Source organism: Aotus nancymaae, unplaced genomic scaffold (assembly GCF_030222135.1).
Source record: "Aotus nancymaae isolate 86718 unplaced genomic scaffold, 86718_ANA_hifiasm-v0.15.2.pri h1tg000067l, whole genome shotgun sequence".
NCBI classification, from domain to species: Eukaryota; Metazoa; Chordata; class Mammalia; order Primates; family Aotidae; genus Aotus; species Aotus nancymaae.
The window spans coordinates 7,204,179-7,276,267 of NW_026988482.1; the positions used below are offsets into that span (position 1 = coordinate 7,204,179).

Genomic DNA, 72,089 nt, shown 5'->3' on the forward strand with positions numbered 1-72,089 from the left:
AGGCGGGTGGATCACGAGGTCGAGAGATCGAGACCATCCTGGTCAACATTGTGAAACCCCGTCTCTACTAATACAAAAAAATTAGCTGGGCACGGTGGCGCGTGCCTGTAATCCCAGCTACTCAGGAGGCTGAGGCAGGAGAATTGCCTGAACCCAGGAGGCGGAGGTTGCGGTGAGCCGAGATCGCGCCATTGCACTCCAGCCTGGGTAACAAGAGCGAGACTCCGTCTCAAAAAAAAAAAAAAAAAAAAAAAATCCTCTGGTGTTTGCTTCTGAAGCACATGAAGTACAAATGATTCAGAGATGAGCACGGCCCCTGTACAAGGATAACAAGCAAATTCATGAAGCGTTCCAAATAAAGTTTCTCTGCATTTATAATATTGCTCTTCTAATTTCACGTGTCAACTTGGTTGGGCCACAGGATGCTGATTCTTGGTTAAATATTATTTCTGCATGTCTGTAAGAATGTTTCCAGAAAAGAACAGCATTTGAACTGGTGAACCCAGTATAGGAGAAGGCCCTCTCCAATGTGCACTGACATTATTCAATCAGTTGAGAGCCTGAATAGAACAAAAAGGTGGAGGAAAGTTGAATTTGCTCTATGCCTGAATGAGCTGGGCATAGGGCTTCTGCACTCACGGTTCTTGGTTCTCAAGTCTTCAGATTTGAACTGGAATCAATACCCCCAGCACTTCTGCATTCAAGTCCTGCAAACTACACTACCAGCCTTCCTGGGTCTCCAGCTTGCAGAACTCAGATTGTGAGACTTCTCAAACTGCATAATTGAGTGAGCCAACATATTACAATAAATCTCTTTCTAGAAATATTAATATACAACCTAATGGTTCTGTTTCTTTGATGGAGAATCCTAATAAAAGTGTGCAAAATGCAAATTAAAATCATGAGAAACGGCCAGGTGCGATGGCTCACGCCTGAATCCCAGCACTTTGGGAGGCCAAGGCAGGCAGATCACTTGAGGCCAGGAGTTGAAGAACAGCCTAACCAATGTAGTGAAACCTTGTCTCTACTAAAAATAGAAAAGATTAGCCGGGTGTGGTGGCATGCACCTGTAGTCCCAACTACTCGGGAGGCTGAGGCAGGCAAATTGCTTGAACCTAGAAGTGGAGGTTGCAATGAGCTGAGATCGAGCCACTGCACTCCAGCGTGGGTGACAGAGTGAGACTCCATCTCAAAAAAATGAGAAACCACTACGAAACCAACCAAAAGCTGAAAGATTGATAACACTAAATACTGGCAAAATAAGGACCAACTGGAGCTCTCATACCTTGGTGGTGACAATATAAAATAGTACAATCACTTTTGAAAACTGAGTTTCTTTAAAAGTTAAACATACTTTTTACTTTATGGCCCAGAAATTCTACGCAAGAGTATTTATTCAGGCCGGGCGCGGTGGCTCAAGCCTGTAATCCCAGCACTTTGGGAGGCCGAGGCGGGTGGATCACGAGGTCGAGAGATCGAGACCATCCTGGTCAACATGGTGAAACCCCGTCTCTACTAAAAATACAAAAAATTAGCTGGGCATGGTAGCGCGTGCCTGTAATCCCAGCTACTCAGGAGGCTGAGGCAGGAGAATTGCCTGAACCCAGGAGGCGGAGGTTGCGGTGAGCCGAGATCGTGCCATTGCACTCCAGCCTGGGTAACAAGAGCGAAACTCTGTCTCAAAAAAAAAAGAGTATTTATTCAGAGAAAAATATGTCCACAAAAAGACCTGTTTATAGTAGCTTTATTCATAATATTTAAAAACTATACACAGCCAGGTGTTCAACAGAACGGATAAAAACACCATACATCCATATAGTGGAATATTATTGGCAATAAAAAGAACAAACCACTGATATATACAACCATATAAGCAAGTCATGAAAACATGCTGAGTGAAAGAAGCGAGACACAAAAGTGTACACACTGGATAACTTTGTTTACATGAAGATTTAGAATAGACAAAACGAATTCTTTTTTTGTATAACGTAAATCGTACAATAAACAACTTGTGGGAAAAAAAGCGCTTGCAATTAAGAAGCTCAAATCTTTTTTTTTTACATAGATGGATGTTGGTTGTAAGATGCCAGTGGTTTGACTGCCATCACTGCTTCCTTTTTCATTTAAATAAAACACATTTAGACTGATGCAGAGTTATAATGTAGATTCTTCTTTATATTGACTCATGAGAAACAAGCATTTTGGTGGGTAGAGAGAAAAAATATAGTATTTGTTTTATGAATCTGATAACTTTTTTCACCCCAGATCTCTCAGGGATGAAGACTCTTTATAGCTTTGATAAAAATATATTCATTATATTGAGAAAATAAATTAACGTACACATAATCAAAGAGACTGTAAGGGCATTTACAGCTTTGGGACATTGAGTCGGAAAAAAAATTAGCTTGCCTACTTTTAAATAACGTTTTTAAACAAATTGTATCAAAATCACAAAGATCAAGCTTGCAGTAAGCAAAATAATGAAAGGGTTAGGGAACTGGTCCCAAGCCTAGGCATCCATTTCCAAGATTTATCTCCATCTTGCCCTCTCCTATGTTTTCTTTTCCCCAAGTGGCTTCCTGCTGGAACTTTTCTACTCTAGGTTACTAAAGCTGAGGAAGCACTGCTTCCAGTGGTCAAAGGAAAAGAAAGTTGCAAGATGAGGCTGGAGGAAGAGGTTGGGAGGTGGGTGGATAACGGAGGTCCTGGTAGACTAATACTAAAGCTTTGATCTAAATACAAGATGCAATTGACAACAAAAGATCACGTGATCTGATTTACCTTCTAAGACATTCACTTCAACCACTTAGTGGAGAATGGATTGGAGGAGACATGATTATTAGCAGGATGGCTACCAATTAGGCATCATAATAGGGAAGAAATATTTTATCAGGATTACTGGTTATGAGATAAGAAACAATGCCAGCTGATTTGAGAATTTTTTTTTTTTTAGAACACTGGGTAGTTGGAAGACTAAAGCGAGAAAGGAGAACCCGGCTTGGAAAACAGGTATAGAAGGAAGTTTAACAGCTAAAGTCACACCACAAAGCTCAGTGAGGTCAAGGCCACTGTCAAACCCAGGACACCACAGGTTGCCATACAGCTGCCGTTGGTAGCAGACAAGGAACTTGGCCATTAGAGCTAGAACGACCCCTCTCCATCCCTCCCCCCAGTGTTGCTGCCATCTCTGAGGCATCCTTATCATACACTCTACTCAAATACATTTTCCATTGTTCCTACTGCAAGTCACTGATTACTGATTTCGTTTAGATGCACCTGACTGACCAAGCCTAGGTCATATACACATGCATGTGCTGTAGATGCAAGAGCCTGAGTACACAAGTATTTGGGATATTCAGCATTTGTGCTGTTAAAGTGGGCTCTGTCTCCCATCAAGACTCATTCAATGCGTAACTCTCTATTAAAGGCAGAGTCTTAATGCCAGGGAGCTAAGCAGCAGAAACAATGACACATGTTCAGTATCAGCATGGAAAACTGGATGTGGTGGATTATTGATTCCTTTCTATGCCCTTTGGCACTACTTTTGCAATCTCCCCATGTAAAATTAGTGATTTCGTCATTCCTTTTTTGAGACTCTTGCTCTGTTGTCCAGGCTGGAGTAGTGATCTCGGCTCACTGCAACCTCCGCCTCCCAGGTTCAAGGGATTTTTCCACCTCAGCCTCCTGAGTAGCTGGGATTACAGGCACCTATCATCATGCCCAGCTAATTTTTGTAGAGATGGGGTTTCACCACGTTGGCCAGGGTGGTCTTGAACTGCTAACCTCAGATGATCCACTTGGCCTCAGCTTCCCAAAGTGCTGGGATTACAGGTGTGAGCCACCACGCCCGGCTGATTTTCCTCATTCCTTGATTTTTGCTTTGGAAAAAGTTAGTAGATGTAATACAAGTAGAAGCTTGAAATGCATCTGGGTGGTTGGACTTGGCGTTTCTGCTGTCACCATTAGAGGAACACGTGGTGGCTTGCTAACTTTCCAAGGAAGCTGAGACATGTGGAGCAGACCCACACACCTGCAGGGTGAAGCAGTTGTCACTGCAGCCTAGTTTAGCCAACTCCTGTGCTGCCCTGCAGATGAAAGCCCGGCACAGCCACCACAGGTGAACCTTCAGTCTCAGTGAGCTAAACAAATGCTTACTGTTGTATGCCTAAGATTTTATGACTGGTTATCATGGAGCAACGGCTGACTAGATATACTTGGCTGGAGTGCAGTGGCACAATTTCATCTCGCCACAACCACCACTCCTGGGCTCAAGCAATTCTCCTGCCTCCACTCCCACCAAGTATCTGGGACTACAGGTGAGAGCCACCATGCCTGGCTAAACTTTGTATTTTGGTAGATGCGGGGTTTCACCATATTGTCCAAGCTGGTCTCGAACTCCTGAGCTCAAGTGATCCACCTGGCTCAGCCCTGCAAAATGCTGGGATTACAGTGAGCTACTGCACGTGGTGACACTGTATTGGGGGAAATGTAAGCAGAAATGAATGGGATGATGAATGGAAGACAACCATGTCCTATTCACTGTTGTTACTTGCCTTGAGATGTACTGGAACAATGAAAGCAAACTTTAAAGGGCATGAAGTTAGAAGCATACGTCCTTTGATATCAGATAGTATAGATGTTTTCAAACTTGAGCAAAGTGCTTTTATGAATCGACTTTATGTTAAGACTAAGGATTCAGGGCACTATCATACATTTCCTGGTAGAAGGTTAATTAGCAGAGCCCTTCTGGAAAATAATTTAGTGACATGTATTGGTACATTCAAGAACCTTAAAAAATGTTCATACACCTTATGATGCAGTTAATTCTATTTTAGGATTTAAAAACAGAGAACCTGGCTGGATGTGGTGGCTCATGCCTGTAATCCCAGCAGTTTGGGAGGCTGAGGCAGGTGGATCACTTGAGGTCAGGAGTTCAAGACCAGCCTAACATGGTGAAATCCTGTCTACTAAAATACAAAAATTAGCCAGGCATGGTGGCGGGCACCTGTAGTCACAACTACTCGGGAGGCTGAGGCAGGAGAATCGCTTGAACCTGGGAGGCAAAGGTTGCAGTGAGCCAAGATCACACCACTGCACTACTCCAGCCTGGGCGAAAGAGTGTGAGACTCCTTCTTAAGAAAAATATAGAACCTATATTGAATAGATTATATATTTTTAGTAATAAAAATGACTAATCAAAAGCTAAACTTGATAATTCCTAAATACTATGGACCTAAGAAATTCTCCTAAATGGGTTTTCCAAAGCATATTAAAAGTATATTAAAATGTTCACAATATAAACCTAACATGAATCTAAAAGTGTATGTAGGCCAGGTGCAGTGGCTCACACCTGTAAACCCAGCACTTTACAGAGGCCAAAGTGGGAAGATTGAGAGACCAGCCGGGGCAACACAGTGAGACCCCCATCTCTTAAAAAAATTAGCTGGACCTGTAGTTCCAGCTACTTTGGAGGCTGAAATGGGAGGATCACTTGAGCCCAGGCGTTCAAGCCTGCAGTTTAGTTGGGATCACACCACTGCACTCCAGCCTGGGGCACAGAGCCAGACCCCGTCTCAAAACAAAATCAATAAAAACAGTATATGTATAGTTGACATCTGTATAGTAATGGTTCTGTTTCTCTGGTGAACTTTGGTACAGAAGCCAAGTTACATGGTACAATATAGTTATGTAAGGTCCTATACAGGAACGACAAGAAACCAAATTCAGAATGTTATTTTAAATGAGAACAAATGAGTCTCCTTTCACAGGAAACAATACTGCAATTATTCCCATCAAAGCGTATTTTACATTGCAGTTCAGTGTAATAATGTTTAAACTTAAGCAAGTGGATATCCATGCTGAGGATGTTGGTTGCCTTTGCTTTGATACCAATCCGACTACCGTACTGGTCCAAACCCTTTGACCATAAAGATCATTAGATATTGATCTGTCCAGAAGATGCCTGTGAACTCATGCCTATTTCTCCAGACCAAGACAATGAGCTCAAGTTTTTCTTGGTCTTATACTCCTTGTTCTCATGTAATCCTCTGTACCCAGCTGCACACTTTTGACTCCCTCTAAACAGCCTAGTTAGAAGCCTTACCAATACCATAGGTAACACAAAATTTGTATATAATGTGTATCCATTTGTGTTTGCGGAAAGTTATTTATTTATACAGAAATAGGAGAAGGCCAGGCGCGGTGGCTCACGCCTATAATCCCAGCACTTTGGGAGGCCAAGGCGGGTGGATCACGAGGTCAGGAGATCGAGACCATCCTGGTCAACATGGTGAAACCCCGTCTCTACTAAAAAAAAAATACAAAAATTAGCTGGGCGTGGTGGCGCGCGCCTGTAGTTCCAGCTACTCGGGAGGCTGAGGCAGGAGAATTGCTTGAACCCAGGAGGCGGAGGTTGCTGTGAGCCGAGATCGCACCATTGCACTTCAGCCTGGGTAACAAGAGTGAAACTGTCTCAAAAAAAAGAGACTTGTTCTAGGCCAAGCGAGCTGGCTCATGTCTGTAATTCCAGCACTTTGGGAGGCTGAGGTGGGTGGATCATGAGGTCAGGAGTTCAAGAAATAGGAGAAAGAAACAGCTCACACTGAGAGAATCCAGAAAGGTGGAATCCAGGAGAGGAAAGACAACTTCCACACTGAGTGGAAGAGAACCGAGAGAGATACGGAGTTTAGGAGAGAAAAAGCAGCTTCTACATGAGTGTTCGTGGAAGGGGACCCAAACATGGAGTCACTCTGTGCTCTCGTAAAGTAAGCCAGAGCAAATAAAACCCTGAGATATTTTTATCAAAGTGGATCACAAAGGTCTTCATCCTCCATCTTCATGTTGAGTAGGCTGAGGGAGTGGGGGTTCTGGTCTTGCTGTCACAGGGGTGGAAGAGGCAGAAGAAAATTCCTGTAAGGAGACCCACACAGTTCAAACCATGTTGTTGGTCAACGGTTATTTCTGGGTAAAGTTTGGGAGTGTACCTTTCTACAACACAGTTCAGTGGTTGCAGGTTGTCTTTGGCAAGACTTGTCTTTATTTCTGTGAACCAGTACCTAGTTAACTACAGCTTGAAATTCCTGTCAGATCCTTTCACGCACTACTTGTACCTTGCTGCTACAATTAACCCTGTCAACTTCAGCTTCTAGGGGTTCAGTGATTACCTGGTCTTGACCGGGCACAGGTAGCTCACATCTGTAAGCCCAGCACTTTGGGAGGCCGAGGAAGGTGATCACCTGGAAGTCAGGAGCTTGAGACCAGCCTGGCCAACATGGTGAAACCCTGTCTACTAAAAATACAAAAAACCAATTAAGGGGGCATGGTGGCGGGCACCTGTAATCCCAGCTGCTTGGGAGGCTGAGGCAGGAGAATCACTTGAACCTGGGAGATGGAGGTTGCACTGAGCCAAGATCACGCCATTGGACTCCAGCGTGGGCAACGAGAGTGAAACTCTGTCTCAAAAACACCCCCCTCCCCCGCGCCGTCACAAACCAGTGATTACTAGTATCTATTAACCTGGGATCCCATTTCAATTCATCTCCTCTTACCAGTCAAGTAAAGCTCTTGAAATAGTGTTAGCTTCATCAACTGGTAACTCATGGGGAGAAGGGATTTTGTCTTGTCTTGTTAGTAAGGGGCAGAGCCAGTGGAATAGAACGAATCCAGTGTCCTTGTCACTTTTAAGTCTTTAAGTATGTAAAAGACAACATATAACAATCCTTTACATTATTGCAGTAGCATTCTGGCTTTTTGATGACACCTGGCATAAACTAGCATCAAGTCCAATCTTATAAGAGCCAATGAAATGAATAAAAAATCACTATCTGAGATGGCATCCTGAAGGAAAATTGGGGTGTCCACTGCTAATAAAACCCAGCCTAACCCACACTCAAAATTTTCACAAAATTTATAAGAATTTTGATAATGCAGACCAAATCCTTTTATTTCTTCAGGGTGAAACTTCTAATTCCCAGTTTCTCCTCCTGGGCTTTGCAGAAATGGAATCCTAGTCAATGGGATAAAAGGACTAAGAACTATTCCTTTTATTATAAATTAGTTTTATCAAAGGCATATATTCCTTACGTAGGGTTAACAAACATTTCAGAGCTTGAGCATTCTCTACCATGTAGTTAGACTTCCATAAAGAATGTGCAACCCAGATTCCTCACAGGCACACTTCACAATAGGGTTTTGCTATGAGAATCTAATGCTGTTGCTGAGCTGACAGAAGGTGGAGCTCAGGTAGCAATCCATGGCTGGGAGGTTGGAAACCACTGCTCTCAGGTCTACAAATTTTTTGACACAGTCTTATTCCACTTGTTGGGACCCTGTTTATTTCCTGAAATGGTTCACAAGAGCCTAGTATGAATTATTTAACTTAGCAATCTTCCAAATGAACTTTGCATTTGTTTTTATAGTCTCAGCCCTACCTACAGCCATAAGCAATGGATTGTTTGTACTGGCATATAAAAGCCTCCAAGTCCCTTTGCCTTGAGGCAATAACTTTAAGACTCATTTTATCCTTTCCCATGGTTATTTGTCTGATTCAACTGCCCATGGCAGCAGTTACAACCTAGGGGTCTGCTGTCTCCCCTTCATGAAACTGGTGATTAGCATTACAGCACATCAACAAACTACCACTTTGTCTCACTACTCTTCAGTCTGTCTCAACCTGGTAAAATTCCAAATCTTCCTGAGGGTCTTTTGCCTGTTAACACTCTTGGTAGCGTGAACTCACAAGCCATCAGTTAAACTGATGTAGGAGGGGTTTGGTTAGGGAGAGAATGAAGGCAGATGTAGTTACTTCAGGAAAGGATGCTGTTTCAGAACTGTAGTTTCTGAATTGTAGCAGAAACAGCACAATAGTTCATGAGGGTCACATTTCAAGACCTCCAGTGGATGCCAAACTTTTAGCACTGAACCCTGTATACACTGTAAGAGGTAACTGATCTGATAACCATGTAGCCTGAGTAATGCAAAGAGCATATACAGCTGACCTACCTCCCCCTCCCCCACCACCCCTGACAGAACAGCTATAAGCATACTATATTCCTTCATAAAGTATATACTATCATGATAAAACCAGGCCTCTCAGCCTTTAATTTATCCCTCTGTAACACAACCCCTTCTGGACCACATTCTACAACAACTTTATATTTTAATACTACAAATTCTTATTCCAAAACTGGTTGAGAACAATTTGAAATAATCCGTCAGGCATACACTAAATTATTTCCACATGCTTATCAGAAACATGTTTAAGGGTAGTTTAAGAATATTAATTTACTGAAAGCTGCAGACACTTACAACATCCTGCCAAGTAAAATTTACAAATTAAGACCTGCCAATACTGCCTATGCTCCATCAATGGTATTTTCCATCACCCAGCTACCCAGATTAGAGGAAGAATGACATCTTGATGAATGTAACTGTGGGCTAAGATCACCTAGGTTCAGATCATGTTGAGGCTGCCACCTCAACAGCTATTTGAACGAAGTTACCATGTATCATTTCATTGCTAAAGATTACATGTAAAGTGCTTCCCAAAGTACCTGGGACATACTAAATAATATCTAAATTAGACAAAGGTCAGCAGACTAACACAAATAACCCACCTATAGTAACATCCCTACGATTGGTCATGAAAATTACTTAAATGCAAAAGAATACTAAGAACATGAATTTCAAGTACCCTCAAAGTTACTTACTGTAACTCCATCCCCAAATACACATCACTCTATTATCTAGTTATACACTCTGAATTTTCCAGGAATATAGAAATTCATCTCCCCATCCCGCACCCCCCAAATAGCAAAGATACATCTCAGCCCAAGGAACATAATGCCTTAGCGATTCAACTACAGAAAGTCTAATTATAACAGTTAGAACGAGAACACTTTGTAAACAGCTGCACCAGCGTTTTTCATTTGCGTTTATTTAAACACAGTTCTCAAAACATTTGAGTGAAATTGGGCCTCCTTTGGTAAGCAAAGGACCTGAAAATAATATTTAAAAAATGAACAGGCAAAGTCTTCAGTTCATCCATGACACAGGTGTAGTGTTCCCTTCTCTCGTCATGTACTTTGAAGCACCCAGTTTTTTCATATAGTCTAAAAGCTAGAAGAACAAGAGTATATTTATGGTGGAATGTATTGTCACTTGCTGATAACTAGTTGAAATACTATCACCCCCTTGTAACAGCTTTAAGAAACAGCCATTTAAGGCATACACTGTGTAACTCTTTGTATTTCCTGCTATACATATTACAGATTACATAAAAGCCGACAAATCCACATTTATATAAGCATTAAGCACTGGCTGTATTGTAGATTTTTAGTTCTAATACTAGCAGTACAGAGTTACAAAGCATAATTTTTAACACTTAGTTGCAGGTATAAGTATGGTATGTTTCATGAACTGGAGGAAAACGGGCCATCTGTCTTTAAATTTACTACTGACAACTGAATAGTTCTAAGCATTGATATGTTAGAAAGAAAAGTAAAAATCAAACTGTTTATTGTTGCTTTTTGCCATTTGGTAGCATTTTACACAGGCTTCGATCTTCAGAGTACCCTGGATTCAGTAGAAAAACCTTTTAAATGAAGTTTTGTACAATAGAAACTTCTCAGCAGTCAAAATTTAGACTGTAAAAAAATACATGCAAAACATACTTTTCTGAAAACACTTAACTTTGAACAAAGCACCGAACTACACAAATGCAGAATGAAAACAGCATTTCAACTCCACCAAAAGTAGTCATCATAAAAGGTGTAAAAGTCACCTAACTTCACTAGGCACTGTTCACTTTTTAAACAAGAGACAATAAAAAATATTGTCCACAAACAATATCCCAGCTCTAGGGCAGGTTTCAGAAAGTCTTCATGCTTTAATAGCGACCTGGGAAGAAAAGAATGAACATGCTATAATATTAAGTGAATTAATTATCAAGCATACTTTAATGCTGATAACTTTAGAATATTCTGCCATTAGCAAATTCCTATGTACCAGCCAACCCCACCCTGCCTGCATACTTCCATCTAAGTATTACACTAGAAATGAGATAGCAATGTTAAATAACAGAAATTGCTGAGAAGTATCACGGAATCTGAGAGCTAAAGGGCTAAGTAATTTCAAAATTTCACCTGATTCTGTGCTGTTCAAAATTTGTAAGGACTCTTGACAAGCTACTAAATGGTAGAAAATTATTATTTACTATTTCAATTAGAAACAACAGGAGTCTCTGAGCCTACTCTGGCTCAGGAAGCTGCCCAATTTTTCTTTCGGTTGTTTCCATTACTTTCCTGAACCCAAAAAACATTCAAGGTGTGTGGGGATATATTAAGTATACATTAAACTACCTGAAACCAATCCATTATCTGCAAAAGGGAAGTTACTTGGTATATTTTGTCAAAGCCAGCCATAGTACTACAATATAAACAATCACATTAAGATAAAAACTTACGAGGTGAGTACGATCGAGATCTGGAACGTGATCTGTATCCTCCACGGCTATAGTAAGGAGAAGGTGATCGTCTTCTACAAACAAATGTGAAGATTGTCCAAGTTTCCACAGATCACATTTAGACTAAACATATAAATTTATGACTATATGTACTGCCCCTTTATCAGTTCCCAAAAGAGGAAAGCTGCATCAACCTTCAAGGTCTGTTTAAGTCTTGAGAATGAAGCACATTATCAGGCCCAAATATCAAATAAGCACTCTAAATAACTTTCAGGGCAAATAATCCCTGCTATATCTTAATCTGGTTGGCTTTTAAATTTTATGTGTGTTAAGAGAGGTAAAAGAAAATTCCTGGTTGGGTGCAGTGGCTCATGCCTATAATCCCAGCACTTTGGGAGGCCAAGGCAGGAGGATCACTTGAGGCCAAAAGTTTTTAGACCAGCCTGTGACATCGTGAAAACCTGTCTCTATAAAATACAAAAAAATTAGCCGGCCATGGCGGTACACACCCCAGCTACCCGGGGGGCAAAGACTGCAGTGAGCTGAATCGCTCCACTGTACTCCAGCCTAGGCAACAGAACAACACTCTGTCTCCAAAACAATAAAAATGAGAGTAAAGTCCCATACCATTAAATAATTTCAACAATATCCTCATGAACTAACACCCAAAACTAATTTCACAAGCACTTCAGGATTTAGTTTGTGTAAAAAAGGCTGGCTTGAATGTACCTAAGATGCTTACAAAAAGCAAAGAAGATGTAATACAAGAACATATCAAAAGTAATGACAAAAAAACTAGTTCTTATCAGTGACTATCTTTAACTTCATTAAGGTATAAAATGGTACCACTAATAACCTATTGCAAACCCAATTAATTTTTACAAATATACAAAGACATTACACAGTCATTTAGTTTCATTTAGAATATTTTCATGAGCTTCAAACAGTCTGCTTTTGGGTATTTCACCTATAATTTACAAAATATTAGTAGGCAAACATATTTATGTGAAGCTTTCTATTGTCGTACATATGCTAAGTCCTCTCCTGGAATACCTGTAAATCTGATCCCTGTCTTGAGCAGCTCTCCATCCTCCTCCTCCTCCGCCTCCTCCTCTGTGAAGACACAAGGACAACATGCATTCAGTTTTGTAAAATTATGTCATTCATTCAGTACAATTAAAACTTTCATAGAGCATGAATGAGATGCTCCTTGTATGTCAAGTGATTTGCCACCCTTTTTAGAAACTGGCATAGAGCTCTCTCTGGTGGCTGAAATGAGTAGTATTAGAACACAGAACATTCCTAAGTGCTTTAAAAAAAAAAAAAAATCAAACAGGCCCGTCAAATTAATACCTTAAATACCATTCAAGAGAGTGATGCTTTAAAGACAAAAAAGGGTTTTCATGGGTGATAAAATGCTGAACAAGAACATACTTAAAAACTCACTTTCAATGATCCACAACTGCTAACTTCTTAAACATTACCAAATAATGTACAAAAAAAGACATCCGTGTCTTAATACAATTATCAAACAACTGTGGTCAATACTAACTACACTATTTCACTTGTCAAATTACACATTTTGACAAGCAAGGGAGGACCTAAATTTCTCAACTTTACTTCATTTTAAGCAAGTTATTTTCAAAGATATCTTTAACAATGATTGGCATTTCCCTACCCAAACCTCTAAATATCAAAATTTTGGCAATAACAAAAAGTCACTTACCCTTTTAATTAACGTCTTTAAAATTATTTTCTGGGTTTTTCAAAGCATCAGTTTTACCTGCCCCCTAAGCATACAACCCATGCATCAGCGATACCAAGAACTGCCTGAAAAGTGATGGCTTTCCAGAATAGCTTATGCAATTTGCTTTTATAAGCCATTGCAAATTTGTTTTTATAAAACTAAGACATAGGTTATAATTATTTTTTGATGTTTTTTAAAGATAGGGCCTTGCTCTAGTGGGAGTGTACCTGGCTCACTGCAGCCACAAACTCCCCAGCTTCCTGCCTCATTTTCTGTGGAGATGGGTCTCCTTATGCTGCCCAGACTGGTCTCAAATCCCTCAGTTCAAGTGATCCCCCTGCCTCAGCCTATAATTTTGCTTTGGCTTTTTCAGAGTGTCTTGATGTATTGCACAGAGTGGAATAGTGGTGCAATCTCAACTCACTGCAACTTCCACCTCCAAGGTTCAAGTGATTCTCCTAACTTAGTGTCCTGAGTAATGCCTGGCTAATTTTTTATTTCTGGTAGACAGGGTTCACTATGATGGCCAAGCTTGGCCTCTCCCCAGGTGCTGGGATTACAGGTATGAGCCACCACGCCTGGCCTGTCACTCTAAAACAGCCAATTCACATAAAAGAAAACACGTGGCCGGGTGTGGTGGCTCACGCCTGTAATCCAAGTACTTTGGAGGCCAAGATGGGCAGATCACCTAAGATCAAGAGTTCAAGACCAGCCTGACCAACATGGTGAAACCCCTGTCTTAAAAATAAGAAAGAAAAAATACGTTATTTTATTAACATTCCAAGTGACTTAAATCCCATTTAAATTCTAGAATATTGGAACAGAAATCCAATTACACATGAATTTAAAAAGACACATCACTTTAATATCTGGTTTAAGCTTCTGCTCTGCGTTTCTCACAGTACTACAGCAAAGCCTTTACCAAAGGCTAAAACTTAAGCATAGTGCTAACCTGTACACTGTAACTGAGATTCAGAAGGTGACCTTCATAACTTACCTGTATGATCTGCTATAATAGTCCCGATCATCATAGCCCCGATCATATCCTCTGTCATAGTAATCCCGACGGCGAGAGCTGCCACTATGAAGAAAAAAATACCAAGTGTCCCTTATATTTCTGGACGTGACTTTTTATATCTACTAATGGGTCTTTTCTGACACATTAACTAGAAAATTGACATTATGTCTGTTAAAATTCTCACCTATATTGAACAAGCACTGCCCTTTCCCTTGTTACAGTATATATAAACCTACTTAAAAAAAAATCTTTGGTTAAGGAAGCAGAGATCCTACCAGAGGTCAATTTGCATATCCCACATATTTCTACAAGGGTAAGAAAAACAGTACCACTTTGCTCTACTTAAGAAAATTTAGGTTGGACTCGGTGCCTCACGCCTGTAAATCCCAGCACTTTGGGAGGCTGAGGAGGGCGGATCGTGAAGTCAGAAGATCAAGACCATCCTGGCTAACACATGAAACCCTGTCTCTACTAAAAATACAAAAAATTAGCCAGGCGCGGTGACACGTGCCTGTATTTCCAGCTACTGGGGAGGCTGAGGCAGGAGAATTGTGTGAAACTGGCCAGGTGCAGTGGCTCACGCCTGTAATCCCAGCACTTTGGGAGGCCGAGGTGGGTGGATCACCGGAGGTCGGGAGATCGAGACCAGCCTGACCAACATGGAGAAACCCCGTCTCTACTAAAAATAAGCTGCGCGTGGTTGCACCTGCCTGTAATCCCAGCTACTTGGGAGGCTGAGGCAGAACAATTGCTTGAACCCGGGAGGCAGAGTTGTGGTGAGTCAAGATTACACCATTGCACTCCAGCCTGGGCAACAAGAGGGAAACTGTCTCAAAACAAAGAAAATTAAAAAATGCACTTGACAAAGAGTTATAGTTTTACCTGTAGTCCTGTAGTGGTTAAACTTCTACGAGAAAAATGCCCTAATTAGAAACATTTAATCAACTGACAGTCAAGTTAATGGCACAAACCTAAGTGCTGAATGAATACTTTCCACTAATACAAGTGCTTCTTTGACCACGGAACAACTGCCAATTATGTTTATTTTGAAAATAAACTTACTAGGTAGGTCTCCCCATATAAATTCCTGGTGTTGGTGTATGTGGTCTTTTTGTTATAGAGAAATCAACTCTGATCCTACGCCCATCAAGCTCCATTCCATTGGCACGTTCTTTAGCCTTCAAAAGAGAAATAAATGGTCATATACATCCTGAACAAAACCACTAATTATCCTGTGGCCATGAGTAAGGTCCCACTGAAGATTTCAGTTGGGTACTTTAAGTTATCTTAATGTTAGCCAGAACATAAGGTCTACAACTTACAAATGTGTTGTTCCTACACTAATATTCATTTGTATAAGCTACTCATAAAAACTTGAAGTAATTATTGTACCTAACTACAATCCTGACAGTGTTTCCAGCTCCAAAGCAATACATAGTTGGCAAATTATAGCCTGTAGGTTGAATCTGGCCAGCTGGCTGTCTCTGTATAACCCATAAGCTAAGAGTTTAAATAACTAGGGGGAAAAAACAGTATTTAACAACAAGTGAAAAAACACATGAAATCCAAACTCCAATGCCCACAAATAATTTTTTATTGGAATAGGGCCTCATTCATTCATTTGGCTGCTTTTGGGTTAAAACAGCAGACTTAAATAGTTGTGACTGAGATTCTACGACTCAAACCTGAACATATTTATTATTTAATCCTTAGTTTTCTTAGCCCTTTTCTGGAAGCCAAAAGCTAAGGCTGAAGCAAAGCCTTGTACATAGTTAGGTACTTATAGTTCCTTTTCCCAGAATATGTATTAAGTGTTAATAGCATACATTTAAAGAAACATTCTTTCATCTAAATAGAATTTAAACTTCAAATTCCAAAAATCTTCCAGTTCAGATGTTCAAGCTAGTGTTTATGCCCCAGGCAGTTTTTGGCACTAGACATAAAGATAAAAATTATGCTATTTTCTGAGAGCTGTGATCCCATTGCAAAATTTAATTAGGAAATGGGCGAACTTAAGTGAATCCTACTTATACCTTTGGCATCTCAATTTTTCCTAAAATGAAGCTGTGTATCTTAAGAAGTCTCTTTGAATCTCACAATTCCACAGTCAGTAATTATAACTAGTTGCATTCAACTTTTATTGCTCCAGTACGTTACCCCTTTAATAAGTTTTCCTTTTTAACAATTTTAATTTCCATAAAAACCTACCTACATTAAGTGATTTTACCTGGAGCTCAATTCCTAATCTCAACATTGACTATTAGAGGGCTTGTCAGTTTTTCCTCTTCCTTCTACTTGAAGGGTACTTGAGCTACCATCCTTTAAATGTGGTCTGGACTCACAGATCCTTACTCTTTCTACATTCTGCCTCAAGACCAATCAAAATCCAAACATGTCATCATTCACTTAGCAAAAAAGGAACAACATTTTCCTTCTGCATCATAACTTTATTTTGGCTATTTTTGACTCTAGAATGTAAACTCATTGTAAACACTAACTAGGTACCCTGACAGAATTGGGGTATAGCTGACCAATAGTTGGCAACTAATGAAGCAGGTAGTAGGACCAACTTCGCTAAGTCATACAAACTTTTCTGTTATTCTGCATGTATCTGAGTCTCAAGAGGCTGGAGAAAAAGTTCAAAGTATTACTGACTTCTTATCCTAGCAACTGGTCACTTGTATTTGGTGTTAGTAGAACTGGTAGTTTACAAAGAACAGGTTGACTTTTACTTACTTCCTTGGCATCATCTACATTTTCAAAATACACAAAGGCAAATCCTCTTGAACGCCTAGACTGCTGGTCATATACAATAGACACATCGGCAATGGGACCATATTTAGAGAACACTTCTCTTAGATCTCTTTCTGTGGTATACAAGCTCAACCCAAATACTCCAAGACAACAGTTAGGATCAGGATTTGCCTAGAAAAAAAAAAAAGTGAATTTTAAACTTTGAAAAGTTGTCATAAAATCAAAGTTTTAAAAAAAGGGAGCTGTATACTAGCCAAAATGGCACTAACAAGAAAAGTACGTAATTAGATCAAACACCACTTAGAAATTACAGCAAGTACTGCAGGCATTTTTGGGAATGGTTAGGAAAGAATGCAAAAGAAACAATTTCAACCTTTGAATTAAGTAAGTTGGGGAAACAAGTACTCATGCTGGTGAAAAGCAACCTGGCATCTTTCCTTCTATGAATTTATTCTAAGAAAAATTAATACATTCATAATGACACACAAGGATAACTGGAACCACAATGTCTATTAGCTAGAAAAAATTTTAATGTTGATTCAACAGAATGTTCTCAATTGCCAAAAAGATAAGCATATATAATTTTATTTTTTTAGAAGCATAACACACAAGTGTATGTACATAAATGAAGCCTGAGGGGATGTATACCAAACCATTTTACAGGTCATAAACAGCTTGCAATCACTATAAGAAACAAGAGTCGGCCAGGTGCAGTGGCTCATGCTTGTAATCACAGCACTTTGGGAGGCCAAGGCTGGTAGACTGCTTGTAGTTCAGAAGAGCAGGAGACTAGCCTGGGCAACATAGTGACACCCTATGTCTCTACAAAAATACAAAAAGTAGCTAAGTATGGTGATGCATGCCTGTAGCCTTAACTACTCAGGAGGCTGAGATGGGCGGATAGCTTGAGCCTGGAAGGTAGGGGATGCAGTGAGCTGAGATTGCACCACTGCACTCCAGCCTGGGCAACAGAGACGGACCCTGTCTCAAAAAGGAAAAAAGATGAAAGAGGAAAGAATAAGGAGTGAACCGTATATGTTGCTAACATCCCAGATGCTGTGATGAATTCATCTAAAGATTCCATTCATTTCATAAAAGATTAGGGAAAAATTCTACTTTAAAAACATTGGCTGGGCGCAGTAGCTCATGCCTGTAATTCCAGCACTTTGGGAGGCTGAGACGGGTAGATCACAAGGTCAAAAGATGGGAGACCATCCTGGCCAACATGGTGAAACCCCATCTCTACCAAAAATGCAAAAATAGCTGGGCGTGGTGACAGATAACCTGTAATTCCAGCTATTTGGGAGGCTGAGGCAGGAGAATCGCTTGAACCCAGGAGGTGGAGGTTGCAGTGAGCTGAGATTAGGCCACTGCACTCCAGCGTGGGCAACAGAGTGAGACTGAGTCTCAAAACAAAGGAAAGAAAGAAACATAAAAATGTTAAGTCCCCCACACCCTTCATCTAAACCACTTGGATTATACAATGAAATCACAATCAATACCATCTCATTTGAAGCCTTTCATGAAATATAAAAAATGCCTTAACACCCAAAAGAAACTAGCTTCAAATTAAATGGGAAAGTTAGGAGAGCATCTAACTGGGTTTATGCAACCTAGAAAACGAATAACGTTGGCATAGAACTGTATTTGGAAATAATGTGCTAATACTATAGTATAGTAATGCACAGTGGGAAGTTTTTTTTGATGGACTAAGGAGTTACACCATTGTGTCAATATTATGCTTAAACGACAGGCAGCCCAAATGCAGACCCCCATCATAAAAGATTAACTTAAAATAACTTAAAAGATGCTATTTCACTTACACACCCACTGCTAAAGCTCTACTGTCAAAATCAGCTCTTTGAGAAAAAGTAAATTTAGGCAGTCCACTGCTTCAAAATCAGTTTTTCATCTTACCCGATTCCCAACATGACGCCTGCGAGTAGACATGGGAGAATGACTGTGGCTGTGCCGTCTGCGATAATCTCGACTGTAAGACCTGCTACGCGATCGTCTATGGGAGCGGGAGCGAGACCGTGACCGGGTATAATGCCTTCGGGAACTTCTTCTGGACCTAGACCTGCAAGACAAAGACTTCAAGGTTACGACTCACTGACAACAGATATTGTCTTCTTTAAGTTTATTACTCTGTTCTAAAGTTAAACTCCCAAAGCGGGAACAATCCAGGAATATGCTAACATGGTTACCAATTAAGTAGGATCAATACTTTTTTCTCTATTTATAGTCATTTCAACTTTGCTAGGAAGCGTTCTAAAAACCACAAGCTCTTCTCCAGTATTTCTTCCAATTAAAGATATATTAAACTTTACATACTTACCTTTTGCAAATCAAAGCATACAGCATTTTACTAGCTTGGCTTGTGCCCCTTTCCCCCTCAGAATACCATTCTCTACTTTTTGTCTATTATTATGCCCACTATTAATTTAATACAGTAACAAAACCACAAGTATTCCCAGCAGTTAAAAACAAAAACAAAATCAAGTGGCTCTTGACTAACTAGAGTGACTCTAAGTTGTCATCTAAACCAGGACACATTTGAGAAAAGGGGTGCTGTTAATTATGCCTGACAAGAGGCATAAACTGGTATCGTCCCAGGCAAACCAGGATGTATATATAGCCTACCACTGACCAACATTTAAAAAAAAAAAAAAAGGCACACCATATACTTATTTATCAAGAATTGCAATTACTGAAAGCCAATGTTCTACAGTATATTTGCCATGCTAATAAGCAGTTTACTTACATTCAGTAAATCCTCATAACAACCCTGAAGAACTGGTACTGTAATAATTATTTGCCTTTTATAAAGAAGCTAAAGCTGAAAGGTTATGTAATCTGCCCAAACCAGCAAAAAAATAGAGAATCCTGACTCCAAAAGCCCAGGCTCTTAACCACTTTTAGTCTTGTCTCCCAGAACTTAAGTTCACTTCTAGTACCAATATTTAAATAAGCCAACAAATAATCTAACCCTCTCTACCTTCCTGGTTTACAAAGCACACACCACTTTCAAAGCTAAGAGTAATGAGAAAATCTCAAGACAGTCTTTCTTACCTAGATTCAGATCTGGACCTGGACTTTGATCTGGAACGCCTGGAATCTTCCTTGGAGCGAGACCTTGCAGGGGTATGCCTTGCAGATTTCCCCGATCCGTGAGCACTTCCACTTCTGGAAGCAGAACGGGATTCCTACACGTAGATGTTAAAAGTTTAATTTGTACACTTTCTGGGCAACTTTAAAAACAAATAAGCTGCTGTGAGATAAATGGTGAGGGACAGCAATCCCCTTCCAAGACAAGAAAATATAGGTAAGGGCAGGAACTGAGTATACCTGGTGTTAATTGTTTCATTGCTCCAAACAACATAAGTCAATTAACTTGTCCTTTCTTCCACCTTTTTGGAGCAGGGATAAAGGTTATTTGACTCCACTTCCTCCAGAAAGGGGTGCCAAAGCCAAGCAGTTAAGGGAACTGCCCAAGGACTGTGTTTTCAGAATGTTACTCCGTAAAGACTAGGGTGAGACGGAACCTTATTAACTATGACACCTATACTTTATACCTATTTCAATCAAGTTGCAATCAATAAAACAAAACTCTATAAAATGTATTGAATTTACTTAAAAATGCTTGATTTTAACCTTGACCTTTCAAGTTATATTTGTAATTCAGTGATAAAAGAGAGAAAGTCAATGATCTCCGTTTCAAGTTCTAGAGAAAGGGAGAAACCTAGTGGAAAGCAAAGGCTAAACCCTGTAAAACCCTATTACATCTAAATATGGTGGGAGGCCCCCTAAAGAAACTGAAAGCAACCAGATGGAGCTATATACAACAGAACAGTTAACTACACACAAGTAAGAGTAGAGACGGTGTCAGAGAGATCCACCACAGATTCTTCAGCTAAATAACGATGAGCCAGGGCAAACTTAGGAAAAACCAGAAATTAACCTAACTTTCCTAGTTACTTAAATACACATTAAAACCAGCACAGCTAAATCAGGAGGTTCTAATCTAGGGCCCAGGAAGCAAAAGAGTATAGAACTATATACAAAAGCCAAAATTCAGGTTAACTATTGTATACTCATAGCTTTCCCAATCGAAACTGGGATTGGCTGGCAGGTTGGGGAAGGACGGAATCTATAATGAAAAATGGCAAAGGAATGGCTAACCAGTTCATCAACGAGCTAAAGACATATAGTCGATTTATCAACAAAAGAGTATACTAAGTAATGAAACCAAAGAAAAGTTCTGCCAAGGCACCAAAACATTAGATGAGGAAAGGGACAGAACCTACTGCTAGTCAGTCTGATAGCTAGGTAAAATTATCAAGACAACCTTTAAGTCATCCAACTTAGACAAAAAAGTCAGGTGGGCCTTTCTACTTGAGAGAGCAAAAATGACAAGACTCAAAAGGAAGCAGTATTACAATAAATCACTATAGGGCATGAATCAAAGGTGAAGCTCCCAGATAAAATTTAATCACAAGAGATTTCCTTGTTTGATACATTTTCAGAGTATTCTGGACATTCTTGAAAGGATAGAAGATAGAAGGTTATTTTAAATTACAGCTCAAAACACTTTGTAAGATAGTTCTGTGGTTTACAGCATAATGGAGAAAATTTGGATGATCCTTTGGTGCTCAGGGGAGGTCTCTAGGCCCCAGAGACTCCAGAAACTTTCAAATGACTTCAAAGCCATTATAAAACATGGTGGAGTGACATGAAACCTGACAGCCTTTCCCCTCTAACTCCATGAGTGACTAACAAGAGATTAAAAGAAAAAGATGGTACCCTTCTTTATTAGTGAGGACATCTGCCTTTAATATCAAGAAATGGTTAAAGGACGTAGTGATGCTCTGGGGACAAACCCTTGGGGTTCCCTATCAAATATTTGGAACAGGCACTTCCCTTCTCTCCATGGAAAAAGGAGGAAGTCTTGAAAATTGAGGGTGTAGTTTCTGCTATTTTTACCACAGGCAAAAACTAATATAGGTAAGAAGATAGAAATGGGGAACTCAAAAGTTGCTAAATGCCTTTTTGATTCCAACACTAGAAAGATTACCTCAATGGAAATGAAACAATTTTCTCAGGAAGTGAAAGCAAAATATGGGTGCTTCACAGTAATGGTTAACAGAAACCAGTCAGCCCAGGAATCTGAGTATAAAGGAAGAATGGGTCAAGTCAAGACCCTCTTCAAGCCCCTGGCTTTATTTTAACAGAAAAACCTTTATTCTAAGCTAAGTTGTTTCACCAGCCTGTCCACTGAGGGAAGAGATAGTACTCCTAGTCTAGAATATAAGACTTCATGAAGTTTTCTCACTAAATTCTGGCAGATCACAGATCAAAGATATAATACTTGTGAAATCAAAGTAGTTTTCACTCAGCCTCCAAAACTAACGACTACGCAGCAGATATATTTTGTAAGCAATCATTTCTTAGGCCAGGAATAAGGGTAATACCAGAATGCAAAGGCTTCTTTTTCTATACTGACACTTGTTTGGGCTAACACTTAAACGTCTCCATCCTCTTATCAGGTATATTTTCTTGAAAAAGTTAAAGCCTTCTGAAGTTCTTCTGGCCATTTAACTGGATGGGAAATATATATGCAAGGGAATAAACATAGTCTACAAGAAACAAGACCTAAAATCGGCACCCAAATCAAAAGCAGTGTTAACTTTAAATCTTAATGCACAGACAGGCAAATCTGTAAAACCAGTTGGGGAAAGCCCCTGAACATAAGGATGCTTCAAATTCCACTCTTACGTTGACATAGTCAACACATTAAAACTGTATCGACAGACAGAACTGGACACCACTGCCTCAAAGGGACCATGAACCTAAAACAGCATGAATCAAGTAAAGCTAAAATTTCACTTGGGGAAAAAAAAATACTCAGGGAGCCAATCAAGCTCTCACAGACTGAATCTCAACTATATCCTAATACACAACCTGCAGGGAACACATCAAGTAAAAATACAACATACTTAGCCTTCCAACATAATCTACATCTCCCTATTCTGAGAACAGTAATCACCTTACACAAATGTATTTGAAAGAAGGAATAACCATCCAATCCCTGTATTATTTTAAAAACTCGATGTAATTTATTAGATTTAAAACAGGCTCACAAACACAGATGTGCACTAAATCTCTACAGCATTTTCAAATACAGAAGCCTCAACTGGAGTCTACTTCTAGGCGGTCTTGACTTAGGCACCTGCGTCTCTTAAAAATAGCGTGTTTACAATAACCAGGTTAAGTCTGACTTACTTGACTTAGTCAACTTCAGAAGTTACAGGCTTCCTACTAATTTTTTCCCTTGGCACAAGTATCTTCCTGAAATGTTGTCATCAGGTCCTTTCTTCCTTCAACTTAATGCAGTCTTCCCCACACTGCCTGTTCCCAGAAAACAGAAGCCTGCCTCCTCATCTTCTCTATGGCCCAAAGAGGCACACTAGGACCCACAGATGCTTTGGCCAGGGGGAAAACAAAAACAAATGGACCCAACGGTTCATTAGCAATGTTTTCTCACCTTCAGTCTATCCAGCTTGGGTCATATAATCAGATTCCAAATTGCTTTCTTTCCCTTAGTGGGCTGGGGGTTAAGAGGTCTATTCCTCTTTTGCACCCCAAGGACCTGTCGGGTTTCTTAATAAAAGAATCCATGGGCTTCAATTAAAATGTAATATTTGTTCACATCACTTTTACCTCAGCTACCTGCTTGCTCTTTGAGTAATTTTGGAACATAAAAGTAAGTTATATTATCATTAGTTTATTACGGCAAGAAATTTGGCAAAGCAACAAAGCAACGCAAAACCTTTCATAAATGAGAAAATTTTCTTCTGCTTTCAAGATACAGAAATAAATAGGCCTAAAAGCATCAGAAAATAGATTCTCCAAGAAATGCCACTTAAGTCACTTTCTCCAAGAGCATGAAGACCTGACAACTCTCAGAGAAAGTTTATTTCAGGAAGAAATGCATGAGATGATACCCCTGGCATTCTCGATTGGGTAGAAAACTGCTGGCTGGCTACTACTGGGTATTATTTTAATATATGTGTACTTGTCTTATCCAGCTGAGAGTAACTTTACACCAATCATTTGACTCTTCTACTCAGCTAAAACAAAACACAGAAAAAGAAAAGACAGAGCTTTTAGGTTGAATTTCTCCTTAAGTGGTAGGGATGGGGAACTAGAAAACAGCTCCTTTGTAATCTGTACCTCTAACATCATTACAATAGCGAAATGTTGATAACAGAAAAGGAGAAAAGGGAATGAAAGCATCTGCCACTATTGCACTTTGAAACAGCTATCCTGTTCACTTGTGTGACCCACCTCTTAGAAGGTGAAGCGACTGTATTTTATCAATAACTCTAGTCATTCAGCTGGAATAGGCATTAAGCAGAAACAGAAACTGAAAAATCATCCCTGTTTATTTAGCAAATATGCATCTTAAAGTTAGGGCCCAAATGCTCTTTGAATTCCACTACTGCTATACGGGGGAAAAAAACCCTAACACTGATGACAAAGGGAAATATCTTACTCAATGCTTTGTTTGTTGGATTTTGGGGGTTTGGTTCTACAACCATCCTGGCATTCTTTTGAAAACCGTTTTACAGAGTATTTTACATTACTTAGTACTGAAGGAAAGGGGTCAGTGCAATTTAAGAGTCCAGGGAGGTGGCAAAGACCAGTTCCAACCCTGAAGGTATTCACTCGTGCCCCAGGACCAGCAACATTAGATAGGTGAAAAGTTTATCTAGAGAGGACAAGATGCCCACTGTTACCCATGCTGGAGAGCTCACTGCTGCCGGGTGTTTGACTACAATAGATTATTTTGCATTTCAATCATTTCACTAAGCAGTTAAAATCAGAATTACCTAATTTAAACGATTCCCCTGGAAGGCACTTCTTTACCCTGTATATATTTTCTATTAAACAAATAATGCATGCATGTTTAGCAAAATATACAGGGACACATAAACAGACTAGTAATTACTTAGCGTAGTGCTTTCTGATTCCAGATTACTTCTTATCTTAACTTCATTTTTATTTCTTTTCTTCATTCTTCCGTTTCAAATTCTGACTTCTTTCATCTTCCCCACTTCACACAAATTGCTCAATATTCTACAAGTGGGACTTCTGGTCTGATAATTAGCATGCATTCTTTCTTTTATTTTTTCAAATTTCAGCTTCACTTATTCCTGAGCTTCAAATACTCATTTATAAAACTTGTCAAATGACGACTTCCGCATTTTCCTTCTTCAACATTAACCTTAATAGAAAAAGAACAGGATGAAGAATATTTTAAAACTCCAGGATAAAATCCAGTGCCAAAACTGAAACTAGAAAAAAAATCCCTGTTGATTTGGATTAAAAAAAAAAAAGAAACTAGAATATGCAGCTCAAAAAACTGAAACTACATAGTTTTCTGCTGGTTCTAGAATATATGGTAATCAATCTCATTTGTCTACTACAAATAGATTTATCATGCTTAAGCTGAATGTGAAGTGCGCCAGTGAACATTTACTGTTCATTTAACATTTTAAGAACTATTAATTACATTTCACACTTCTTACAGTAAATAGAAAATCGGGTAAGTGTCAAAAGCACACCTCTAGTCAAAAAGTGACATATTAATACCTAAGTGCAAGAAAGGAAAGTACGGACAATTCATTTGTATGATGACAAAGGCTCAGGGTTGAAAGGGTTTACGGTATTGTGACTTGTCTAGATAGTAAAAAGAAACGTATTTAACGTCACACATTTTTGTACTGTATTAGAGCTCTGTAGAAAGACAATGTCAGAGAGCCTGACAATTTGGAACTGTAGTGTTCAACCCACCCCTGGAAAAGCTGCTCTAGTGAGATTTTATAGTATGAATCATAAAAAGACAAAATCAAGTCAACCATCTACAAAATATGCCAGTAGCTATGAAGGAAAGCAGAACAAACTTGAATCCAACAGTGGTATTTTCAAAGAATTTTGTTTTACATTTCCCCCTCAATGAAGAAAATATTAAGTCTTCTGGATGTCCAAAGGAGAAATTCTACTTTAAAAGGTGGCACTATTAAAGAGAAAATTATAGCTCACCGCCTCAAATAATTAAAAAGATTGAATTTAGTTGTTCTGTAAATATCTGTTGAACACGCTAATACTGCCTCCATAGAACATTCTAGTTTTTTACCCTACATTTCACCTTAACAATCTTTTGTCAATCATTTCCTCCAAAAAAAAATGTTAAGGCTTTGTTTAAAAAAAAAACAAAAACAAAACTGCAAGTCTTTATACCTGTCTGGGCATAAAGACAACCATCACTAGCCTGGCAAGTGCTGTGATGTCTTTCCTAACAAAAGCATAATTTCCAGTCTAGTTTTAAAGTCAATCGTTTATTTAATCCAAAATATTTTAAATCTTTTTATTTCAGGGAGTTACAGTCATTGGTTTTCTTTAAATGTCCATCACTAAAATGTAATGGGAAATGTTTTCTGGCAGCACAAATGTAATCGTGGAATCAGAATGCCCAAGCAGGTTTCCTTAGGGCCTTCTAAACGTTGGATACAGACAGGGCACTTGGATACAGAAGATACTGGAATAGAGGCCACACTTCTAGCTACCACAGCTGTTTTCAATATGGGGACTTTCCTGTTGTTATTTTATTACCCATTCCCAACCTGCTTCCTTCTCTTATAATCTTAGAACAAAGTCATTACTAGATTAACATAAACACTAGATTTATTTCAAGTCAGTTGCTAAGTTCAAGTGGCTACTTTATAAAATCAGAAGACAAACTCTTGGGCTAATGTTATCACATACATTTAGTTAAGAGATCCTACTTAGAAATAAACAGAAACTTGTCCTAGCACAACACAATTTTTGTTAAAATGATTCTAGGGGATACAACTGGAATCCATTTAACATTAAACATGCATAAGCTCATTAAGTCGACTGACAGGGCAGTATTTTAAAAATTGGGAGGGATGGGGCAAATAAAAACTCATTAATCCTGTTATGTTATAAGGTCAATGCTCTCATCAATATGAGTACATTTCTTTCTGGCAGCCAAACTGTCTACCAGAAGGGTGAATGGATAGAAAAATCTTTAAAGACTGGAGAATTGGGCCGGACACGGTGGCTCACACCTGTAATCCCAGCACTTTGGGAGGCTGAGGAGGGAGGATCACCTGAGGGTCAGGAGTTTAAGACCAGTCTGGCCAAAATGGTGAGACCCCCCCCCAACTCTGTTAAAAAAAGACTGGAGAATAGTGTCTGGAAAAAACCATCATCTGAAATTAGTTGTAGGCCCGTGCTTATAAAAACACTCTTGCAAAAATAGCACACTCTTAAGTTTACATTCATAAAACATTCAGTACTTCCTAGTGAAAGCAAATATTCAAGACTTTTTGACTTTTCAGAAGACTACCTTTTAACCTAATTTCTAAACACAAAAATTAATACAAAGAAAAAAAGGGACCCTCATCCAAACTGTCACGTAACAATCCATGATGATGTGCCATCAATCTCAATGTAACCTCCAAAACCCAATTCAAAGCAAAGGTTTTCGGGAATGTCAAGACTGTAATTTCCTATAGTGAAGAACTTGTTTGGCTTACATTTTAAAAACGATACTAAATGATTTCCATATCTAGTTTTACATATCCCACCCTCAATACTAACCTGGGTCAAAACACTTAAAATTCCTATGCATGTCACCATGCTTTAACAGTCACATATGTAGAAACACTGATCAACATAAAACAAAACGCTAAGGCTCAAGAAATATACACAACTGTAACTATGTCCTTGTCCTGGGCAAATAACTACTAGAGCATTAATATTTACCACCTAGGTTTGGGGTTTTATTGAAGAGAAAGAAGGAAAAAAGGCTATGCAAGACAAATGCCATTAACACTCCCCCCACCACTTGAATTCCTCAACTTTTTGGCAAAACCAGTAGTACTTACCTTATAAAATCACTTGTAACGTCAGCTTGAAAATGTCACGTTCTAGTTCCAGACAATATCCACAATATTAAAACATTCTTGTTTAAAACCAAGAAAAAATATTTCAACCTGGTTTCAAGAGACTGATAGACCTAACTAGACTCATAACAATACAAAACAATTTCCTATTTGACAATTCAATCCCTTTTTAAAGGAATTTGGTGAGATGGCTACAATCCTTTAATAAGAAGTAGATTGAGAGATGTTTCAGTTTTGAAAATTAGAATTTAGATTTAGGAGCTAAAACCAAGGAATATAAAAAGACATCCCAAGATTAGGCAGAAGAGGAGAAAAACTGCAGAATTTGAAAGGCAGGTTTGATGAGTTGGTGTCTAGATGCTATTTATCTCTAAAGATAACGTGCGACTATTGTTGCAAACACACTGGTTCTACAAAAATAACAGCCAGTATTCTATCAGAGTATTTGCTGGGTCAAAACATTTTCTTTAATCTGGTCCATAAATCAGTGTCTCCTTAGTTTCTGTATTCCTCTAGTAAAGACTCATTTGTAGAAACTCATTACAATATTGAGGAGATTAGAACATTACACCGAGTGCAAGATCAACATACAAATCTCACACCCTACACACTGTGATCATTATAGGGCTCTAAAGATTACCCTACACTTCTAAACTTGCTATAGACTTTTTATTCAAATTCTTGACTTAACTGCTAGGAGTGTCTCTTTTTGCGAAGAAAAGGTACTAGTCAACCCCTTAATAAAAATTCAAGCAATTTTAGTGTTGGGGAGGTGGGGGTGAAGGGGAAGGAAAAGAGGCTTGAATCTGGAGATTAAAATGAGACCGATCTTACTTTCGAAAGTGGTTTGGCCAGATCCGGTTAAGTCTGCTAATTAGACCCCTATAGACTGATTTAGTGTAAATCTATTACCTTTGAGATGGAGGGAAAAATAAATCCCACAAACCAACAAGGGATAAGGGACACAGTGAAACAGTTTTTAAGTGTCATTATATTCATCCAATAAATACTGTATTCTATTAGTTATCAAATTGGGAATAATTTATCCCACACACCCAACCTTAAAGGGGAGAGACAACAATAAACTCCTACAGTTACTAGAAAAAGGTGGGGCACAGAAGGGTGGGGATGTCTGGATTAGAGACACATAAATAAGGGAGAATTCCAGCTGATTTGAAGAGATTAGTGATTTACATTAAGCCAGTCCAGAAGCCTGGAGTTGAATGAAACTCATTTTTCTCGCTCCAGAGAAGCATTTACCCCACAGGCATGTCTAAGATTAAACTATTCCATTGAGCTTTAAGGTTTTCCTAACATTGCTTTGGAATCCTAGACTTCCCAATTTTATTCAGGTGTATTCCAACCCTTAAAAGTTCCAATTGGAACACAAACACCAAACAAAACAATGTAAGTATTTCATAACTTCAATGTTTAGAGACCTCGGCCAAAAAGCCAAGATAAGAAAAACATCTCAATTTTAACACATTTAAGTTAACCTCCCTCTACATTTGAAAGATTGTGAACAAAACAATGTACTTTTTACTAGTAGAAAGAAAACCACCAATCCGAAAATTTCAAATTTCTCTGGAGCCGAGTCTCAAACTGGAACTTAGTTCCTTCAATTGTTTCCGTTCTCGCGTAAAATATACTAATTAACTCTTCCGGCAATTTTCCATTCTCAAGCACACCATATGCAGCTTCTTCAAGTGTATTCAACTGAGAGTTCCCCTAGTCAGAAGCCAGTCATTTTCTGTTTTTGAAGAGTACAAAGGTACCCAACAACTGCTGTTTAATAAGGAAAGACTTTAAAATCGCTTACTTTCCAGTCTAAACGCCAATAACTAGTTTTAAAGGTTGATTCAACTGCCAACAAAGTCACTCTTAACTTTTGAGCCCAATCCCTACTTTCTTACCCATGAAAGGAAGAACTTAAAATCTAAACTCGTGACACTGGAGTCAATCCTCTTAAGGTAAAACATGAAAAACTGAAAACTCTATGCTCATTCGAATATGTAAAGGCAAGGCTTGAATAGTTCAAACCAAATTAATCAGTTTTGGCTCCAAACTGGTTACTCTCGCTTCATCATTAAGGTGCCAGGAGGTAAGAAAGTTTCTTTCTAAACTACTCTAAAGAATCATCTAAACTATTATTAATACAAACTTTTGCTAAGACATTTAATAGTCTTATTTACCTGATAAATCATACTCAGATCTTAAGGTGGCTCTACCAGTAAGGGAAAACTTAGGTAACAAGTTAAAAAAAAAAAAAAAGCACAAATTACTCGCATAACAGCCTCAAAAAATCAATTTCTGTGGTGCTTTTTTATTACCTTCCTACTGAGAGATTCCTAATTCAGCAATCCTTGTATCTTCACGTCATCATTCAATGCTCTGCGAATCTAATACCCAGAGCCCCACTGAGCAGTTTTGTATGTCGTTTAAACCCTACAACTGTCTTGTTCCGGCAATTCAACTGACCCTCACTGAACACCTTTAAGAGGTGGAAACTTAAAGGAAAGAAAATTGTACCCAACACACGCTGTGGTTCTAAGTATTAGAACGCCTCAAAACAAAGGAAATAACGGCGCCGTCAATTGTTGCCCGTCAATTTCTCCTTCACAATTCTGGGGAAAAGCGACGGCCACAAAATCATCTTAGCGACTTTGTGGTCTGCTCTAATAGCTTACTGATACGGATTTTTGCCTGGGAAGCCCTTTCGGTATCAGAAAAAAGCACTTCATTGATGCCAAACACAAAGCCCTCGCGCAATCCCCTCCACCTAACGGGCCCAGAACTTAGTCGATCTCGGATTAGTTTCCATCTTAAGCCCCAAGGACATACGAGACTCCGTCCTTCCCGGGGAAGCAAAGACGCCTTCGTTAACCTCAACACTGGGCCAAAGACCCCAAAGAATGTTGTCTGTCCCCTCCCACCCTACCACGCGGCCTTGCGAGGCGCAGTCCGCAGCGGGTCGGGCCCGAGTAGCCGCGCGGCTCCTCCGCCATTTTGTGCCTCTGGCAGCGCGCCCAGCCCGCCAGTCCAAGATGGCTGCGGCGGACCTTCGCAGGAGAGCAACGGCGAAAGAAGATACCACTCCCCTCCCCCAACAACGCGGGGACGCAGCGGCCATTTTCATCTTCCCCCGCTTATAACGAGAGAAACGGCCGTCTCGGGCAGAAGCCACATAAACCCGCCGGGGACCTCCCTCCTTCACGACCAAAGGCACTAAGGCACTATCCACAAGGGCTTTTTTGGCTCAACGCTGCTCCCTTGCCTGCCCTCCCAGCCTCAGACTTCGGAGCCTAAAACGCCGCAGCCTCCCGGCCCAGGGCCGATGGGCCTAGAAAAAGACGGAAGGAGCTGGGACCACACAGCCGCCCCCTACACCAGCTCTACGTACCCGCTCGCCGTAGTTCTGCTCGCCGCTGTCGCTCATGACTCCTGGCTGTTGTCGCCGGTCGAGGTGCTTCAATCGAAGCTGCCAACCTCTCGCGCCTTCTTTAAGGAGGCTCAGTCGCAGCCCCGCACGACACGCCGGTGGCCCAGCCGCTCAGAGCAGAACCGCTCCGCACCGCCTCCACACAGGCTCTAACTCTACCGGACGTGACGCGGCGCTCGTTAGCCAGGCTCCGCCCCCGCCCAGAAACGCGCGCTTTTTTGGCCTCGCCCCTCCTCGCTTTGCCTTTCCTCTCTAACAGCCTCGCGTCCCGCACCGGAAATGACGCAACCCCGCCCCTCTCAGGGCCCCACCCCCGTTCCCCGGCTTCTCTGAGGCGGGAAAGCTAGCCTGCGGGTTGGCCGCTGTGGTGGGCGCCCCGGGGCCACAGTGATGTCACCAGTCACACCTTAATCCCTTCTAGAACTTTCCAGGGAACCTGTCAAGGGAGCAGGGAGGGAGGAGATGCTCTCTGTTTCCCCCAATCTCCATTCCTGTCTCCGCCTTGTTAGTTTCTCGTTTTGTGTGTTTCCTTTGTTTGAGAGGGAAATATTGGTACACTGGGTTCTTACTTCATTTTGCTTTACTTGCAGATGTGTCTTTCCTGAATACATCTTTATTTTAAAAAGGTCAGATCTTGATACACAGGAATCAGACACAATCTCTATTCTGAAGTTAGGAAATAATATACGAGAACCGTTAAACAATTACAATGATTGTAAGTGCTAGAGGCATGTATAACTGCAGGGGTGTTACAAGGAGGGAAGCTTAATTCTGCCATTACGTAAAAGAATATAGTGAGAAGAGCCCGAGTCTGATACTTTGTTTCCTTTTTTTGAGATGAGGTCTTACTCTGTCGCCCAGGCTGGAGTGCAATGACGCGATCTCAGCTCACTGCAGTCTCCGCCTCCCAGGTTCAAGTGATTCTCCTGCCTCAGCCTCCTGAGTAGCTGAATTACAGGTGCCCGCCACCACGCCTGGCTAATTTTTTGTATTGTTTATAGCGACAGAGTTTTGCCATATTGGCCAGGCTGGTCTCGAACTCCTGGGCTCAAGTGATCCTCCCACCTCGGCCTTCCAAAGTGTTGGGATTATAGGTGTAAGCCACCGCCCCGACCCCTATGTCGAATACGTAGTCCCTCTGCACTTCTCCTCACCCATTGAAAAGGTGGTACCTGGCAGGTGAGGCGCTTTGGTGCTGGTAAAGGGCCTTTTTTTTGTTTTGTTCTGTTTCTATTTTTTTTTTTTTTTTTGACAGGGTCTCTCTCGCTCTATCGTCCAATATGGAGTGCAGTGGCTTATTGCAACCTCCACCTCCCAGTCTCAAGTGATCCTCCTGCCTCAGCCCAATATCTCCCACTCCTGATTTTTTAAAACAGCTTTATTGAGATATAACTCACCTACTATGCAATTCCCTTATTTAAAGTGTACAATTCAAATGGCATTTATCCCCAGAACTGTGCAACCATCATCACAATTTCAGAGTAGTCTCATCACATCAAGAAAAGAAACACTTGCCTGGCGCGGTGGCTCACGCCTGTAATCCCAGCACTTTGGGAGGCCGAGGCGGACAGATCACAAGATCAGGAGTTCGAGACCAGCCTGGCCAATATGGTGAAACCTCCATCTACTAAAAATACAAAAATTAGCTGGGCGTGCTGGCGGGTGCCTGTAGTCCCAGCTACTCGGTAGACTGAGGCAGGAGAATCGCTTGAACCCAGGAGGCTGAGGTTGCAGTGAGCCTAGATGGTGCTACTGCACTGCAGTCTGGGCGACAGAGTGAGACTCCATCAAAAGGAAAGGAAAGGAGGGGAGGGGAAGGGAGGGGAGGGGAGTGGAGGGAAGGAATGTTGTAGAACGTATTACTATTTTGATATTCAATTGTATGGATATATCTCATTTTATTTATCCATTCATCATTTAATAGAAATTTGGATGGTTTTCATTTTTTAACTATTATGAATAATGCTGCTGTGAACATTCATGTACAATTTTTTTTTTTTTTTTTTTTGAGACGGAGTTTCACTCTTGTTACCCAGGCTGGAGTGCAATAGCACGATCTCGGCTCACCGCAACCTCTGCCTCCTGGGTTCAAGCAATTCTCCCACCTCAGCCTCCTGAGTAGCTGGGACTATAGGGGTGCACCACCATGCCCAGCTAATTTTTGTATTTTTAGGAGAGACGGGGTTTCACCATGTTGACCAGGATGATCTCGATCTCTTGACCTCGTGATCCACCCGCCTCGGCCTCCTAAAGTGCTGGGATTATAGGTGTGAGCCACTGTGCCCGGCCTCATGTACAAATTTTTGTATGAGTACATGAATTTACTTCTCTTAGATATATACCTAGGAATGGAATTGCAGGATTGTATAGTAACCCTATGGTTAATTTAGGGGGGAAACTGCCAAACTGTTTTCCACAGTGACTGCATTCAGTCTACATTTTACACTGCCACCAGCAGTGTATGTGGCTTCCAATTTCTCCACATCCTCACCAATACTTGTTATATGGCATTAAAAAAAACTATAACCACTCTAGTGGGTGTAAAGTGGTATCTCATTGTGGTTTTGATTTGCATTTCTTTAGCAATAATGATAATGCTTTCCTGTGTTTATCGATGATTTGCAGATCTTTGGAGAAATGAATAGTCTGATACTTTGCCCATTTTTAATTGGGTTATTTATCTTTTTATTATTGAGTTATAAGAGCTTGCAATTTGGCTCTTGGTTGGTGTAAAATGGTCATCTGGAACAGAATCAGTATTTGAGTTACCTGAGACCCAGAGATTTGGTGATGACTCAAGTGTTGAGTGACTACATGACTTTTGAATGAGCTGTTGCTTTTTCCTGAGGGTACCTGTACTCTCAACACACACCTAAACCTGGACTCCTACTCAGATCTTTGGCCTTATTTTGCTTTTTGGCTTAGGTTAGATCAAATCTCTTGCTTATACATTCTTGTGGCACCTCTTGACATTCATATTATTCACAAATATCATTAAAGAATAATAATTATATCATTATTTTATTTTTATTACTGTTCTCTTGATTATGCCTTTTATGTCTGTCTTCCACACTAGATAGTAAGTTCCTTGAAGGCAGGGCCCTTGCCTGTTTTGACCACTGCTTTATACCTAGTGCCTGGCACACAGTAAGCCTTTAGTAGTACTTGTTGAGTGATTAAAAGACGGCAAAGTATGAATTTAGAATTGACTGCGTAGGCATCAGGGTGCCTTTAGAGGTCCCTGAGCAGGAGACTAACTTGCTAAAAGGAGGCAAGATTGTCCTGGCAAAGACAGGGAGGTCAGGCTGGAGGTCTTGCGTCCTTCACGTCTGTGTCTCCAGCATCTAGCGCAGGGCCAGGCTGTCGAATGAATGGCCACGTGGGATACAGATCCAGTGCTGTAAATATGAGCCAGTGAGGATTAGATTCCCAAGGCAGCAGGAGTGAGGTGTAAGCAGGGAGTAGGGAGACTATGAAAGGATGGGCTTGACTGGCCAATGTGATAGGAATATGGGGAAAGGGATAATCAGAAATGACTATAAAATATTTGAGTCCTGGCCAGGCGCGGTGGCTCATGCCTGTAATCCGAGCACTTTGGGAGGCCGAGGCGGGCAGATCAAGAGGTCAGAAGATTGAGGCCAACATGGTGAAACCCCGTCTCTACTAAAAATAGAAAAATTAGCTGAGTGTGGTGGCACATGCCTATAATTCCAGCTACTTGGGAGGCTGAGGCAGGAGAATCGCTTGAACCCAGGAGGTGGAGGTTGCAGTGAGCCAAGATCATGCCACTGCACTCCAGTCTAGCAACAGAGCAAGACTCCGTCTCAACAAAACAAAACAAAACACTTCAAGTCCTGAGCCGGGCACAGTGGCTCACATCGGTAATCCCAACACTTTGGGAGCCTGAAGTAGGTGGATCACCAGAGGTCAGGAGTTCGAGACCAGCCTGGTCAACATGGTGAAACCCCGTCTGTACTAAAAATACAAAAATTAGGCAGGTGTGGTGGCAGGCTTCTGTAATCCCAGCTACTCTAGAGGCTGAGACAGGAGAATTGCTTGAACCTGAGAGGCGGAGGTGACAGAGTGAGACTCCATCTCTCTCTCTCTTTTTTTAAATTTCTATTTTTTAAAAATATTTTCTTTCTTTCTTTCTTTTTTTTTTAAAGACGGGGTTTCACCATGTTGGTCAGGCTGGTCTTGAGCTTCTGACCTCAGGTGATCTGCCCGCTTTGGCCTCCAAAGTGCTTGGATTACAGGAGTGAGCCACCATGCCCGGCCTTATTTTTTTTTATTTTTATCTTTAGAGACGGGGTCTCGCTATGTTGCCCAGGCTGGAGTGCAGTGGCTATTCACAGGCGTGATCCCACTACTGATTAGCACGGGATTTTGACCTGCTCCGTTTCCGACTTGGGCCGGTTCACCCCTCTTTAGGCAACCTGGTGGTCCCCCACTCCCGGGAGGTCACCATATTGATGCCGAACTTAGTGCGGACACCCAATCAGCAGCGCACTACAGCCCAGAACTCTTGGGTTCAAGCAATCCTCCCACCTCAGCCTCCCGAGTAGCTGGGACTACAGGCACGCGCCCCCGCGCCCGGTGAGACTCCATCTCAAAAGAAAAAACAACAACAAAAACTCCGAGTCCTGGTAGGGGAGATATATACAGGAGAAAAGAATGCACTCAATTGGGAATGCTGTCTAACAGGCTTACTCCCGTAGCTCAGAGCCAAGCCAGAGGCTGAACTCAAATTTGTTTACTGTCATCTCCTTCCAGGGTCGTAGACTCTCTCCTCCAACATCTGTGCTTTAATTTTCAGCTTCTGCCCTGGAATTCACTAGTGCATTCTGTCTTTAGTGGGGTTTGTTGTTGTTGCTGTTGTTTTGTTTTTTTGTTTTGCCTTTTCTCATTTAGTCATTCAACATATTGGATAAAAGGCAAGGAGCAGATCACAGATGACCATGTATGCCTAGCTAAGGAGTTCGGAGTTTATTTAATGGGCAGTAGGGAAGTATTGAGGAGTGTTGAAAAGGTGAATTATACTTTCAATTTTTTTTTTTTATTATTATTATTTCCAAGACAGAGTCTCGCTGTGTCACCCAGGCTGGAGTGCAGTGGCGCGATCTCAGCTTACTACAACCTCCACCTCCCAGGTTCAAACAGTTCTCCTGCCTCAGCCTCTCAAGTAGCTGGGATTACAGGTGCATGCCATTAGGCCCAGCTAATTTTTGTATTTTTAGTAGAGATGGGGTTTCACCGTGTTGGCCAGGCTGGTCTTGAACTCCTAACCTCATGATCCACCCACCTCAGCCTCCAAAGTGCTGGGATTACAGGCGTGAGCCACCGCGCCCAGCCTGCTTTCAATTTTACGTTTGAGAAAAGTGTGTGGAGCGTGGAGCATGGGTTTAAGGAGTGATTTGGGCAAGGAAGATTGGAGACCAGGAGCAGGTGAGGAGCCAGCCTTCTGTTCTGAGCTGGGCACGGTGTACCTGGCAAGGGTCAGTAAGAGCTGAGAGCTGGGCAATGCACTCTGTACACCCATAGGAAGGGCCTCCTTTTTCACATTCACATGTCATCCTTTGGGCCAGTGGTATCCAGGCCGGGAGCCCAGTTCCTAACTCTTTCAACAGTCCACAAGGAATAAAAAGAGCAAGCAAGCGAGTGAACCTGACCCGAAGCAGTGGTCAATGGGGTTAGAGAGGATGGATGTGATTTGCTGTGCTAGTTGCTCCAAATTCACATTTTTTGCCTGCTCTGTGAAAACAGATCTGGAACCTTTCTTTCTTTCTTTCTTTCTTTTTTCTTTTTTTTTTTTTTTGTAGAGATGGGGTTTCACCACGTTGGTCAGGCTGGTCTCGAACTCCCGACTTCAGGTAATCCATGCACTTCAGCCTCCCAAAGTGCTGGGATTACAGGCTTGAGCCACCACGCCCAGCCCAAGATCTGGAACCTTTCAATATTTTTCTTTGCCAGATGGCACAGAAGCTTTTTCAGTATAGGGCACTGGACAGGCATTACAGGTGGAAAGGGTTTTACTTTCTGATTCCTGTGTGTGTTCCTGCCACAGGCTCCTGAAGCACATGAGGCTTACCCAGGGACCAACTCCTGCAGAGCATAACTCTCTCCAGCACCGAGCTTCTGTAGTATGCTGACCATGTCTCTATTTTCCCGGCTCCCGCAGTGCCTGCAGCCAGCAGCACACAGAAGCCAGCAGCTGCCCCTGGAGCACTCGTCCCCCCGCCGCCTCTGACCAGGTTTTAATAACAGCGTTTGTAGCTTCTTCAGTGTCTGGCTCCTGGAGTGTGTAATGCCCAGCAGCACCCAGCAGAGGGCAGCCTCTCCTGGAGCCACATCAGGTAGTTTTGTAGGTAAGACACCCGCGCGAACTAGTGTCCCTGGCACCTCAGAGAAAAGGTTTCTGGAAAATTCCAGGGGCTGGTGGTTTTCATCAAGTTCTGCCAGTGTGGTATGACAGCAACTTCTCTGTGATCCAGAGATCCATGGCTGTGCCCTCTCCAAAGTCTGAATCTCAGCTTTCAGACTGAGTTTCTTCTTGGGAAAAGGAGGTTCTTTTTAGGTCCTCTATCTCACACCTGGAGCTAGGGCTCCTCCTTATGTCTGCTATTCCTGTATTCTTTAGAGTTCTCTTTACTTCTTACTAGTTAATCCTTCATTACCCCTATTCTCAGGTATAGTTAGTAATTCCATATATTTAGCTTCCCTGTTCAAATTACTGTGTATTTGATCTCTCCTGATTTGAGAAGGCAGAATTCAGAATGGACAGACTGATTCAGAATTTTTGCCAGGAGTGGTCCCTCAAGATACTACTAAGATATGGAGGCGAAGGAGAGAGGGAAGCTGCAGTAACTTCTCATCATTTTATCCCACCTGGCCTCATTTTTCTTCTTAGTTAATGGTACCAGTGGTAACTTCTCCAAATGAACACATCAAGTAATACTGGTTATAGCAATCTGGGGCTCAGGGGATAGCTGGATGGAATACACAGAAATGGAATTGCTAGCATAGAGGTGGTCAAGGAAACCTTACTTTGAGTAAGTGAGATCTTCAAGCGAGTGGTGTAGGAGTGCTCTCAGAAAATCAGTGGCACTGCGTCTCTGACGGAACACCCACTCACTACTTGGAAACATGAATGTGGAAGTCAAAAACTGTGAGACTTAATTAAGGCAGATCTTCGTGAACCAGCTTAGGACTGAGTGGAAATTAAGAACAACATTGAGTTACTATGCTGACCATGGCTACATATTGTAGGTAATTGAGTTGAAACAACCAATCACTTTCAATGTTCTGAGCACTAAAGAGGAGGCTCACCTAAGGTGAGGAGCTCGAGAACAGCCTGGCTAACATGGCGAAACCCTATCTCTGCTAAAAAATACAAAAATTAGCTGGATGTGGTTGTGGATGCCTGTAATCCCAGCTACTCGGGAGGCTGAGGCATGAGAATCACTTGGACCTGGGAGGCGGAGGTTGCAGTGAACAGAGATCGCACCGTTTTACTCCAGCCTGGGTGACAAGAGCAAAACTCTATCTCCAAAAAAAAGAGAGAGAGAGAGAGAAAAGAAGTAAATAAAAGACTTTCTTCAGATTCTTTTTTTTTTTTTTTTTTTTGAGACGGAGTTTCGCTCTTGTTACCCAGGCTGGAGTGCAATGGCGCGATCTTGGCTCACCGCAACCTCCGCCTCCTGGGTTCAAGCAATTCTCGTGCCTCAGCCTCCTGAGTAGCTGGGACTACAGGCGTGCGCCACCGTGCCCAGCTAATTTTTGTATTTTTAGTAGAGACAGGGTTTCACCATGTTGACCAGGATGGTCTCGATCTCTTGACCTCGTGATCCACCCGCCTCGGCCTCCCAAAGTGCTGGGATTATAGGCGTGAGCCACTGCGCCCGGCCTTTCTACAGATTCTTAAGAGAAATCTGGGAAAGAGGAAGAGAACAAAAAATGGAATACCCAAATAACAAAATTTCGAGCTCAAACATTAAACATATGGAGAAAATCTTTTGTCTTAGAATTAGTATTATGCTACTAATATAGGGTGGGGATAAAAATTTAAACAATAAGAAATGTGCAGGCCAGGCACAGTGGCTCTCACTTGTAATCCCAGCACTTTGGGAGGCTGAGGTGGGTGGATCATGAGGTCAGGAGTTCGAGACCAGCCTGGCCAACATAGTGAAATCCCATCTCTACTAAAAATACAAAAATTAGCTGGGCATGGTGGCACACACCTGTAATCCCAGGTACTCGAGAGGCTGAGGCAGGAGAATCGCTTGAACCCGGGAGGCGGAGGTTGTGGTGAGCCGAGATCATACCACTGGACTTCAGCCTGGGCAACAGAGCAAGACTCTGTCTCAAAAAACAAACAACAAAAAAGAAATATGCAAAGTGAAAAATGAAAACCCTATTTTTCTCTTTTCTTTTCTTTTTTGGTTTTAAGGAGAGGAGAGTTTAATAGACAAGAAGGGAGAAGACAGAAGAAAGAAGCTCCCCCGTGCAGAGACAGAGGGAGGGGGCTCCAAAGCCGAAAGAGGAGGCCCCCCGAAAGCCCTATTTTCTATCCTCTTGTTCCCAGTCTCAGTCCTCAGAGATCACCCTAGTTTAAAAACGTAATGTGTAACCTTCTAGACCTTAGACAGATAAATTAAAAGTGTTTCTTTTCATAAACAAATGGAATCATGTGATACATATTTTTTTATTATTGTACTTTGAGTTCTGGGGTACCTGTGCAGATCGTGCAGGATCGTTACAAAGGTATACATGCCATGGTGGTTTGCTGCATCCATCCCCCCGACCATCTACATTAAGTATTTCTCTTAATGTTATCCCTCCCCAATCCCCGCCGGCTATACGTATTTTTAATTTTTTAAATTATTATTATTTTTTTGAGACAGTCTCGCTCTGTTGCCCAGGCTGTTATCTTAAACTCCTGGCCTCAGGTGACCCACCCTCCTCAACCTCCCAAAGTGCCAAGATTACAAGCATGAGCCACACACCCAGCTCATATATATATTTTTTCTTTTTTTCTTTCCTGCTGGCAGAACTGGCTCATGTTTTTAAATGTTAACATGTTATTCTGTAACTTGTTTTTTCACTTAGCAATCTAAAATATGCTAAATATTGTTCCGCATCAGTACACATAGATTTATCTCATATTTTAAAACAGTGCAAATATGTGCCGTTATCTATTTTATCATTCCCTATTTATGGAGACCTGGAGGGTGAGAAAAAGCCAGCCATTTAAAGAGCAGAGAAAACTATGTTCCTGGGAGGGGATTAGCAAGGTTACAAAGGCACTGGGGTGAGGATGTCTGTCGGGTTCCAGGAACAGAGAGACCAAACTATGGGATCCCAGAGGGTACGTCTGAGGACCAGAGAGACTGTGGTGGTGCCGAGAGCAGGGCTTGGACTTCCTGGGGTTGTTTCCTGCCTCCGCAGTAGATACCTGAGCGACCCTGGGCCAGTGTAACTTCTGTGCCTCTGTGGCTTCATCTGTCAAATAGGAATGATGATAATACCTACTTCCTAGGCTTGTTGTCAGTGTGACATGGTAATTGCCCCATAAACTACATACCTTGACCATACCTCAGCTTTCCGTTGAAACTGCTCTCTGTAACCCTAATGTGACAGGCAAGCAGTCCAAACCCATGCCATCTTGGCCCCTGCGACTTGTTATAAGTAACTAAGGTCTGTAATTTCCACCCTACCCAGACAATGTATAAACTAACGCTTATCTTGATTTCTGTAAACCACTTAAGTAACAATCGGAATGTCCAAAGTCCCCTGGCCCTCAGAATGTCCGAAGCCCCTTGCCTTCACCCCTGCCCAGGAGGTGATTTATGTGCATAAAAGGTCTTGACACCCTCCTTTCGGGACCACGGGTTAGAAAGACGCGAGTCCTCCGTGGCCGCTGGCAATAAAGACCCTGCCATTTGGCCTAGTCTTTGTCTCAGTGGTGATTTCACGCTTGCTCGGTTACAATAGTCAGGATCTAAAGAGTTACTGTACATAACGCACTTAGAACAATGTACAACCCATAATAAGTTAGCAGTGATTATGTAGGTCATGGAAAGAAAGTCAGATGTTATTTAAATGCAATGAGGGCAAGGCGCAGTGGCTCATGCCTGTAATCCCTGTACTTGGGAGGCCAAGGCAGGTGGATCACCTGAGGTCAGGAGTGCGAGAACAGCCTGGCCAACATGGCAAAACCCCATCTCTACTAAAAAAATACAAAAATTAGCCAGGTGTGGTGGCGGGCACCTGTAATCCCAGCTATTTGGGAGGCTGAGGCAGGAGAATTGCTTGAACCCAGGAGGCAGAGGTTGCAGTGAGCCAAGATCATGCCACTGCACTCCAGCCTGGGCAACAGAGGGAGACTGTCTCAAATAAATAAATAAATAAATAAAATAAACACAATGGGAAACTATAGAAATGTTTTAATCAAGGGAAGTACTTGACTCGGTTTTTTATTTTTATAAGACTACATTCCCCATAGGATGGAGAATGGGTTGGAAGGAGGTAAAAGCTAGGAGACCAGTTAGGAAGCCATTGCATCTGGCCAGGTAAGCGACAATTGCAACACAGTAATAGCACAGGAGACAGACAAAAGGGCCGTGGTAGATCTGCTTTGGAGCCAGAAACCAGTGGACTTGTAGTAAAGTCGGGGGATGGAGATGTCAAGAACTCAAAAGAGGCTCTGGTGCCCCAGGGGAGATGCGGAAGATTGAGGAAGAAGGAGTTTGGGCAGGGCTAAAGGACAAGACTTTGATTTTGAATTAAGTTTGAGATGCCTTGAAACATCCAAGTGGAATTTGTTAAGTAGGCAGTTGAATATACAAACATAAAATTGGATATTCATTAAAATCTTATTATACATTTGGAAGTTATAAATCATATTTGCTTTCATGCATAATTTTTTATTTAACATGGAGCAATTAAGTGACTATACATTGAGCACTAAATTTTTTTTGTTGGCAATAGAACGTTTTAATTGGCTTTTTTGTCCTGATGATGAAAGTGATCTTATATTTTGCATGCATAACACTGGCTGCATAATATTGTACCATATGGTTGTACGTAATTTATTTAATCATTTTCTTTGTTTTTTTCCTAATTTTTTGACATTTTAAATAATGAAATTCAGTGATTATTTTATGTATAAATTTGTATCTGAGTTAAATTTTTTTTTTGCTTAAGATAGATTCCTAAGAAAAGAATACTTAGAGAAAACACTTTGTCGACAAGCACAGATCATTTTTAGGACTTCTGAAACATATTTTGAACTTACTTCCCAGAAAAGTTGCATTAATTTACACTCCTAGTAGCAATGATTGTTCGCTACACCATTGCCGTCATAACTAAAATTTTTTTTAATAGGTGAAAAAGGACATCTTGTAGTTTTAATTTGCATTTCTTTTACCACAAGTGACATGGATCATCTCTGCTAATCTCCTACTGCTTTTACCACAAAGCGATGGCTGTGGTTCTCCCCGCCTACTGTGCTCTCTCCACCCACACTGTCCCGTTCACCTGGTTAGTTCCTATCCATTCTTCATCTTTCATCTCCAGTGGCACCGCTCCGTACTGACCGCCCTCTTCTTTCCTCCAATAATGTCTGATTTTTTTTTATAGTTCTCCTGGACTCGTATTCCTTTCCTGAACACTTATTTCTACTTGAAATTATATATTTACTAATGGAATTGCTCGATTAATGCTTATTTCCCCCCAAACTTTAAGCTTCAGGAAGGTAGGAATCTTGCTCATCGTTGAATTTCCATTCAATAAATGGTTGTGGAATGAATGAATGAATGCATGAAAAAAATGAATAGGGAGTAGGAGGAGAAAGGTACGATGACTGGTCAATCTGGGTCATGTGTCTGCCCCTATTCCTTGGTGTATTACTGGAGAAGATAGTGACACAAATGTGGTTAGTAGGAAATCATTGTGAGCTGAGCAGCTATTCCAATTTGTGTCAGCCACAAGAAGTTTTAAATTTTTATGTACTCAGACCTGTAAATATTCTTTGTTAAAATTTTACCACATTTAGGCTCAGAATGTCTTTTCTCACTCTGAGATGACATGTATACTTACATTTTCCTCTAGGTTTTAATAAATGGTTTCTTTTAAACATTTGACAGCAGTTGGGAAGTTTTTACTTTGAAAACAGGGGAGAAACCACAGAAAACAAGGTTCAGTGCAGGAACGAATTTTCTGAACTGGCCAGAAGAGAAAGAGGATGAAGAATTTGATACGAGAGATTGTCTTTTACTGATTTTCTATGGGCAAATGGAATGTCTTAATGTTAATATTGTCCTCACCAGAATATTTATAGGGCCCACACCATTAAAAGAAGACCCAAAGAGTGGACGGAGTTTTTTAAAAAATGTAACACAGGCCGGCCACGGTGGTTCACACCTGTAATCCCAGCATTTTGAGTGACCAAGGATGGAAGATCACTTGAACCCAGGAGTTCAAGGCTAGCCTGGACAACAGAGGGAAAATCCATTTGTACATAAAAAAAAAAAAAAAGTAACACAAATATTCACAGACAACAGCAGTATGGCAAGGTGAAAGGTCACATGACCAGTTACAAAAGACTTTTTGATCCTCAACCAGTTAAAACCCTGTGTCCCGTCCCCAGTCAGCCCCAACCTTTCCTGATTGGTCTAGGAAGTCTCTAGGGAGGGGCTTGCTTTCTCCTTTTGGCACTTCTCTACCACTCCCTGCCCGCAGACCCCTGGGAATTTGAGGCTCTAATTCAGACTGCATGGCTTGCTTCTAAGCGTCTTATGGAGACTCTGCTGATACAGTTCTTCTATTTGATGCCCTCTCTATTAAACCTTTTTTTAAGGTACTTTTGTTATAACACCTCTCTATTAAGTCTTAAAATGGCTATCAGTGTTACTAGGAACTTTCATTTGATATAAGATATGGATCATATTATTTTTCTCCATATAGATCACCAGTTTTCCCAACATTGGGTATTAAATAACTTGTCCTTGGCTCCTTTGTGGTGCTCCTTTTATTGTATATTTCCACATATGCAAAGGTCCATTTCTAAGCTATCTACTTTGTTCCATTTATCTGCTTGACTGTGCCTGTAACAATAATGCTTAAACATTTTATTATGAAGGCGTTATAGTGTGTCATTAAAACTGGTAAGGCAAGACTCCCTTTGCAATCATCTTTTTGATGTGTTATCTTGGTTAAGTATTCAATGAAAATGAATCTAGGTGTTGCTGGGAAGGTATTTTGCAGGTGTGATTAAAATCCATTACCTGATAACTTTAAGTGAGGGAAGTTATCCTAGATAAACTGGGTGTGCCTAATCCCATCGGTTTAAAGGTCTAAACAGCAGAGATGGGGCTTCCCCGAGGAAGAAAAATTACTCCTGTGGATTACAGAGTCCTGTCCCTGAGAATCCCAGCCTGCCCTTACTGACACACCACTGTATGGATTTCAGACTTGTTGGGGGCAACCCACCCAAACTATGTGTGTGAGCCAATTTCTTGGAATAATTCTCCTAATATGTATCTCCCACATAGGGAGGGTTCTGTTTTTCTGTTTTAACCCTGACACAATTTCTTTATGATTTTTTTAAAAAAGATTGACTAATTTTTGAAACTTTATTCTTTTAAATAAATTGTAGGGATGTTTGAGTTCCTAAAAAGTATGTGAAATTTTGACTTTCTTTTTCTTTTTTTGTTGATATATAATAGTTCTACATATTTTTGGGATCATATGATATTTTAATAACTGCATACAATGTGTAATGATCAAATTAGGGTAACTGGGACAGCCATCACCTCAAGCACTTATCTTTTCTTTGTGCTATGCTAGGAACATTACAAATCTCTTCTAGCTATTTTGCAATATACAAGAAATTATTATTAACTATAATTTTCCTACTGTACTGTATTGAATACTAGAACTTGCTCCTTTTATCTAACTATATATTTTTTATCCCTTAACCAACTTGTCTTCAGCCCCTTCATCTCTTCCCTACCTCCACTCTACTCTCTACCTTCATGAGAACTTTTTTTTTTTTATACAGGGTCTCACTCTCTCACTTAGACTGGAGTACAGTGGCGCGATCTTGGCTCACTGCAACCTCCACCTCCCAGGCTTAAGCAATTCTGCTGACCCAGCCGGCTGAGTAGCTGGGATTATAGGCATGTATCACTACCGTCCAGCTAATTTTTATATTTTTAGTGGAGATGAGGTTTCACTATGTTGACCAGGCTGGTCTCAAACTCCTGACCTCAAATGATCTACCTGCCTTAGCCTCCCAAAGTGCTGGGATTACAGGCGTGAGCCACTGCACCCGGCTGAGATCAATGTTTTTAGTTCTTATATATGAGTAAGAACATGCAATGTTTGTCTTTCTATATCTGGCTTATTTCACTAAATATAAGGAACTGGACCTCCAGTTCCCTTCATGTTGCTGCAAATGACATGATTTTATTATTTTTTTATGACTGAATAGTATTCCATTGTGTATATATACCACATTTACAAAAATCTACTCATCCACTGATGGATGCATAGGTTGTGGCCTTCTTGGATCTTGTCTTTATTTAGAATTGTGATTATTTTTTTGAGACAAGTTCTTGCAGTGTTGCCCAGATTGAGTGCAGTGTGTGATCATGGCTTACTGCAACCTCAACCTCCCAGGCTCAAGCATTCCTCCCACCTAGCCTCCCAAGTAGCTGGCGATATGGGTAGGAGACAAAGGAATACAAGGTAGAAGAGAGCAACTCCCAGGCCCCACCCTCAAGCCTAGATACCCACAGCCCTACATAAGAACAGGCATTTCTGTTTTCATGCCCCAAAATTTGCCTTTTAGCCTGCCACACCCCCTATCCTGCCCCAATAGAAGCTCCAAACCCCCATAGGAGACCAGCTGACCAGTAGACCAGTGACAACAGAACAATGTGGCAGAGAGAGGGAGAAGAGGAGGGACGTCTGGATGCCAAGGGGAGTTTGACCAGGGGCGGTTGGAGAAGAGGCTGGCTGCTAGGTGGCCCGATCCCGAGGAAGATCACCTTCCCACTCTATCTGCCTTTCAGCTTTCCACTCATCTTGCTGAGAGCCACCTCCACCATTCAAGAAAACCTTGCACTCGGCTGGGCACGGTGACTCACACCTGTAATCCCAGCATTTTGGAAGGCCGAGGTGGGCGGATCACCTGAGGTCAGGAGCTTGAGACCAGCCTGGCCAATACGGTGAAACCTCATCTTTACTAAAAATACAAAAATTAGCCAGGCTTGGTGGCAAGTAATCTTGCTGTATTCTCAGCTACTTGGGAGGCTGAGGCAGGAGAATCGCTTGAACCGGGTGGTGGAGGTTGCAGTGAGCCAAGATCGAGCCACTGCACTCCAGCCTGGGTGACAGAGTGAGACTCTATCTCAAACAAAACCTCGCACTCATCACTCAAGCCTGTGTGTGATTTGATTCTGCTGGGACACTGGGCAAGAGCTTGGGTTATGGAAGGCTGTCACACTGGCCTTCTGCCCTTGTGATAAGAGCTGATTAACACTCAAGCTGTCTGCAGACAGCAAAGCTGAAAGAACTTGATAACACTGGGGTTGCAGGCACCCACCCCTAGGCACTACTGCGGGGCCGAGAGCCCAAAACACTTGCCCTGGCCTCTGCGCCTGCCCGTTTGCATGCTCCCACTAGGAGCTTGAGCTGCAAGGTGACTGAACAGGCGAGTTGCATCCGTCGCACGTCCTGCAAGGGGAAATCAAGGAACTCTCCTGTTTCACTGGGACTGTAGGTGCATACCACCATACCTGGCTAATTTTTCTTTATTTTTTTGTAGAGACAGGATTTCGTCATGTTGTCCAGGCTGGTCTTGAACTCCTGGGCTCAAGTGATCTGCCCGCCTGAGCTCCCAAAGTGCTGGGGTCACAGGTGAAAGCTGCCACACCTGGCTTTATTTCTCTTTATAAGTGAATTATTTTCTGAGCACTACCATTTTAGGCAGGAGGTGGGAGAAGATAGTGTGAGAGGCTGGTTGGGCTAGGAAACTAAGCTGATAGTGAAAAAATGTGTTGAGAAATAGCAGTAGTTAATTTCTTTTGAATATGCCACATAGGGCTGGGCAGGGTGGCTCACGCCTGCAATCTCAGCACTTTAGGAGGCCCCTAAAATGGGATCACAAGGCTAGGAGTTCGAGACCAGCCTAACCAACATGGTGAAACCCTGTCTCTACTAAAAATACAAAAATTAGCTGGGCATGGTGGCAAGTGCCTGTAATCCCAGTTACTTGGGAGGCTGAGGCAGGAGAATCACTTTAGCCCAGGAGGTGGAGGTCGCAGTGAGCCGAAATTATACCATTGCACTCCAGTCTGGGTGACAAAGTGAGACCAGGAAAAAAAAAAAAAAAAAAGAATGCGCCACATAGATTAAGTGGTTTAATTTTATTTAATCCTTACTACAACTATATGAAGTAGATACCATTATTATCCCCATTTTATAGATGAGGACTTTGAAGCTGGGAAGAATAGTAAAATTTCCCAAAGGTCACAGCTGGTAGTTGGCAGAATTTGTTGCTAAACATTGAACCCAGGACTGTCATGTTCTGAAGCTTTAATCCTTATAATATATGACCCTCTAGTTGAGAGTAGGCTGGGCTGAGCTAGTTACACTTGGAAGTAAGAGTAAACATAGGCAAAATATTATACAGCTGAATGTCAGGAGACAAGAATCCTGCTCATTTTCTTTATTGGATAGACCCCAAAAGCAGACTTCTTTCATCAAAGGAACCCTAGATAAACTCCTTGACCTCGGCTCAACAAAGTGTCAAAAAAAAAAGGCCGGGGGAATCATTGACGACAGACGCCCCGTGAGCACACAGTGCTCTTTAATGGCCTGTACGTTTAGCGGGTTTGTCCTGGTAGAGATTAGCCTGGGTAAAAACCAGTTTCTGACTCCTAGTGTAAAAGTTCATAGACTGGTGCTGGTTCATTTTAGCTTTTCTTGTTGAGTCACTTATCCTTCTCGTTTTTCCTTAACAATTATTTCAAAAATAAACTTTTTACTGAAGTTGAAGATACCTATAGAGAATTGTATACATCTCAACTGTAAAGCTGGATAAATTTTTACCAAATGAACGCACACACGCAGTCAACGTTTAGATTAAGAACTAGAATGTTACTAGTCCTTCTGAAGCTTCCAAGTGTCTTTCAGTCACTTTCCACCAAAATATGCATTATTCCGATGTCTGTACCATGGATTAGTCTTTCCCGTGGTTGATTTTATAGAAATTGAGTCATGTGCTAGACACTCCTTTACTTTTTTTGCTCAATATTATATTCTTGAGATTCTTCCAGGTCGTTGCGTGTTGCTGAAGTTCGTTTGTTCTTTTTGCTGTATGGTATGTCATTGTGTGACTATGCCACACGTTACCATTCTACTCCTTAGAACTGGACATCTGGGTTGCTTCCAAATTTTGGGTACCATAAGTAGTATGGTTATGCCCTCATAGACTTTTGATTTTTTTTCAGTCAACTTTTAAAATGTGCATTTCATCATATCACGCTGTAATCAAGGTGTGACAATAATGTCATGTCATGCCACGCAGTCCCTTGGCTCTACCCCACCGTATTGCATGAAACCACTCAATTCCTCTCAGGTAATATGTGTGGGTGTACACATGCATGGGCATGTGTATGTGTGTGCATGTATAGATTTTTTTTCCTTTACATCTTTGAATCACATTATATATGAAGTTCTCTATACTGCTGATGAAGCAGCTTCACCGTCTGGGGTAAATACCCGGGGTTTGTTGTCTTGCACCAAGAAGATTAAAGACATGGCACACTCAAAGTGTGAGTTTAGGAGCAGAGGCTTAATAGGCAAAAGAAAGAGAAAGGACAGCAGCTCGCTCTCTCTTATGAGACAGAGGGGCGTCTGAAACGGAAAAGCTGGCCTGCGGTGGACCGCAGCAGATTTTAGAGGTAGGCTTGAGGAGATGGTGATTGATTTATGTAGGGCCCATGGATTGGTTTGACCAGGTGTGACATTTACATAGCGTGTGGGGAAGGCTGGTCACCCCACCCTAATCTTATTATACAAATGGGCTTTCCACTGGGCCAGCGCCATCTTGTCTGCTCCTTACTGTACACGTGTCTGGCAAAGAGAAGGGAAGTTGGAGCGCCATTTTGATCATGCTTAGTCCCAGTAGCCTTTTCCTATTGGCACAGCTGCTGTCATTCACCCTGCAAGCTTCCAGCTTGCTTGTCTATGTCTGCAGCGGGATTTTACAGGCTACTCTTTGTTAGAGAAGAAAGGAGGTTGGGGCTGCTTTTCATGAAAAGGAAAACATTACTGAGGACTTCCTTACCTTCACTATCTGCGTGAATAATTTTTTTTAACTCCTATTTCACTGGTTCCGTATAATTTTGCATTGCAAGCATGTCCCACATTATAAAAATTCCCGCAAAATATAATTTTAAATGGAGATCTATATCTGTTTTTGTTTGTTTTTGTTAATGGAGAACTATATCACTCTGTCTTATGGCTCTGCCACAATTTATTTAACTAATCCCCTAATGGTTGATACTTAGGTTATCTGAAGTTCTTGTCAATACAAATAATGCTGTGTATAAACTACGTTGGCCTATCTTCTACTTTCTCTTCTCTTAAAACCAAAGGTCTTCTAGCATAAGTGCTGCCCCTGGAGTTCCCAGTGCATTAAAAGTTGGAGAGAAGAAAAACTCAAACTGGCCTGGAAAGGACATTACCTGGTGCTTCTAACCACTGAAACCACAATCCAGACAGCAAGATGGACCCATCACACCTACGTGAAGAAAGCACCGCCACCTCCACAGTCATGGCCATTACCCCAAGGAACCCCCAAAACTAAAGTTAAGAAAAGTTTAACTCTCTTTTATCTATTCTATTACTCTTTTTTCTTTTCTCATTCTATTGCTGGCCAACTTGTTGCCAGTGTAACTAGGTCAGACTCACCCGCAATCATTATCTTTGACGCTTGCCTTGTTATATACCTTATGAAGACTTACAATGGCAAAGACAAAGCTCTACTTTAGAAAAATACCTCTGCCTCTCCAGAGAAGCCACTGACCTTGCACCCTTGCTCACGGCGGGAGTACCAGGACATCCCAAGTTGGGAGTTATGTTCTCAACGAGCAGATGTCATCTGCACTACCAGAGACCAGGGCTGGACCTCCCCAGAGGGCTCTACTGACCTAAAATCTTATCTCCACTTTACCAATGGAACCACACCCTCTAATTGTCAATCTCACCATTGTAACCCAGTAATTATCTCCATGAACACTCCTACCTCCACCAACCCTACACCCCCTTTAGAGCGCTTTTACAGCTTAGGAGTAGAGGCCTATAGGCTTCTTTGAAATGCGTTTTATCGCCCCCCTTCTCCCTCTCCATCTAAACCTTCGACCCTGCCCAATGACAATGCCAAAGTAAATACTGTGAAAATAAATAATTTAAGACAAACTCCGATGGTTAAAACAAAATATCCAGATACAAATGCCTGGTTAAAATGGATCAAATATTCCATCCTCATGTTAAACAAAAGCAACTGTTATGCTGTGCGCACGGTCAGCCAGAGGCCCAAAGTGTCCCCTTTCCACTCAAATGGTCCTCCAGTCGACCAGGCATGGGCTACATGGTAGCTCTCTTCCAAGATTCTACAGCTTAGGGCAATAAATCATGCCAAGCTCTCTCTCTGCTCTATCCCAAAGTCCAACACTCTGAGGGTCAGCCCCCGAGGGCCATCCAGCTTCCGTCTCCCAAAGTCAATCTCACTTCGTGTCTCTCATAACAAAGGAAAAACTTAACAGGATGCAGTGAGCTTAGGCCCTTCCAGAAACTTCCCCATCAGTCCGCCCTTATCCATCCTTGAGCCGATGTATGGTGATATTGTGGGGAACTCTTACTGGACACTCTGCCAAGTAACTGGAGCGGCACTTGTGCTCTTGTCAATTGGCTATCCCTTTTGCCCTGGCATTTCATTAACCAGAGGGAGAAAACAAACACAACACTGTAAAATAAGAGAAGCCTTACAAAAGAAAGTAATTAAAAATAAAAATTAAAATTAAAAAATTAAAAAAAAAAAAAGAGGCGCCCCTTATGGATCTTATAACTTCCAAGTTTATTTAAACACAATTGGAGTCCAATGGGGGTGGAACCTAATAAATTCAAAGCCTGGGACCAAATAGCTACAGGATTTAAATCAATATTTCCAAAGGTAACTATTAATAAGAGTGTAAATTAAATAAATGACATCTATTATAATCAACAGCAGTTTGTTAATTACACCAGAAATGCTATCAAAGAAATAGCTGACCAATTGGGGCCTACTAGCCAAATAGCTTAGAAAAACAAAATGGCCCTCAACATAATATTAGTAAAAAAAGGTGAAGTTTATGTTATAATTAAAACTCAATGTTGTGGCTGTAAGGCCAGTCACCTCGCCGGGAGCTCGGACACACCCCCCTCCCTCTCCAGGAGCTCAGACACGCCCACGCCCCTCACACAGCACCTAGCTCTCCCTTAAAGAACCCTGCCAAAATGCAAAAGAAATCTTGTAAATCTACCCAATAGCATTCGAGTCTTAGCTACCCAATAGCAGCCGAGTCTTGTAAATCCACTCAATAGCAGTTGAGTCTTGTAAATCTACCCAATGGCATTCAAACCCTGCCTACCTGCCAATAGCAAGCTTCCCCTGCCCACGCCCTGCTCTCCTACAACCAATCAAACGCCTCCACTCCCTATAAAACCCCACGTCTGAGAGGAGTCCGTGCAACTTCTCTGGTCCCTCCTGTAGGACCGCAGAACCTTGCCCGGGAGCGGAATAAATTCACATTGGATCTTCTTGTGCTGGCCTCAGTTTCTTCATTTTAAACTTGGCAAGAACCCAAGAACCTTACAGTGACCAGGCAAGGTGGCTCATATCTGTAATCTCAGCACTTTGGGAGGTCGAGGCAGGTGGATCATGAGGTTAGGAGTTCAAGTCCAGTCTGGCCAAGATGGTGAAACTCTGTCTCTACTAAAAATACAAAATTAACCTGGTGTGGTGGTGGGCGCCTGTAATCCCAGTTACTTGGGGGGCTGAGGCAGAGAATTGCTTGAACCTGGGAGGCGGAGGTTGCAGTGAGCCAAGATCATGCCATTGCACTCCAGCCTGGGTGATAGAGTGAGACTCTGTCTCAAAAAAAAAAAACCAAAAAACAAAAAACTCAATGTTATACCTTCATCCCAAACAATATTGCCCCCAATGAAAACATAACAAAGGCCTTACAAGGACTTACCACTTTATCCAATAAATTGACTAACTATTCTAAAATCAATGACCCGTTTTCAAAATGACTAAAAAGGTGGTTTGTTAAATAAAAAGAAATCATAGTCTCAATTCATACTTCTCTTGCAGACGTAATAGGTATACTCATTCTTGTTGGGTGTTGTGTCATACCATATATCCGTGGACTAACACAAAAACTTATAAAAACAGCACTTACTGAAATTTCCCTTAGCGCTCCACCCTATTCAAGTAAGCGTTTCCTTTCAAAGGATCAAGTCAAACAGCAAAGCCAAAACTTGTTAAAAAGATTTTTTAAAAAGAAGGATTATAAACAAATTAAAAGGGGGGAATTGCCAGATACAGTGAATTTCTCTAAATTTCTCTTCAAAGGTTCAGCCTGTTAACTCTCTTGTTCTTTTTTCTTAAACTCAACTTTCTTGTTCTCTGTGCCTCCTTGCCTCTAGTTACTGTAAACAGCATGCCTGTCAGCTCTAATCAATAACCCACATCTGTTCCCTTGGTTAACCACTCTGCACCTATTCCATCCTTCGAAACTCCATGTTCCACCATTGTGACTCACACATCCCTCTTCCCTTCCTTATTTGGGAAAATATTCACCAATAGTCAGTTGGGTCAGTTTAGATTGTGTGGTCTGACCCCAGCCCATAGGAAAGTAACACAAAGGTAGGGACCCTGCAGAAAAGTAACAACCCCTTCCCCTCCCTTGTCCAGGTGTGCTCTCACCATTGCTCCATCCGTATAATGCACCTTTCTATAGAAGCAAATTGCCTTACTGAGAAAACTTTTGCCGAAATGCTGGTTTCACTTTGAGGCACCAAGCATTTTACTTCTAACACCTGTAATCTCAGCTACTGTGAGGCTGAGGCAGGAGAAGTGCTTGAACCCATGAGGTGGAGGTTGTGGTGAGCTGAGATTGCACCACTCCAGCCTGGGCAACAAGAGTGAAACTCCATTCCAAAAATAAAAAAGAAAGAAAGAAAAGAAAAAGAAAATAGCAGTGTTGGCCAGGCATGGTGGCTCATGCCTATAATCCCAGCAGTTTGGGAGGACAAGGCAGGCCAACCACCTGAGGTCAGGAGTTCAAGACTAGCCTGGCCAACATGGTGAAACCCCATCTCTACTAAAAATACAAAAAAATTAGCCAGGCATGGTGGCACATGCCTGTAATCCCAGCTACTTGGAAGACTGAGACAGGAAAATGGCTTGAAACTGCGGGGGCGGAGGTTGCAGTGAGCTGAGAACATGACATTGCACTCCAGCCTGGGCAACAAGAGCAAAACTCCATCTCAGAAAAAAAAAAAAAGAAAAAGAAAATTGCAGAGTCACAGTGAATAAGCGGGCTAGTGTTAACAGGAAAAAGGAGTGGCACTATAACCACTATGTTAATTGGAGTGGGTTTATAACTCTCCCTTGAGAAGAAACACAGCATTTCAGCTGCTGTCACTCCTTCAAGGAAAGTTCTTCCACTCCACCAACACCCTCTTTCCCCAGTAACATGGCCAGCAGGGAAGTCATTACAGTGTTCGGAGCAACAGGTAAAAACGTCTTTAAGTTTTAGGGCATGCTTACTTTGCTCACTCTCCTGTCTTCTTGTTTTTAACTTCAGAGCCTGCAAGTGTGGGCTGAACAAAGAGCCTTTTGGAAGAAAATTTTTAAAGTATCTTATTGCTTTAGGTTTTGATGTGGTAAAGGGGCGGCATGATTTAATTTGATTTATAACTTGATCTGAGCAGGACAAGGACGCCGACACAATCTCTCTTTCCCAATCACGGGGCGCGCGTGTTGGTATAAGTTTCATTTCCGCATAAGCTATACTCCGAAGTCTTTTCTCCACTTCCTAATAAGCAAAAGGTACGCGTGTGAGAGGCCTGTGGGTTTGCAGTGAGTATCCAATGCCTGACCAATCTTCCGGGGCTGCTGCAAGGATGGAGTGTGTGGGGAGGTTGCACTCCTCTCTCCCTCACAGTTTGTTCCTCAACAGTCAGAGCCATCTTTGCGAAATGTAAATCAAATCAGGTGATTCTCCTTCAATCTATTCTCATTTCAGCCTTTCAAGGATGCATTGGAAACTGTCAGATCATGTCACACCTCTGCTCAAAACCCTCTGAAAACTCCCAGACCCCTGGTGCTCCAAGTAAAATGCAAAGTCCTGCTAATGCCCTGCCGCAGGGCCTTGGGAATGCCTTGTCAGACCTCTCTTCCTGCCACTCTCCTCTCATTCCGCTTCCTTACCCTGGCTTTCTTGCTGTTCCTCCAAAACACTCCCACCCCAGAGTCTTTGTATTGGGTGCTTCTTTAACCTAGAATGGTCTCCGTCAGTTCCTGACACGGTTTGGCTGTGTCCCCGCCCAAATCTCGTGCTGAATTGTAGTTCCCGTAATCCCCACAGGTTATAGGAGTGACCAGGTGGAGATAGTTGAATGTTGGGGGCGGTTTTCCCCATCCTGTTCTCGTAATAGTGAAATGGGAGAGTTCCCTGGCCCCCCACCACATGATGTGCAACAGGGGTGTGGCTCTCTGTTCTGCCACTGCAAGCTCAAACCCTTTAAGGGAGGGGGAGCATGCTAACCGGGCAGGTGCAGGAACCGGGGCAAGTGCTTTTGGGCTCTGGTCCCATGGCAGCATCAAGGGTTGAGTGTAACTTCTGAAGCCCAAGTGTGCATGTGTTGCAGTGTGTTCTTTTAGCCTTGCCATCTGCACATGGCTTAAGGGTTAACCAGCTCAGTGAACCCTCTGCCTCTTTGCAGAAGAAGGGGACTGGTGTGACATCTTTCTGTATCCCGAGCTCTCATCCAGCGTCCCAGAAGAATTGGGTCACACATGAAGGATGCATGCAGGGGTTTTTGAGTGGTGAGTGGTGGCTGTCAGTGGGATGGATGGGGAGCTAGCCAGGGGATGGAGTAGTAATGTGATCTTCCCCTGGAGTCTGGCTGTCTGGTGGCCGATTCTCTGAACATCCCCAGCCAACTTCTCCTGATGTTCCTTCTGTTCTCTCTTCTGCCGTGCCACTCTGCTGTCTGTTAGTCTCTTCATCTCCTTGTCTGCTCTGGAGTCTGGGATTCAGGGTTTATATGGGTACAGGACAGGGGGCACGGCATGCCAAAGGCAGCTTTTTGGGTGCAAAAACAGGAATGCCTATTCTTACTTAGGGCAGCGGGTATCCAGGCTTGAGGGTAGAGCCTTTGCCAGAAACCCTCTTCTACCCAGTATTTGTCTTGTGTTTGTATCAATAGTGAGTTAGTTCTCATGAGATCTGGTGGTTTTACAAGGGGCTTCCCCCTTCACTGGACACTCATTCTCTCTGCTGCCACCCAGAGGTGTCTCCCACCATGATTGTAAGTTTCCTGAGACCTCCTTAGCCATGCGGAACTGAGTCAATTAAACCTGTTTTCTTTATGAATTACCCAGTGTTGAGTATTTCTTCACAGCAGCATGAGAATGGACTAATACAGTTCCCCACTACTTTCTCCCTCATGTCATTCAGGTCTCTGCCTAGATGTTACCTTTTCCATGAGGACTTTCCAGACCTCTATATTTGAAACTGCAGCTCCGCTTCCACCCTGCCCATGTCTGGCTCCCTTCCTTACTGGATTTGTTCTATTTCTGCTGGTCTTTCCAAACTAGAATATAAGCTGTATGAGAACAGTAATTTGTCTGGAGGAAGTTATGGGCTAAAGCAGGAAGCAGAGTAAAATAATTCTCAAAAATCAACAGTCAGGTATGATATTAAATGGAAAAGAAGAGGCAATGGGTAGGGGATGACTGTGATTAAGCATTAAGGTGATGGTGAAGATGTTGGCTTTTCCTGAAAGAGAAAAGTGATCGAAGGGTTTCTTTTTTTGGTTTGTGTGTGTGTGTGTGTGTGTTTAGCGACATGGTCTCACTGTGTCACCCAGGCTGGAGTGCAGTGACTTTCATGGGAGGCATCATAGTGCATAGCCTCAAACTCCTGACCTCAAGTCATCTTTCTGCCTCAGCCTCCTAAGTAGCTGGGACTGCAGGATTGCCACACCATGCCAGGCATTGAAGGATTTTGAGCAGAGGAATGACATGACTTTGGTGTTAAAAGGATCATTTTAACTTATGCTTTGTGAAGGGACTATGGGGGTAAGGGCTGAAGCAGGGAGACCTGTTAGGGGCAGTTGTCATAAAATAGGCAAAATGATAGTAGCTTAGACCAGGGTGGTAGCAGTGAGGTTGTGGAGAGTGGTCAGATCCTGCAGTGATTTTAAAAGTAGAGGCCTGGTGCAGTGGCTCATGCCTGTGGTCCTAGCATTTTGGGAGGCCAAGGCAGGCAGATCACGAGGTCAGGAGTTCGAGACCAGCCTGGCCAACAGAGTGGAACCCCATCTCTACTAAAAATACAAAAATTAGCTAGGCATGGTGGCGAGTGCCTGTAATCCCAGTTACTTGGGAGGCTGAGGCAGGAGAATAGCTTGAACCTGGGAGGTGGAGGTTGTGGTGAGCCGAGATCACATCACTGTACTCCAGCCTGGGCAACAGAGTGAGACTCTGTCTCAATTAAAAGAAAAAAGTAGGCCAGGCGCGGTGGCTCATGCCTGTAATCCCAGCACTTTGGGAGGCGGAGGCGGGTGGATCACGAGGTCAAGAGATAGAGACCATCCTGGTCAACATAGTGAAACCCTGTCTCTACTAAAAATACAAAAACTTAGCTGGGCATGGTGGTGCGTGTCTGTAATCCCGGCTACTCGGGAGACTGAGGCAGAATTGCCTGAACCCAGGAGGCAGAGGTTGCGGTGAGCCGAGATCGCGCCATTGCACTCCAGCCTGGGTAACAAGAACGAAACTCTGTCTCAAAAAAAAAAAAAAAAAAGTATAGTTGGCAGGGTTTGTTGATAGACCAGATATCAGGGTGAGGAAGGGAGGAGTTGAAAATTACTCTGAAATTGTATGGCTTGAGGAACTGGAAGAATAGAATTGAGATTCACTGAAATATGAGGAGGAAGAGAAGGTCAGGAGCTCCTTAAACTTGAATTAGTCTCATTAAACTTGAATTGCCAACTAAGCATCCAGAGCCTGGGTAGGCGGTGGAGAAGACTGTTTGGAGTGGCCACTCTGTTAATTCTATCTTCTAAATCTCTCTCAGATTCTTTCCATTCTCCCTCTTAGAAGCTTTTTCCATGTTCCATTTGCCTTCCCTCCATGTTCTACCCTTAAACAGAATCATCTTTCGAATCTGATGAATTTTTCAAACCTTGCAACCAGCTAATACCACCTTGCATCACATCTCTGTTCTCCTTCATTACTGCCCGAGATGTAAGCCCCTCTAGTTTTTAGTCTCAACCCTGTATGTCTCCATGCATCCCTTCCCTGACCCCGCATCTCAATCTCCCTTGCCTCCAAAACCGACTCATTGTACCCTCCTGTTCCAACATCCACATCTTGGCTAAATGCCCCCTCAACCTCTTTGAATAAATAGTCACACTTGACTTTTCTTTCTCAATCCTCCCTGTTCATCATCACCACCTCTGATTAATCAACAAAATCCTGTTGATATCATTTTTTCAAGGAACACTGTGAAAGACTTTGAAATGGGAAAAAAAGATTGCTGGGTGTCCTTGCCCAGGGCACCATGCTCGTTTTTTTGTGAGCCTTTCCTTGTTTTAAAGACAGTTATAACTCTACACGTTGTAGCACATAGATAATAATGCAACTGATTCTTATCCATAGAAATGCAAATGAATTGTGTCTGGTGGACCACAGCTGATGATTGCCCAGTGGATACTGACTGGTTTTGTCCCTAATTGTACATTCATTTTAGCATTTTGGCATTTCTGATTGCCTACATATGTATGTGTTATTTGAATTTTTCTTATAACATTGTACTGGTTCCTTCATTAATTAATAAGTTAAACAAAAAATTTTGAAACATTCTTTTTTGTTTTTTAGATGGAGTCTCACTCCGTTGCCTAGCCTAAAGTGCAGTGGTATGATCTCAGCTCTCTGCAACCTCCTCCTCCCAGATTCAAGTGATTCTCCCACCTCAGCCTCCCTAGCTGGGATTATAGGCACACGCCACCATGTCTGGCTAATTTTTGTAGTTTTAGTAGAAACTGGGTTTTACCATGTTGGCCAGGTTGGTCTTGAATTCCTGATCTCAAGTGATCCTCCTGCCTTGGCCTCCCAAAGTGCTGAGATTATAGGCGTGAGCCACTGCGCCCAGCAGACACATTCGTTTTATGTGTGTATAAATTATAATTTTACTCTTTAAAAATATATCCTTTAATGTTCTGAGTTTTTTAATTATACTTTAAGTTCTGGGGTACATGTGTAGAACATGCAGGTTTGTTACACAGGTATACACATGCCATGGTGGTTTGCTGCATCCATCACTCCGTCATCTACATTAGGTATTTCTCCTAATGCTATCCCTCCCCTAGACCCCCGCCCCCTGACAGGCCCCGGCGTGTGATGTTCCCCTCCCTGTGTCCATGTGTTCTCATTGTTCAACTCCCACTTATGAGTGAGAACGTGTAGTGTTTGGTTTTCTGAGTATATCTTAAATTTTCCTACTTCTTCCACCCGAATAACCCCTTCTAGCTTATCATACTTCTAGATTATTTTAAAGCTCACTAATTGTACCCTTGTCTGTGCTCTCTCTATCTTATTCCATGCTCTCCACTAACCAGAGTGCTTTTCCTAGCATGTGATTCTGAACAACATACCACTCAACTTCATAAAATCTCCTGCTCCCAGAACAAGCGCAGCCCTCTAGGCCTATTTTGCTTCTCTAGCCTCATGTTTGACATTGACCCACAGTTCACCAGTCAGATTCATTTCAGTTCTCTGAATTCACTGCCTTCTCTCTCACCTCTGGAATAAAGCACTTGCAATCCACTTTGACGCAACGCACTCTGCATGCCTCTCTCTCCCAATTCTTGCCCGTTCTTTAGGGTTCACCTCTGTTACCACTTCCTTCAGGAAGCCTCCCTCTAGTCTGGGTTAGATGCTCCACTTATGTTCTCCTCTGGAGCCTGCATTCCCTCAGCCCCTTCCCCACTCCCCTAAGAGCACATATCACTCTGTATTATAATTGCTCTTTAATTATCTCCCCTGCTAGTCTGCAAGCTCTGTGCAGGCAGGTGCCATGTTCAGTTTGAATCCTGAAATCCTTACTTAACCACTTTATGATCTGGAGTAAGTCCTTGACTCTTAAGACCATAATCCAATATATTCATAATGTCTTTCATAAAGTATATCTTATATCCAACATGTTCAAGCCCGTATTGTTTACCACTACATCCCCAGGGCACAGCACAGTGTGTAAAAGTCATTCAAAAACGTGGTCCCAGGGCAATAATAGAAACTTCCCTATAGGAGTCCTTCTCAAGGTCCATGGCCCACCCCACCTCCTCCAGCACCCCGCAACCCCCTGCCGAAAGCACAAATTATACTCAAATAGAAGGTACTTCACTGTATTTGGGTTTAATACGGTAAAATGTTCAACTCACCTGCATTTTGTGAAATATATATATATATATAGACAGAGAGAGACAGAGAGAGAGAGAGAGAGAGAGACAGAGAGAGAGAGAGACCAGGAACCGCTTTTGTCAAACTGTCTAAATAACCCGAATATCAGATCTATAACCAGGTAAAAGTAGAATAATTGCTCTTGTTGAATCTGGAGGACTGTGGGCATCCCTGATTTTGACACCCTGCTCACTTGCCCTTCTTGTTGCCTCGAGCCTCTCCCACTCCTCTCTTCCCCTGCCCTCTGCAAAAATGCCTCTGAAGAGGCCGCGAAGAACTGAGTTTGAAAGCCACGCGGATATGTGAAGTGCCATGCAGCGCCCGCTGGAGGAGGCGCCACAGCAGCTCTACTCTGCATTGTGGGATTTCTGATCAGCTTCTTTCAGTGAACATTCTTCCTCATTCTTCCCGTGTTTCTTCTTCCCTTTGACCCCGCAGGAGCTCAAGGTGGCTCTGTGGCCAGGGCCATTTTGGAGGGCAAAAAATTTGCCGTGAGAGCAGTGACCAGGGATGTGACTAAGCCAAAAGCCCTGGCGCTCCGGGACCTTGGAGCTGAGGTGGTAAAAGGTGACCTGGATGATAAAGCATCCGTGGATGATGCCTTAAAAGGTGCCTATGGGGCCTTCGTGGTGACCAACTTCTGGGAGACTTTCAACAAAGATAAGGAAGTGCAACAGGTAGAAACCAATCTGTTTCTTTTTTCCCTTTGAGCCCTTTCCTCTTCCCCTCCCCAGCTGCTTCTTTCCTTCCTAGAAGGGGACGGGCCTTCCATCGGGGCAAATATATGTCGTACATCCTTTTGGCATTTATGAAAAACAGGTACTTTAAGTACTTGTTAAAGGTATCTCTTTAAGACCTTGAATATTCTAGAGTGATCGTTTAATGAAATTAGTCATTAGGTCTTCCACTTCTCACCATTTGTTTGTAGATGGCATGGGGGGTGGTAGCAAGGGTACCCCAAAATTTGAGGTTCATCTGAAGTGAAATGGAGAGAATAAAGATCTGATGAGTACATTTACACTTCAGATAGATGATTTGGGAGTGGGTACACAGAAAAAGAAATAAACGAACAAATAAACCCACAATAAATTAAATGCAGGGACAATGAAAGTTTGTAGAAAAGGTAAATGTAACCATGGAGTATCACATGACTCAGCTTCAGCTGCGTGTGGGCACTGAATATTGATCTAGCCAAAAACAACGATTGGGCGAATTTAACAGGGAATCGTGTGTGTGTGTGGTGGTGGACAACGTGAGTGAGTAAGAGAGCCGAGAGCGCGAGCGAGCGAGAGGTCATTAAATCCTCATCTTTCACAGGAGGAATTTAGCAGATGATATTTCAAACTGAAAAAATTGAGAATCAATTGTATAAACATGTTTACAAAAATAAATAGCTAAATGAAACTAAAGTGTTACTTCTGGAGAACAGTAATCAGCATAGGGGCACAGGGAACTTATTTTATTTGTTTTATTTTTTTTAGAGACAGGGTCTCACTATGTTGCCCATACTGGTCCTGAACTCCTGGAACTCCTGGGCTCAAGTGATCCTCCCACCTCAGCCTCTTGGGAATTCTTTTTTTTTTTGAAACAGAGTTTCACTCTTATTGCCCAGGCTGGAGTTTGGTGCAATGGCACGATCAAGGCTCACTGCAACCTCCACCTCCTGGATTCAAGCGATTCTCCTGCCTCAGCCTTCCAAATAGCTGGGATTACAGGCATGCACCACCACGCCTGACTAATTTTGTGTTTTTAGTAGAGACGGGGTTTCTCCATGTTAGTCAAGCTGGTCTCAAACCCCCAACCTTAAGTGATCTGCCCACCTCGGCTTCCCAAAGTGCTGGGATTACAGGCATGAGCCACCGTGCCCAGCAGGAATCTGTTTTTCATTGTAAGATTCACTCCCTTCCAATCCACGACAGTACTACTTGAAAATTTAAACTCTGCATATGTATAAATTTGGGAAAAAATGAAGATCAGATTTTAAAAATGTAATGGATGATTTTAGCCACTTAAGAAATGGCACAATTCAAAAAACTGGAAGCAGGATCAAACTGTTGCAGGAATGTCTCTTGAATTAATTATACCATTCATAGCCCATGTTTTCGTGATAGACTCTGGAAGGGTCTATTTTAGGAGATCTGAATTCTAATTCTGATATTCACTTACTAGGAAACTTAGGTGTGCAAGGCACCTCTCTGCTGCTAACCCAGGTTAATTATGTCTTCTCTGCCTGCTGCACGAGGTTTTTTAAAGGAAAAGTAAGAAAGAAACAGCAAAAAGAAAGGAAAAAAGAAGAGACAGATGAAAGTGCTTTGGAAAATTTGGATCTAAAAACAGACACAAAAAGAGAATATATATACTTGTATATGTGTGTGTGCGTGTGTGTGCGTGTGTGTGTGTATGCCTCCATTATGCCTTCAATGTCCAAATGGTGTGTAGATATAGTCCATTACTAGACACAATTTTATAAAATAGATAAGTGCGCTCACAGTTGACCACAAAGACACTGAGATCCCGGAGGAAAAGGCCATCTCTTCCTGGCCAGTTCCCACCAGGTTGCTTCTTAGCTTCTGGAGGTACCTGGGGTTCCTTTCGCCTCTGCCCCCTCCCTAATTCTTTTTTTTTTGAGTCAGAGTTTCGCTCTTGTTACCCAGGCTGGAGTGCAATGGCGTGATCTCAGCTCACCGCAACCTCCGCCTCCTGGGTTCAAGCAATTCTCCTGCCTCAGCCTCCTTTCTAGCTGGGATTACAGGCATGTGCCACTATGCCCAGCTAATTTTTTGTATATTTAGTAGAGACGGGGTTTCGCCATGTTAACTAGGATGGTCTTGATCTCTTGACCTCGTGATCCACCCGCCTCAGCCTCCCAAAGTGCTGGGATTACAGGCGTGAGCCACTGCGCCCGGCATCCCCTCCCTAATTCTACCACTCCCCCACCTCAGGTGTCCTGCTTACAGCCCCCATGGGAGCAGGCTGAGGGCTTGGGGGTTTGGGAGTGGATCCTCTACTCACCAGTGCTGGTGTACTGGCCTCTCATAAGATAAACTGAATATATTTTGAGACTGGGAGAGCTTCCTCTCCACAGGGATGAGGGTAATAAGAAAACGGGAGGGTGGGCCCAGCGCCCTGGCTCACGCTTGTAATCCCAACACTTTTGGAGTCCCAGGCGGGCAGATGACTTGAGATCAGGAGTTCAAGACCAGCCTGGCCAACACGGTGAAACCCCATCTCTACTAAAAAATACAAAAAAACTAGCAGGTGCACACTTGTAACCCCAGCTACTCCGGAGACTGAGGCAGGGGAATCATTTGAATCCGGGAGGCGGAAGTTGCAGTGAGCAGAGATTGCTAGACTCTATCTAAAATAAAAAAGGGGGGAAGTGGGGTGGGTGGAGGAGATCCTGCTCTTAATATTTGTCTATATGCAAATACAAATACAGCGGTCTGTGAGGATTTACTTTTGACTCTCAGGGTAAGCTGGTGGCAGACACCGCCAAACACCTAGGTCTGAAGCATGTGGTGTACAGTGGCCTGGAGAACGTCAAGCGGCTGACTGGTGGCAAGCTGGAGGTGCCACACTTCGATGGCAAGGGCGAGGTGGAGGAGTACTTCTGGTCTCTCGGCGTCCCCATGACCAGTGTCCGTGTGGCGGCCTACTTTGAAAACTTTCCCACTGCGTGGAAACCTGGGAAAGCCTCTGATGGAGATTACTACACCCTGGGTAAAACGAAGTGAAAGCTCACCAGACACTGGTTGCCCTCCTCGCCACTCACCGCCCACCCGCTCTCCCTTCCTGCCCCTTTGCGGTGGACACCCATCATTTGAGTGCCTTCTGTGTGTTTAGCGCCATGTGAAGTGCTGAGAGGGCTGCCACTCTGGGCGGTTACACTGAGCTGCTCTTCCAGGGCAGAGAGCTAGATCTGGGATCAGAAGCACAAAGGGTTGCATTTCCAATCTTGATATACTGACCCTCCTTGATGTAAGTACTGGAGTTAGCTACGTGACCTCCAGCCTCCGTTTCCTCAGATGATTTTTATTGTTATTATTTGAGATGGAGTCTCGCTCTGTCACACAGGCTGGAGTGCAGTGGTGCGATCTTGGCTCACTGCAACCTCCGCAGCCCGGGTTCAAGTGATTCTCATGCCTAGCTTTGAGAGTGGCTAGGATTACACACACCCGCCACCACGCCTCGCTAATTTTTGCCTTTTTTAGTCGATATGGGGTTTCACCCTGTTGGCCAGGCTAGTCTCAAACTCCTGAACTCAAGGGATCTAGCCACCTCGGCCTCCCAAAATGCTGGGATTACAGGTGTGAGCCACCACGCCTGGCAGTTTCCTCACGTTTGATGGGAAAATGGGACAAGATGACTCTTTTTTTTTTTGAGTCTGGGTTTCTGTTGCCCAGAATGAAGTGCAGTTGGAGTGTGGTGCGTGAAATGTACACGAGATGATTGGGTGAATCTCTTTGAGCACTTCCTGACAAGGCAGGTAGTGAGCTTTGTGAGTATTTAGGAGAGGAACATTTCAAGAAGAGGAAATTGCCAGCGTGGCTGAAATAGAATGAGGGAGGGGAGGGAAGTGGGAGGTGAGGTCAGGACTAACAGAGGGTCTCGTTGTGTAAGCTTTGTAAACCACTGGCTTTTCCTCTGAGAGACACAGAGAGCTATCAGAAGGTTCTGAGCAGACAGGACTGGGAGTGGTGGCTCATGCCTATAATCCAGGCACTTTGGGAAGCCATGGCAGGCGAATCACTTGAGGCCAGGAGTTCGAGACCAGCCTGGCCAACATGATGAAACCCTGTCTCTACTAAAGGCACAAAAATTAGCTGGGCATGGTGGCGGATGCCTGTAATCCCAGCTACTCAGGAGGCTGAGGCAGCAGAATCACCTGAACCCGGGAGGTGGAGGTTGCAGTGAGCCGGGATTGCACTACAGCACTCCAGCCTGGGCGACACAGGGAAACTCCATCTCAAAAAAGAAAAAAAAAGAAGGTTCTGAGCAGACATAACATTAGCCTGAGCTGGCTTTTTTTACAGGATAAGTCTGATTTTTATGTTGAAAAGAGACTATGAAAGGGCAAGACTGGAAACAAGGAAACAAATTTTGCAATAATCCAAGTCACAGATGATGGTGGCTTAGACCAGGGTGGTAGCGTTGAAGATGATAGTCAGTGGCCGGAGTTTGTACATATCATGCATATGCATTAAAAAGAAACAGGATGTGGGATGTGAGAGAAGCGTCAAGGCTGACTCTAAGATTTGTGACCTGAGAAACCAGAATGCTAGGGTTGCCATTAGCTGAGGTGGGAGACTGTATGGAAGCAGGTTGGGGGTGTAGTTCAGTTTGGGGCCTGTTGAGTTTAAGATGTCTACTGAACAGTCAAGTAAGGATTTGAGTAAGTAGTGGGACACGTGGGTCTAGAATTCAGCAGAAGTTTTGCCTGGAGATACATTTAATCATACTTTACACACAGAAGATATTTAGTAAATACATGGTTGCTCTTTTAAATCAGTATCAAGGTGCTAAAGTAATTTCCCTCCCTTTTTTTGAGATGAAGTCTTTCTCCGTTGCCCAGGCTGGAGTGCAGTGGCACAATCTTGGTTCAGTGCAACCTCTGCCTTCTGGGTTCAAGTGATTCTCCTGCCTCAGCTACCAGAGTAGCTGGAATTACATGTGTACACCATCACACCCAGCTAATTTTTGTATTTTTAGTAGAGATGGGGTTTTTCCATGTTGGCTAGGTTGGTCTTGAACTCATGACCTCAGGTGATCCACCTTCCTCAGCCTCCCAAAATGCTGGGATTACAGGTGTGAGCCACTGCACCCGGGCTGTAATTTCTCAAACGAAACCTTGTATCTGTATATGGATGTGGCCACTGGGTTTTACATTGCCTTCCTGTACCTTTCATTTAAGTGGTTGATTAATTTGGGTTGGTGGGACCTACCAAGGATGTGATATAATTAACTATTTATCTTTTTCGATTTTTTTTTTAACTAGCACTACCAATGGGGGAGGTACCGATGGATGGTATCTCTGTCGCTGATGTTGGAGCAGCCGTCTCTAGCATTTTTAATTCTCCAAAGGAATTTTTAGGCAAGGCTGTGGGCCTCAGTGCAGAAAAACTAACAGTACAGCAATACGCTGATGTTCTGTCCAAGGTTTTGGGGAAAGAAGTCCGAGACGCAAAGGTGAGTTCTTAGGGGACGTCCGTGTGATCACAAGAGGCCACCTTGGTTAACATTCCACTGACTTGTACATTCTGGTAGACTTTCTATGGATTTAGGCAGGGTTGAACTTAGACTTTCAGAAGAAATTGAGAAGGACTGTGGTTCCATAAATCTATCTTCACTCATGGGTGCAATGGAATCTCTCCCATACGGCTTTATTTCTTTGACTTAGGGTTAGTTGGCTTGTAAAAGTAAAATTACTTTTGAGTGGAAAGAATTTAGAAAGTGCAGCCTTTCACATGCACCACCCCAGCTCCTCTCATAGGCCCTTGCTGCTGACCACTTCCGTCGGCCAGAGCTAGCTGCTGTGGAGCAAGGCACCGAGCTTCACTGAGCCTCAGCTTCCTCAGTTGCAAAGTGGGGAATGGTAGTATCTGCTTCAGGTGTTCTTGTGAAAATTACAGATAATATATTTAAAGGGCTTATCATAGTGATTGGCACGTAGCAGAGATGTATCGAGTATCTATTACTAACCCAGTGCTACTTTAAGGACTTTGCAGCAAGGTTGAAGTGAAAATGTTGATGGCCATAAAGTCACTGTGATTGTTACATGTTGTAATCATTACAAGACGTGACACTATAGGTGCTTAATTATGGTGTTCAGACTATCTGTGCTCTAGATGATCAGAAAACGGTGGAAAAAGGTTTCATGGAAGACGTGGGCTTGAGCTGGTCCTTGAGGAAACATGACTGTGTATAGGTATGAGGGCACCGAGAAGGCTGGCCTGGCTAATTCTAGAATAAACACGACAAACCAGAGGCAGCATGGGAAGTAGGCAAATTCTAGCTCTGCCCTATCCTTGGTAATTTACTTAACCCCTCCCAGCCTCGGTTTCTTCATATGTTCCAAAAAAGTTGTTATACTCCCTTTGAGGGATCATTTCGAGGATGAAATGAGATCTGCACAGCAGGTGCTTGGCACCGGGGCTGGCACTTTGTAAGCCCTCCACACTGATCATGCTATAAATCATGCAGGAATGGCCTTGTGTGGGTGGCTGCCTTCTTGGGCTTGGGGGTAAGTTATTTTCTCCAAGAAATCGTGGCTGGCAGACACGGGACAGCCTTTTACAGAAGAGTGAGAACTGGTGATATTGAGCATGACTCAAGCAGGTACTGGTAAGTGGAAGGGAAAGGAAAACAGGCTGTTTTCAGGGTACAATGATAGAGTTGAGGTGCTGCAACAGAGACGTTATGGCCCTCAGAGCCTACAGTATTTACATCTAGCTCTTAAAAGCATATGTTCTAGAATGTTTCCTAGAATTAGAGATAGAAGGTTGGTTCTTGTTTGGATCAGCAACTCTTGGTCCAATGATTCCAGAGGGGATACCTAGATTTCCAACTCAACCTCAGATACTGAAGTTGTGAGGAGGCAAGAGATTCTTTTTTTTCCTGAAAACCACTGTAGGAGTCAATCCAGCCACGAAACCACATCTGGTTATCTCACTGAAGCCACACACACATTTCTCGGAGAGATTAAGTTATTCCTAAACCCAAGAAGGTAACCACCCACTCAAAGATGGGCTTACAAGAGGATCTGCAAGGTCCCTTGTACCTGGGTGCACGTTCAATTCTCAGTGACCCCTCTCCCAGGCCATTTGCATTTGGGTCATACATTCTTTTTGTCCTGTGGGTTTGAACTCTGTAAGGAAGGAGAGAAAGAGAGAGTGTGGGTGTAGGGGATGAGTGTGTGTATTGATTCTCAGAGGATGCGGTAGACATTGTTCTGAATTGCTCAGAACCTTCCAAGCATCTATTAGTCACATACTTGGTCCCTGACTCTTCTGGGTATACAAATTGTTTTATAATGCAGCTGAAGCTTCTCTGGCACCAAAAGCTACAGGGCATCAGAGGCTGGAACGTCTATATAAAAGGGTCTGACAATTCTGGGGAAGGGTGCCTCTGGCCACAAGGTGGCACTCCAGCCCACACAGTCTGACTTCCTCCCACTGCCTAACCCCCAAAGGAAGATGGTTTTCCCAGAAAGCGAGACAAGGCAGAACAGATCCCTTTCCTTAAAAAATCTGCAGAGAAGATTCCCTTATTCTACTAAAGCATATTTGGTATCAAAGTTAGGGATGAAAGAGTGACTCGAGGGGACACTCATGGAAGAATTGTCCATGCTTCTCACACGGACTTCTAGTTCCAAACTCACTTCAAGTTTTCACTGTTTTTCTGATTTCAAAAATAGCAAATGCTTATTGAAGAAAACTCAGAAATTTATTAAAAAGAAGATACGAATCACACACAGTTCAATCTCACAGAGATAGCTACTGTTAAGATCTGACAGGTTTTCTTGTCTTTTTCCAGTATATATAAGCATGTAAATATATAATACAACTTAGTAATTGTATTATACAATTATACAACTTAGTAATTGTATTATATATATACATATATAAATTTGTATATATACACATATATATTAATACAATTACTAAATTGAATTATATATACATATACATATATTTAATACAATTAAAATAACACTAAATGTACCATTTTGTTTCTGGCCTTTTCAGTTAATGTTATGAACATTTTTCTGTTTTGTTAAACTTCTTCGAAAACATTACACCACATTATGTTCTGACGGTAGATGTACCACAATTAATTTTATCATTTCTCTATTGTTGGCCATATTGGTTGTTTTTAATTTTCTCATTGTTAGGAATGATGTGTGACACCCATTGTTTTGCCTAAGTTGTTTGTGTCTGTCACTTTTTTTAAAGGCCACGTAGAATTGCAATGTCAGAGTTTATCTCTGAGGGCTAAAGACAGGTTGTACTGGATCTGATAGAAAAGAGTTTTGCTAATTCAGTAGGGGGAATTATAGATCTAGTTAGTGTTAGAAAGGGTTCAAGGAGTGGATTTTATGGAAGGTGACAGAAGGCAGCTCAGTTGGTGTGGGATGGGTTCCATTTCTGCTTGGGTCTGGCCTTGGCAAAGGCTGGGGCAATTGGAGGTAAAATACGGACCTCTAACCCAGAAGGGCAGTGAGGACGGATGGGCCGTCAGCCAGGTGAGGAGAGCCTGGTGCCAGAGAGGGTAGATCTTTTTTTTTTTTTTTGAGACAGAGTCTCCCTCTGTCGCCCAGGCTGGAGTGCAGTGGCGTGATCTCTGCTCACTGCAACCTCCGCCTCCTGGGTTCAAGTGATTCTCCTGCCTCAGCCTCCCAAGTAGCTGGGATTACAGGCATGTACCACCACGCCCAGCTAATTTGTTTGTATTTTTTTTTAGTAGAGATGGGGTTTCACCATGTTGGACAGGCTGGTCTCAATCTGACCTCGTGATCTGCCCTTTCTGGCCTCTCAATGTGTTGGGATTACAGGCGTGAGTCACTGCGCCGGCCAAGAGGGGCGATCTTGACGCTGCATGGAGGGCCAGGTGGTTGGACGGTTTCAGAGGGCTGGTGAGGGAATACCAAGAGGAGGTATAGACAAAAACACTGTGAGGAGCTGTTCACACGAAGGCTGGATCTACAGTACCTTATCCAAAAGGCTTGGGGCCAGAAACAATTCAGCTTTCAGAATCTTTCAGCTTTTAGATAGGTTATTGTCTACGTATATTATATAAGATCACAAGCAGGGGCTGGAGCAGGAACCTGTAATCAAACACATCTGTATCTCTGCAGGAAAATATTTGAATGTTTCCACTAAATGGTGTAATTAAAGAGCATAAATAGCTTCACATAGTTAGATCAGGCTTGCCACCAAATTAGTTCAAAAAGATCACTTTGCTGCCAAATGGCTTATGGGAAAAAAAAACTTCAGAGTCTCTTCGATTTTGGAGTTAGGCTAAAGAATTGTGGACTTGGTTGGGCGCGGTGGCTCACACCTGTAATCCCAGCACTTTGGGAGGCAGAGGCGGGTGGATCACCTGAGGTCAGGAGTTCGAGACCAGCCTGGCCAACATGGTGAAACCCCATCTCTACTAAAAATACAAAAATTAGCCAGGCGTGGTGGCGGGTGCCTGTAATCCCAGCTACTTGGGAGGTTGAGGCAGGGAAAATTGCTTGAACCCGGGAGGCAGAGGTTGCAGTGAGCCAAGATCGTGCCATTCCACTCCAGCCTGGGTGATAGAGCAAGACTCCATCTCAAAAAAAAAAAAAAAGAATTATGGACCTGTATCATCATTAAGATGAATAATGTCATTTCAAACTATTTTAAGTACAGATAATAACATTTTCTGTCTTTTTATTTGTTCTTAAAAGATTACCCCGGAAGCTTACGAGAAGCTGGGATTCCCTGCAGCAAAAGAAGTAGCCGATATGTGTCGTTTCTATCAGATGAAGCCTGACCGAGATGTCAAGCTCACCCACCGACTAAATCCTAAAGTCAAAAGCTTCAGCCAGTTTATATCAGAGAACCAGGGAGCCTTCAAAGACCTGTAGAAAAGCAGCTGTTCAGATAGGCCTCTGAACCAACCACACCGCCCCTTTCCTCTCTGATCCTTTTCCTCTTGCGACAGAACATGCTGGAATGCAATTGTTTGTAACACCAAAGGATTTCCTGCAGTCCTCTCTTCAGTAGGAAGCACAGCATTGGTGATGGGACACAGTAGTGTGATTCACATTAAACTTGCTAGTTAGTGATAAGGGTGGTACACCTGTTTGGTAAAATGAGAAGCCTCAAGTTTAAATAACCTTCTATAGCTCTCTCTCTCCCGGAGAGCCAAGTCCCCTCAAAGCACCCTGGCCTGAGGAACTTTGAGCTTCTCTCCTAACACTAATGGGAGGACAGATTATACTGGGATTTCACCTGGGTGAGTGACTTCAACCCCTAGCGCTGAAATTCCCCTGGGCAACTCCAGTTTTCTCAACTGCATCGCAAAATTCCCAGTGAACTTTTAAGTCATTTTAATTTTAAAAAACGAACATCTTTGTAGAGAATTTTCTGGGGTACCTGGTGTTCAATGAACAAGCACAAGCCCTGGAAATGCTGGAATTTGGTTTGGCTTCAAGATTGGAAGTTTATTCTCTGAGTCATTCATGAAGTCGCCTATTGAACCATCATTCAAATATTCATCTATGAATCCCTCTACCCTTCATTTATCCATTCCACAAACTTTTCTTGAGCACCAGCACTGGTGGTATGTTTGTGGACTTCGCTTCATTCCTATGTGTGTTCTTTTTTCTTTTTTTGAAACGGAGTTTCACTCTTGTTGCCCAGGCTGGAGTGCAATGGCACGATCTCGACTCAGCGTAACCTGGGTTCAAGCTATTCTCCTGCCTCAGCCTCCCGAGTAGCTGGGATTATAGGCATGTGCCACCATGCCTAGCTAATTTTGTATTTTTAGTAGAGACATGGTTTCTCCATGTTGGCCAGGCTGGTCTTGAACTCACAACCTCAGGTGATCCTCACACCTCAGCCTCCCAAAGTGTTGGGATCACAGGTGTGAACCACCGCATATGGCTCCTGTGTGTTTTCTTATCACAGTGGTCCACTCTCCAAAGCCTCCTTCCGGTGTGTGGTTGTGTTTGAGTCATGCCAGGCCCAGTGAGTCCATCTCTCCATGTAGCTCTGGGCAAAATCCAGAGGATCTGCCAGGGGAGTGGGTGGGGGCAGGAAGCTGGAGGCAAGGCCTGCGAAGGGTAGGAATGTGGAAAGAGAAGGTGGCAGAAGGACCCCACAGGACCTTTTTATATCTC

The 72,089-nt window shown here is 42.5% G+C and overlaps 2 protein-coding genes and 1 pseudogene across 2 annotated transcripts in view; 2 read left to right on the plus strand and 1 right to left on the minus strand.

Annotated features, from left to right (window-relative positions):
* Positions 1-262: 262 nt before the first annotated feature.
* On the plus strand, positions 263-361 carry LOC135270914 (U6 spliceosomal RNA; annotated as a pseudogene).
* Positions 362-9,914: 9,553 nt separating this feature from the next.
* TRA2B (transformer 2 beta homolog) lies at positions 9,915-31,562 on the minus strand. Its single transcript, XM_064366907.1, has 9 exons — positions 31,375-31,562; positions 20,053-20,186; positions 18,898-19,060; positions 16,963-17,151; positions 15,289-15,404; positions 14,206-14,289; positions 12,515-12,574; positions 11,462-11,535; positions 9,915-10,896 (listed from the first exon to the last, which is right to left on the minus strand). Exons 1-9 carry the CDS (start codon positions 31,408-31,410, stop codon positions 10,886-10,888), a joined length of 867 nt encoding a protein of 288 aa, XP_064222977.1. The 5' UTR covers positions 31,411-31,562; the 3' UTR covers positions 9,915-10,885.
* Positions 31,563-54,099: 22,537 nt separating this feature from the next.
* LOC105729874 (nmrA-like family domain-containing protein 1) overlaps positions 54,100-72,089 on the plus strand; it is an 18,132-nt gene continuing 142 nt past the window's right edge. Inside the window, exons 1-5 of the mRNA XM_012470816.3 lie at positions 54,100-54,264; positions 60,659-60,897; positions 63,691-63,940; positions 66,216-66,406; positions 70,653-72,089. The exon at positions 70,653-72,089 is cut by the window's right edge and continues 142 nt beyond it. Coding sequence (XP_012326239.2) covers positions 54,225-54,264; positions 60,659-60,897; positions 63,691-63,940; positions 66,216-66,406; positions 70,653-70,832 — 900 coding nt within the window. The 5' untranslated portion in view covers positions 54,100-54,224 and the 3' untranslated portion in view covers positions 70,833-72,089. The remainder of the gene's footprint in view (positions 54,265-60,658; positions 60,898-63,690; positions 63,941-66,215; positions 66,407-70,652) is intronic.

Bases quoted from the DNA above. Each gene is read 5' to 3' on its own strand.
- TRA2B (XM_064366907.1), bottom strand. From the start codon at position 31,410: ATGAGCGACAGCGGCGAGCAGAACTACGGCGAGCGG. The intron at 14,290-15,288 runs GTAAGTTTATTT...TTTTCTTCATAG, and splicing joins TATATGGGGAGACCTACCTA to TGGCAGCTCTCGCCGTCGGG. The intron at 11,536-12,514 runs GTATTCCAGGAG...ATTTGTTTGTAG, and splicing joins GACAGGGATCAGATTTACAG to AAGACGATCACCTTCTCCTT.